Source organism: Thalia democratica, chromosome 1 (assembly GCF_965202585.1).
Source record: "Thalia democratica chromosome 1, ktThaDemo2.hap1.1, whole genome shotgun sequence".
Taxonomy (NCBI): domain Eukaryota; kingdom Metazoa; phylum Chordata; class Thaliacea; order Salpida; family Salpidae; genus Thalia; species Thalia democratica.
In genome coordinates this window covers 71,311,859-71,383,947 of record NC_139165.1, presented here as the reverse complement: position 1 = coordinate 71,383,947, position 72,089 = coordinate 71,311,859, and the positions used below count along the sequence as shown (strand labels likewise).

At 26.1% G+C, this 72,089-nt stretch overlaps 2 protein-coding genes across 2 annotated transcripts; one reads left to right on the top strand and one right to left on the bottom strand.

Moving 5' to 3' along the window:
- Window positions 1-24,695: 24,695 nt before the first annotated feature.
- Window positions 24,696-43,533, top strand: LOC145845884 (uncharacterized). Its single transcript, XM_082952904.1, has 39 exons — window positions 24,696-24,821; window positions 25,145-25,281; window positions 25,448-25,537; window positions 25,786-25,915; window positions 26,153-26,269; window positions 26,415-26,485; window positions 27,291-27,445; window positions 28,184-28,243; window positions 28,325-28,455; window positions 29,003-29,169; window positions 29,518-29,662; window positions 29,963-30,004; window positions 30,396-30,517; window positions 30,871-30,978; window positions 31,168-31,300; window positions 31,686-31,793; window positions 31,974-32,035; window positions 32,500-32,654; window positions 32,947-33,024; window positions 33,314-33,456; window positions 34,399-34,541; window positions 34,773-34,908; window positions 35,086-35,103; window positions 35,399-35,530; window positions 35,611-35,733; window positions 36,469-36,483; window positions 36,811-36,938; window positions 37,366-37,455; window positions 37,643-37,775; window positions 38,036-38,146; window positions 38,203-38,264; window positions 39,419-39,573; window positions 39,772-39,864; window positions 40,094-40,239; window positions 40,493-40,650; window positions 41,487-41,631; window positions 42,134-42,298; window positions 43,004-43,117; window positions 43,188-43,533. The coding sequence occupies exons 1-39, from the start codon at window positions 24,755-24,757 to the stop codon at window positions 43,289-43,291; spliced, it is 4,392 nt and encodes a 1,463-aa protein (XP_082809030.1). The 5' UTR covers window positions 24,696-24,754; the 3' UTR covers window positions 43,292-43,533.
- A 4,606-nt stretch (window positions 43,534-48,139) lies between these two features.
- Window positions 48,140-70,916, bottom strand: LOC145838710 (uncharacterized). Its single transcript, XM_082946339.1, has 8 exons — window positions 70,873-70,916; window positions 70,212-70,349; window positions 61,804-61,928; window positions 59,542-59,631; window positions 57,746-57,807; window positions 49,558-49,724; window positions 48,936-49,104; window positions 48,140-48,447 (listed from the first exon to the last, which is right to left on the bottom strand). The coding sequence occupies exons 2-8, from the start codon at window positions 70,341-70,343 to the stop codon at window positions 48,140-48,142; spliced, it is 1,053 nt and encodes a 350-aa protein (XP_082802465.1). The 5' UTR covers window positions 70,344-70,349; window positions 70,873-70,916.
- Between the last annotated feature and the right edge of the window lie 1,173 nt (window positions 70,917-72,089).

The following is a 72,089-nucleotide window of genomic DNA, read 5'->3' as shown; positions in this document are numbered from 1 at the left end:
TGACAGTTATTTACTAAGGTTTTTCAATCAGTTTTTATTTATCAATATCAAAAATTGTTTAATCTTTATATATAAAGGCAGACTACTTTTTAACCATCCATCATTTTTTAAAAGGGCATACTAAAGTTTGCTAAAAACTATTAGAAATAGGTTCTGAAAATGAATATTACCGATGATGTATCTATTTAAAAGCTGTTTTACACCTTACAAAATGGTTTGTGAACAGTTTAATTAGTTCTATACAATCTATTGTTTCAACACTATTAATATCAACTTAAATTTTAAAATCCAACTCGATAGTGAGTTAGGTCCTCGAACGAAATATTTTGAGCGTTTTTTTACGTTAGATAAACAAACAATAATACTTTTTATACTACAAGCTTAAAAAACCTGCATTAGAAAATATAAGTAAGGTTTTGCAATAAATATTTTTATTACTTTTCTCGATTTAAAAGTTGAAGAATTTAAAGTTGTGATGTTCTTAAACTTACTTTTTTTTAATTTTTCTTGAAGACTGATCTGTTATAATGTAACATTTTTATTAGTTGTAGTTAAAAGTTCTAGAGCAGAGTTTCCCAAACTTTTTTTCAAATGACCCCTTTAAAGAAATGAAAAAAGCTATGCCCCCTTCAACTAGATTTCTCAAAAAACTACCATTGAAGACCCGTAAGAACTTTTTTATTTTTTGCTCTTAACCATCAACTCCAGAATATCTAGCGTAAGTTTCAAATTACATTTCAGACCTCATGGATTTCCTGTGGCTTATTTACTGTTCATGATTTCTCTTTGGACCCCAACAATTTCGGTCATGGCACACTTTGGGAAACCCTGTTCTAGAGCTTTAAAAGGTTTTAATTTCAACTAAGCTTAATCAATTGAATTGTTCTAATTATGCTAAAACTGTTCACAATAATAAGTGTATAAATACTAAAGGATAAAACTGCGAGAGTTGTTTGATATAGCTTTTACGGCATGAGAGTTCTTAAAAGTTGATATAACTTTCATATTTTAAAACTTAAATAAATAGTTATAAAAACTATAAAATGAAACAAACTATGTTCTGTTTTATAAATGTAATTATCTAATAACTTTGAATACTCACAATGTTGTAACCCTTTGTTAATATTTTTTACTCTAAAGTAATTAGCAGTAAAGTATTTGTACTCCATATATAGTTTTTCGTTAGTTTATATTTTTATAAAATATGTATGTTAAAACATTTGCAACTTGAAAAAAACAAACCTTGATATATACTCAAATAAGTTTCAAAGTGTACGATTTTTGTTATTTCACGTAAATAGTTTAATGTTTAAATGCTACTTTATTTCTTTGATAATTTTTTCTAAAAATAAACCGTGAGTGAGCAAAGTTTATTAATCAATTTGCTGCTTAAACTTTGTTTATTTTATAAACAGTACATCGAAAACTGTTCTAAAGTATTAATTTTTACATTTGATTCAAAAGCATGGATTATAAGTATACGCTGTTTTGTAAAACAGTCTAGATTACTTAAAAAATTAAAAACGAAATAATTTATCTTAACTGAAAACTGTGTAATATCTTAGTGTTTTTTTCTAATAGCTAAGAACTTCTTTGCTTACTCAAGATACGCAAATAATAAAAGTTTGTATATTTAATTTACATGAGGGACACTGTTATAAACAATAGTGAGGGTTCAATGAATATTGCTGAAGAAATTTAAAAGTAGGTGTAAAATGAATTAAGGCTAAGTTTTTTTATTTTTTTTAAGTCTAAAAAATACTGGAAACTACAAAAAATGTTAAGCCATATAGTTTTTTAAAACTAAAAGTTTTATGCATACTTAGTAAATTATGAAATTTAATACTTTTAGTTCTAATTAAGTACACTGTAAAATACCACAGCGTTTCAACAATTAAAAAAAGAAGTATGTTTTTAAAAGTATATGGCTTAGTAGGTAATCTTTAATTTCCGAAACTGTAAAACACTACTAATTTTTTAAACATAACGGTCAAATTATATAACATTTTGGTCCTCAATCATATTTTTTACGCTTAAACTTATTCATAAATAGTTCACAACTATTTACTTATAGTTTATTTATAAACAACAAACAATACCTATACTTTTCATTTTTGTTTAATGTACATATGACGTAAGCTAGTTAATCATTGTTTAACACTTTTGTTCCGTAAAATAATGTAATAAGTTTCGCAGTTTGTTTAACGACATTACAAATTAAACTTGAAAATAAATTGTTAATAAGATAAAACAAGTTTTTGAACTTCTTTTTAAAGAGATTTTTAATTTAAAGATGAATTAAACTTAGTTTCTAAATTATGTATTAGTAATTTTTGTTTTAATTTTGTATGCAGTTTTACTTTATGATTTATAAAAGTATGAAATAGTTTCTTAGTCTGATAATAGATACAAAAATTGAATCAAAAATGTTGTTAAAAGTGTTTGTTTTTTGCATGGAATTAGTATTTCTGATAAATTTAGCAAGTTAGTTTTTCAATTTATGATAAAACTTTAAAAAAAATTTAAATCTTCTGGGTTAGGTTTAGGTTAAAATTTTGTATTTTAGTCCTCCATTACTTAAAAAAACTTAGAGTTTGAAAATAATATTCAATTGATTTTTAAAAAACTACAAGTTAAAAATGTTTAGATACTTTTATGAAGCTAATTACATATTTTTAAAAATAATTTTTTCTTAGTTTATTTTGTTGAAAAATTTAGAATTCTTCAAAACTTTTTAACTAGATATAAACAAATGATAATATATAAACAGTTTCGAAGACTTTTTTACTTACAAAAATCTATGGAATTTATAAAATTGATCATAGATAAAATCATTTATTGATAAAGATTTAAAAAGTTGTTTTGTTTGTAGAAATATTTTTTATAGTTATTAAATTTAAAAAAAAGTATTTTTCAATTTTACAACAATATTTTATAACTTACTGTAATAACTGCAAAAATCAAAGAGAATTTCTTTTATTTACTTTGCAGATGGATGCGATTTTGATAGAAATCCGAATTACAACATTTATGAAGACACTCCAATTGGAACCAGTCAACTTTACGGAATGTTGGATACATCAAAAATAAAATCATTGACACTCACCGGTGATCTTCTTGAGTATTTTGAAGTTGACCCTAGTAACTTTACTGTTCTTATTACAAAAAAAGAAATCACAAGAAGTATTACGAGTATAACGGGAAATGTTGTATGTGAAGGCACCAACAGTTTTGATAGTAAGACTGAGGTTTGGTTTTATTCAAATGTTAATTATTATAATGAACTAAAAATAACCTACTTACAGTAAATCGTTTACAATAAAATTTGGCTACCTTAATTTAATAGCTCAAACATTAACAGTTGCTTTAGTATAAACTTTGTACATTTTTGTTTTAAAATACTCTTTTGTTTGCTTAGTTTTTATATATTTATTTCGATTTAAATAAAAATTTAAGCAAAACTTTCAATCCAAAAAAAAAATATAAAATAATAATAATTTCTTAATTCAAGTAAAATATGTAAACAATCAAAACAAATTTACTTAGTATGTTTTATAAACCTACTTTAATGTGTTAAGATGCAATTTTTTTGTGTAAAACTAAAACTTAGTTTCTAACAGTTTTTAAAAGAAACAGAGCAATAAATAAGAAATTGTAAGTCATAATGTTCGTATATAAAAATAAATTGGGTTTTAGTGTCAATTAGTCTAAACACAGTTAAAATTTAAATAAATACTTTGTAGTTTAGAATTTTTTTTGTTTTATTGCATAGATTGAAAATAAAAGATTAAAGACTAAAATTAGTTTATGGTATGAATGAACTCAGGAAACATTTAATTTTTTATGATTTTTGTAACACTGTTTATAAAATTTTAGTATAAGGAGTACAAAAACAAGAAAAATGTAATCATAAAAAGCTGTAAAGAATTTTTGTGTTGTCGTCAAAAAAAATTGAACTAAATTACTTATCATATTAGTTTCAAACAAATTTTATAACAGTCAACTTATTCTATAAAAATACCTTAAAGATTAAAAAAAAAGTTTCGCATGCACATTTAGAAGCTTACAAAGATTTTAAATAAAGTTTGTAGATTTATTTTAATATTTTCTAATATGACCAGTACTAAGTGCTTTTTAAATGCTAGTAACTAAATAAAAAAACTCAAAATACCTACAATATTTAGTTCATAAGTTAATAGCAAAGTAGTTTACATGACTATGAACCAAATAAGTAAAAATGATAAAATCATAGACTACAGAAGTTTGGTAATTATTTTTTCTACATTCATTTCAGTTTTTCGCTGGTGTTATTTAATTCATGATAAAACTTGTGCTTGTTCTTCAAACTTTAAACGTTCAAAAGTATTAATTTTGTATTTAAAAATAAATCACTTCTTGCTAATAAACTTTTTTAATGGTGTGAACAAGTTTTTACAATATTTAGCCAAGAACTTTTAACGTTTTCAAATACAACAACAAAAACGAAGTTGAATATCCAAACACTACGAGATCTTTAAATGAGGTAGTTTTTTTTCTTCTATTAACTAATATTAAAAAACCACTTAAACACATTAAGAAAATAAAAATCGTTAAAATGTTAAAACGTTGTAGTCCTGTAAATAAAATTTTTCAAGCTTAAAGACTTTAAAATTTTCTAAAGATAAAACTACTTTATTTCGCAAACTAATTTGTTTTATTTTTTAAAACCTTTATTTTAGTATAAAGTTTGAGTAAACTTAAAAAATATATTGTTTTTATATAAAACTTATTATCAAGTAAGTCAATCGATAGCTTTTAAACAACTAATTAGAAGAAAGCTAAAACAAAATTGATGCTAAATTCTTAAACAATTTTAAGGACCTTTAGTCAATGACTTTTACTTTTAACCAGATGAACAATTAAGTTTTACTACGATTAAATGTAAACCTAAATTAAATTAAAACAAAATCACATTTTATTTTTTCAAAAGAATAGTTTCGTGAGTAATTCTGATGATTCGAACGACATTATTTGGCTCGCAAATGATGATGATACTGATGACATCAGATACACAATTCTCAATCAAGTGCCAGACGGTTACTTTTTTCTCGTTAACACAAAAGATGGAAGATTGCGTCTTGGAAAACAAGTTGATTACGAAACTAATCCAAGTATAGAAATCACAGTGTATGTAAAATTTGTTTTATAATATTGAAATGAAATATGTATTTTTAAAAATTTGTATGAAATAGTCTAAACAAAGGTAAAGTAAAAACTAAGTTTAATGAATATATATATATTAAAGGTTTTATAAAAAGTTCTGATCGATAGTGCTCGACAAATCAAATTGGAGCTTAATATTTATTTAATTATATAAAAACTATAATTTAAACAGCTGTTTCACACATTGAAATGTAAAATTTCATGTGATCGTCAGTAAGTTACAGTTTATTATAATAGTGAACAGAAATTTAGATTTTAGAATTTTTATAATAATTATGACGTAGTAATGGTACAGTTTATTGTACGATTAGCTGAATTTGAAATACGCTGTGAATGTTATTCTATGCTTTTTAGGAAAGTTTAAAAAGGTTATTTTGGAAAAATGTTTTAAGCTATTAGAAAAAATTTTTAGGCTGTTGGGAAAAATGTTTTAAAATACTATAAAATACTCGTTTTTGCCGCTTCGATTTTATTTTGTTTTAATATTTAGTTGGTTTTAATTTTGTTAAAAAAGTATTTTTGATAATGGATGCATATGTTTTGTCTTTCGCTTTTCTTGTTTAGTGTTACGTTCTTATCTGATTTTTCGATTTCTATTTTTTCTAAGTTACAAAGTTTGCAGCCGAATTTAGTATTGAATTTTAATTTTGTCCTGTTTAATATTTCCCATTTAATTTTGTAGTCTGTATTGTTATCTTTTAAGTTCCATATGTAATTCGCTAGTTCTGTTGTGTGTCTTTTGTTAATATTGTTGAATGATGATTTGTGGTTTCTGTATCTTTGTTTAAAGGTATTTCCTGTCGACCCTATATACTGCTTTGTTGTTTTATTTGATGTTACTGTTGCTTTATAAATTATATTTGACACTAGGCATTCGTTATTTAAAGGGCAAGGTTCTTTACGGCAATTACAAAGTTTATCTTTTATGGTGCTTTTATCGTCTATATTGCTTTTGTTTAATATTTTGTTGTTGTGAGCTATTATTTTACTTCTGAAATTATTTGTGCAACTGTAAGATATTTTGATTGTGTTTCGGTTGAATATTTTATGGAATGGGTGGTTTTCGTATTTTATAGCATTTTAAAACATTTTTCCCAACAGCCTAAAAATTTTTTCTAATAGCTTAAAACATTTTTCCAAAATAACCTTTTTAAACTTTCCTAAAAAGCATAGAATAACATTCACAGCGTATTTCAATTTCAGCTAATCGTACAATAAACTGTACCATTACTACGTCATAATTATTATAAAAATTCTAAAATCTAAATTTCTGTTCACTGTTATAATAAACTGTAACTTACTGACGATCACATGAAATTTTACATTTCATTGTGTGAAACAACTGTTTTAATTATAGTTTTTATATAATTAAATAAATATATATATATATATATATATATATATAATATATACATTTATATATATTATATAATGCTAGTTAAAAAAGTTTAATAGAATGGAAATAAGGTTATACTAATTGTAGTCAAGCAACAAGTTCTGGAGCTTCATCTGATCCAAGTGACCCAGATCCTTTTGAGCAAACGGCAACAGCTACAATAACCGTAAATGTAGTCAACTTAGATGATAATGATCCGTACTTTTCTCCTTGCGAATTCTTGCCTGGTACTACAAGTTGTCTTCAGAATATATACACCGGTTACGTTGATCCGGATGGAGTTACCAATGAGGTTAACACTTATTTTTGAGTTGCTAAATAGTTTTGTTATTTAAATATAAATGAGACTAACAGTACAGCTTTTATTTAATTTTTATTTGTAGCTAAAAAATGGTAAAAGGTAGTTATTTTGTTATTATGATAGTTATCTTTTTAGTCATTTTATATATGAAAAAACATATATAGATTTAGTTTAAACTGTTTTACTTAAAAATACTTAATGCTTAAACTTTGGTTTTTAGTCATTGTTTTAGGTGTATTCTTATACAGTTATTGTTTGATTGTTTTTTGTTCAAATTTTACTGTTTCGTAACGATAACATTTACAAACAAATGATGTTTAACATTATGACAAAGTATTAAAAAAAGTCTACAACTTTTTCTGAACAAACGATCTATCTTTTAAGTAAGATACATACTTCTAATCAAATTTTTATTATGATTAAATACTAGAAAATTACCCTCACTTCACCAGTAAAAGTGGAAGATTTAGACAACCTAGGAGAAACAGTGTCTTACAGTTTATTTGATAGTAAGTTTTATATATATATTTGTTTAAAAATATATATCTAGAATTATGTTTTTACATTTTTTTTTTCAAACCAACAGGTGACTTAACAGAAAGTGATCAATTCAAAATAGACGTCTCTTCAGGAGAGGTTTCGCTTAAAAAAGATTTAACAACAGATGATTTTGGAAAACGATACAACTTGTTAATTGTTGCAACTCAAGATCTAGATAAAAAACTGACAGCTAATCTTCAAGTTAGTCATTGAAATTAAATCACACCATCTAATTAATGAATTTGTACAAGTTTTTTAATTAAATAAAGTTTTTAACACTTTTTTTATTTTGAGATAAACAAGTTGAATTAACGTTTGTAATACTTGTTAAACAATAACTAGAAAAAATTTTAAATTTAAAATTTACAAACTGAAATTTATCATGAAATAAGTTTTAGAAAAGCTATTGAAGACCTTTTTATTTTATACTAAATTAAGAACTTAAGTTCAAGCCTAAAACTCAATAATATTAAACAGTTGGTAGTTAACAAAGAAGATACAAGCCAACCAGTAAGTACACCGTCAGCTACTGAAGGGAAAGTTGTAAGCGTAGAAGTTCCAGGTCAAGTTGTAGATTCATCTGACAACCCAATACAAATATCAACTAGTGATGCAGATGACAGTAATGTTTGTACAAATTAGTAACACAAAACATGTTTACAGTCATAAAAAGTCAAATGAATAAATTATATAGGATTGTAGTTTTTTTTTTCATTGCTCTTTTGCATAAATATAGGAACCAAAAACTGATGTTTACAAAACTTGTTTCTAATAAAAAATTTTACATAGCAAGAAAAAAACTTAAAACAAAAAAATAATTCATAAGTCTTAAATTAACTACTTGATATAATACTTAAGTTTTGTAACTATAAAAGCTTTAATATTTTAATACCTGAGCATTTTTGAATGACTTATTTATTTAAATAGGCACAGTTCACATATGAAATATCGGAATCAGGATTTCAGGTGATTGATGGACAGCTGTATTATTTTCCAACAATGTCAACTACTAGAGCCTCTGAAGTTAACGTTAGTTTGTGTAGTTTTGATTGAATTATTTTAGATTTTTTCATTTACTTATTTATTAAAAAACTACATTTAAAAAAAAAAATTACCGTTTTCCTCTGTTTTTACGAAAGTATATTAACTTTATCTAATATTTCAGGTCGAAGTAAAAAGTGTAAATTTGAACGCCGAGCTTTCTTCGCCACAAAGAAAGTCTTCTGCCATTTCTATAAAAGTCGACAAAACAGGTAAAATATTTTTTTTGACTATTTTATCAACTAAAGTTTAAATATTTTTTTAAGAACTAGGTTAATAGACTGAAGTAAAAAAAATTATAGGATTACGTTAACACGACAAAACTGTTTTATTATCATGATATTTTTGGTTAGCCATATCAAAAAATTTAAAAGCTTTTCAGAAATTTCTGAAGTATTGTTTTAAGATACAAAAAAAAAGAGTTATTAAAATACTTTGCAAGTCTAAACAACAAAAGCTACCTATGCCTTATAGTATGATCTTTTTTACAGTTTATGGTAAATATGAAATGCAAATCGATTTTTAAATTGTTCTAGTGAAAACTTTTAACTCAAAATAGTTATTGTATTTAAGTTTAGGTTATTATTTTTTTATAAATAAGTTAGTAAAACTTATATAGTTAAACTAAGAATACGATCAGAAAAAAAAAAGTTTCTTAATAAAATAACTTGAATTCTTAAATTTGAGTTTTTGACTTGCTGTAAAAGTAATAATTATGATTAGATAAAACAGTTACAATAGATGTATTTACTATTACTATACACATTTAAATTTTTCTATTACTAGTTTTAAATCTAGTAAAGTGTTAAGAAGTGCAATTATCGTTCGTAATTTACACTCCGTATTGAGTGCTAATTCATGATACATTAAACGTTTGTTGAACTTATTTTTTTTAATTAGTAAGTTTTATAAACAAAACTTGTTTGTCAAAAGCAACATTCTGTATAATTGATCATTTTTACGCTAAAATAACTCAAATAAAACAGCAGATTTTATATCTGAACAGCATAGTTACAATTATTACTAGATCTATAGCGAATAGTATTTTTTTAATTTTTAATATAGCTTCATATACAAATTTGGCACATTTTTCTAGCAACGTTTAATTAATGTGTTTTTACTTTATTCAATTTCAAAAAAAATTAGAGGACTTAATATATCTAGTAGTTGTTAAATCGTTTAAATTTTAAGTCTTTCATTGAAGTTAATTATCTAATTTTCTTTGAGAATACAGTTTCATTGCATTCTACATCTAAAGTTATATTTATATAATTAAGTTGTGAAAAGCTATTTTTCTTAATGAAAAAATCAAAACTTTTTTGCAGAGTTAAATCATTTTTAAAGATTTTAGAGTTTGAAAGTTTTACACTCTAAAATTTTTATTTAAATAATTTATGTTTGTGTACTTTATGTTATTTACTACTTTATATTGCAAAATTATAACTATGATTAGCTTAACAGTTTTAAAACAATGCTTTCATTTGCTGAACTCACAGTTTATAAAAAGTTAAGTTATAGAATAAACATTAAACATAAAATATAAAAAGTTTTTTACTACAACAACAAAAAACAAGAGCAAAAGAAATCTTAACTTATTGAAACTCATAAATATTTATTTGAGCTACTAATTGAGATTACAATCGTTTGCTTTTGACAGCGAAATCTATAGGACGTCCAAAAGATTATTTAAAAGTATTAAACATACCTTAAATTAAACTTTTCTAAGACTAACTAAAAACTAACAAATATGATTTGATAAAACAGTTCCAATAGTTTCAACGACATCAGTAGCTGTTACTACTGATAGTATAACTATTTCTACTGATTCTGCAACTAGTTCTGGTGAGTAATCACTGCTTTCATCTTCCACCTCATAATCAATTGCATGCACAACACTACATTAAACAATCGTTAAACTTGTAAATTTATTAAAACAAACTACCTTTGTACGTTTAAGTAATTAATTTTTACAGTTGAAAAGTTTTCCGCCGTAAAATACTTACCATACACTTTTAAGCTTAGACAACTCAAAGATTTTATATTTGCTTAATAAAACTAGAACTTTAAAACATTGGTTTTAAGTCTATTATGTTTAAGTTTTATAAAATACATTATATAGATACTTAGTACTGTTTTCAATCAAATTTTCCAATAAAAACTAATTTAAAAGTTATCTACTAAAAGTTTTTGATTTTGTAAAATGATCTCAAAAATCTTTCTGAACCATATTTACTACAACGTATAAAAGTCATTCACTTCTGGCGTAAATTAATCTTGAATGATTAAACGTATTTAGCAAAAGATTAAAAGTTTAACATTCAAACTTACTACTATAACTTATCAAAAAATATACGTTGTTCTTTACAGAAAAGTTCGTATTTATATATTTAATTCAATGAGACGTATCATTAAATAATAGTTTTTTATAACTTAAAAGTTTTAAAATAATATGAAAATTTGTATGTTTAATATAGAAAATTTATACTTATATGCCCTTTTTTAGCTTTTATTGTTTTTCGTTTTATAGTTTTCTTTAAAGTTATGTGTATAAAAACGAAAAGTTTTATAAATAGAAACATTTTTATACTACAAAATGGTCTAAGAAATACACTAGAAAAGTAAATAAAACTTCAAACTACAAAAATCAAGTTGATTTGAGATTTTAGTTACGATTTTAATTGTTTGCTTTAAACAGCGACAGGAAGTACAGGAGACTCAGGTATTTTGCATGTAATGTGGTAGAAACATTTTTTTTTTTTTTTTGACTAAGTTTAAATTGATTATGGTGTTATTTTCAGATAAGCTTTAATTTTTTGTCAAACTTGAGTTATAGTACGCGATTTTTCCTGTAAAAATGTTACACAACTAGAAATTTTGTGTTTCTAAGAACTATAAAATATTGTTAATAAAAATCTTAAAAAAGTTTTATAGTTGTATATAAAATATAGTGCATGCATTTTTGTTAAAGTTACTCATATATTATTTTAGTTTTTGTCTCTTTGCACTCAAATTTTACATGCTCTTCGCTCATTGATTGTTATACAACTAATAAAAAGCTTAAAATTTTTAAACAGTTCTAAAAAAAATTAATGGTTTTTGTTTTTTCAAATATTTATATAAATATAAATTATATATATAAATATCTTATTATTATTTTTTTTTTTTTAAGAAAAGCTCTGGATTCAGTTTTTTTATTTGACTCATTATATTAATATTAATTCAATCTTTTTTTTAACAACTAGTACCAATTTTACCTAAATATACTCTGATATGCTTGAATTTTCGAATATGCAACATTTTTGTTTTTGTTTATATTCTTCACGCATGAATAAGTTTTTAAACAACAGTATAATTAACTAACATTGTTACATGCAGTTTCATATTTTATTTTTGCTTGAAAAGGTCGCAATCTCTTGCCACCGAAACCGGTCGCGAATAAAATATAAAATTTGCATAAATCTATTTAAATCTATTTAAATCTATTTATTCAAATATTTATAATAAATATATAGGAGTAGTTTATAAAAAATATTAGGAAACATTGAAAATTTCTATATTTGTTTAAATTGTTTATTTTATCAAATTTATTTTGGTATTAATTCTTAGTGACATAATTTAGAAAAGTCAAAAGTTGTGATTTGTTTCTTAACTATAATTACAATTAATTTATAAAACCATTTACAAGCATTCTACTATTTTATAAGAAGTAGATTTTAGTTTTCAATATAGCCTTTAAATAATCTTTAGACAACTGCTAATTATCTTAAAACTTTATTTAGAAAGACATTTGTTTAATAACGGTCTTTATTATCAAACATTTATTTAAATAAAGGCGTGGTAATCGAGTCTGTAGATGATAACACAGTAATTATAGTCAGTGCAGTTCTGGGAGTTGTGATCATTATTTTGCTAATTGTTATATTTTGGCTCAATAAAAAACGAAGGAAGCTTCAGAAAGTTGCATCAATAGTTGACAATGAAGAGTTGGTAAGTTACATTAAAAACAAAACTACTTTAGTTGACGAGCATTAACTTAGCTCGATTAGTATTTTTTGCAATTTTTAAAAAAATGTCCAAACTTTAGGCCCAATTATTTTCCTTATCTTTTAAGCTAACTTTTTTTTTTAATTCTAGAGAACACTCATTTGCCTTTAAATAAAATAAAAAACATTTGATTAAGTTTTGACTTTTTGAGTGGGGCCCCTCAGAAAAAAAAAGTTTTTTTTTGGATATTGTTACTCCAACCGATGTTTTAGCCAGAAAAAAAAATATACATGTTTTTATTTTCTTACTTTGCTGTGTTACCAAGGGTGGTTGCTTTTTTTTTCTAAATATATAATTTTTTAATAATATATACAAACTTGGCCGATTGTAAATTTCAAAGACCCTCAATTTTTTAACAGTCACTGGAGCAAACGAAAATCTTTTAACATTTTTTATCACACATAAATATGGCTGTTTTAAATGATGCACTTTTTTTTAGAATCTAAACTGTTTTTATGTAAGACATGACCCCTGCAAGTTTTACTAATTGATCATTTACTAATCATTATTTGAACATGAAATCCCTCATATTTCTTTAAAATCAGAAATTTAAAAAAATAAACTGCCACCCTTGAAAACACAGCAAAGTAAGAATATTAAAAAAAAGTACATATATATTTTTTGGCTAAAACATTGGTTGGGGTAAAAATATCCAAAAAACATTTTTTTCTAAGGGGCCCAACTCAAAAAGTCAAACCTAAATCTAAAAAAAATTAAGGCAAAGGAGCGTTCTCTAGAATTGAAAAATTTCTTAATTAGCTTTAAAGCTAAGAAAAATGATTAAATTTGAAGTTTGGACATTTAAAAAAAAAGTTAAGTTAACGCTCGTCTTAAATTGATGCAATAGTCATCATTATTTTAACTTAACAGTTTGTTTTACAACTGGTATTTAAAAACTATTTTTTGTTTACCTCATAAGCTTAGTTGCTTTGACAAAAAAAAAAGACTTTTAAAGCTCTGAACTTCAATATTTTTCCTTACATAGTTAACGTTGTGTGAACAACACAACGTTAAGTATTACTTATTTTTGAATTCAAAACTATCAAAGAGTATAAACTTAACTTATAAAAATAAAAACTTGAAAATAAAATTATGATTTTCTTAGTAACTACATTTTAATTAACTTTATTCACAAAGCTTTTTGACATAGCTGCTTTACAAAAACTATTAAAGTTAGTTCCTATAAAAATGCATAATGTAGAAATCAACCTTGAACTCGTCAGTATTTAAAATGCATTTAAGTAAAAAAATTGTTCGTAACAGTACTTTTTTAAAATGAATAAGAGAAATTGCTTGTTTACTTTGTAATTAAAACTTTGTTTACATATTTCGTAAAATAAACATAAGTACTTTAAGTTTACAGTAATACTTCATTGTACTAGTTCTCAATGTATTTCAAACAAGACTTTAATATACATAGGTATGTATGTAAGCTTTAAATTTAAAATCTTTGGTTTAATAATATTAATAACTCGATACTTTCAAACAAAAATGGTATAATGTCTGAAATTCATAATAAAAAGCGTTGTGTGCATAGTTAAAGCATAAATCCATACTAACTGCAATAAATAAGCTAAAAAATAATTTTATGTACACTCTTAAACGCCATACTTTTTTTCAAATTTAATTTAAAGTAGAAAAGCTACCAAAAGCAAGCTACAACATTATTTACGCAATAAAGCGCCAGATAGCTGTTTTCAAGCAAATCTATTCAATGCAGGACTTGGTAGATAAGACATTTTTATTTAAATTCATTAGTACATCAACAAACCTTAACTTCAAATTATTAAAACTGTATTTTTTCTTTTAAAAACTCGACCGTAAACTTGATCACACAATACAATGTTTTATTTTTAATTTGCTTTCTGTATGTTGCTATAAACTTATTGATACAACAAAACTAGAAACAAACATAAATTACTTTTAATTTAAATTTTCCGAACTAGTTAGTTTGTAAATTGTTTCTAAAAAAGTTCAGGAAATTTTATTAGCAACATTTTTTGAACTTTTTTCTATCAAATAATAAACTCAAATGTACTTTACTAACATATTTTAAAATACTAGCTATATTTATGTAATAAAAATGGGTTAAGTTTAGTTAATTTGAAGTAAGTAAAATTTTAAGTAAAATTTGTTAATTAATCGAGCTGTAAGAAACATGTGTGTTGTTGAAAATAAAAATGAACTACAGTTTTACTATTTTCAACTACAAAACTAAAAAGCTACTATTTAAAAAAATTGTTAATGTGGTTATCTAAAAAGTATGATTTAAACTGTTGTTCAAACTAATTTTTAAAATTAATTATTAAATTGTTTATAATCTAATTAGAAAAGCATCAAATCAAATCGAAATAGCGTTACTTCAGAAAAAAATGGAAACTCAAATGTTAGCTATGTTGATGAAGAAAACAATTATGAAGACAAAATCTCTAGTATGTGACTTTATAACCATAGATTTTTTTCGATTGTTGCATAAGAAATATAAAAATTCATACATGTAAATGGTGAAGTAAAATACTTGAGATATATTTTAAAAAGGATATTTATTTTAGTATTTCTACAAAGGAGTACTTTAAAGCTGGAAAAAATTATTATTGCTTATTTATCTACTTAAATTAGTTCATAGTTTTTGAAACATATGCTTAGTTTTTTTATTCGTTATTTTTTATTTACATCAGCAAGTATAACTTTTTATTCTTTAATCATTGTTAAAAGAATAAATATGTTATAAAAAAAGGTTAACAAAGAATTAAGATAAAAAAGCTTTACTTATTGTAATTTATTAATTGTACTTGAATTTAAGAACTTTAGGGTATATTAAATCATTTTATATGACGCGTTTTTATAACGATATTATTGGAAAAGTTCACGAAAGTTACCATATGAACTTTTAAACAATAAAGTATTATCTACTACAAAAAAATAAGTTTGTGAACGGTTTGGAAAAATTTAGCAATCTTTTTTTCTTTTATTGTTATATGTCAAACCATATAGTAACTTTTTGACTATAGCAAGTTTTTAAGCACTTAGTTTAGCTAAACACAATTAGATAATTTCAGACAGTATAAAATATTTTTCAGCTAAAACTTTTCAAAGTTTACTTTGATTATGTTTTGTAAATATATTATAGTTGCTTCAAGTAAAAAAGAGCAAAATGATGAAGAAGCTCTCAGAGAATCTGAAAACTCATTAACAATAAAGTAAGTTTCTATTTGTTCAGCGTTTAGAATAATGTATAATTAAGAATAATGTACTAAAAAAAATAAATACGTTTTAGACTGTTAACAAATGAATATTCATTATCGCAGTGGTACTGACCAAGGCGAGAGCTCGCCAGACCAAGACTCGATCCAAGAAGAAGAAGAATCCGTCGCTTCTTCCCACCATAGCATCCCGATCCCTCCTCCGGTAATTGTTGCTGTTGCAACCACTTCCTTCGACGATCCTCCTGAAGAAGCCACGACTTCTTTCGACGATCCTGCCGAAGAACAGTACAAGGAAGTGCGGTTCGAGCCTGAGCCCCAGATCGAACCCGAACCCGAACCTGAAACCCACCGCCTTCCCCCAGTAATCCCCATTCCCCCGCCACCCACGCAGATGTTCGTCGAGCCCCCGAGAACTCCGCAGCCGGACGACAACGTCGCGAGCGCGATAGTCAACACTGACGGGGTGGTTCTTACCTACCCTCTCGCCTGCCAGAGGAACCTGTGCGAGCATCTCAGAAACATGAAGGTTTGTTACTTTGCGGTTGAAAGGTTTGAAGTTTGTTGAAATATTAGTTTTGTGATTTTGATACGTATAGGAGCTCAGAGGTGAAACAACCGAGCTTGTTGTGCTCAAGAGGTTCGGAGTTGATAAGAAGGACACGTTTGCTGTGGTTAAAAGCTATGAGTTAGTTTGGATTGTCAGCATTTGTTATCAGCTCTATTTTGTTTGAGCATAAGTAAGCTTGGCGGTTGATTTTTTTTTCTTTTTATAAATGTGGAACTAAAAATATTCAAAACAGTTTTACGTAGCAGTTTAAAATAGACTAATTGTAAGTAAAAAAAAACTTTGTACTAAAACAAACAGAGAATCGAACATGTTTGACGCTCAAATTAAAACCTTAAACAAACTTGACGAGCTGATGACAAAAGTTGGAGGTTCAATGAACGACAATATACTTCCCTACTTTGGGCAACACAAAGTTGATGGTTTGTTTGTTTAAGTATAATTTTATTTTAATAAACGTTTTAGTAAATATTCAAAATATTTCCTCGATTTAAGAAGCCACCTTAGTTAAATTAGGTTCTGATTTTTTTCTTAGGTTTCATTAAGCATTGCTTTGATTATGTTTCAAACGGCTGCTTGAACGACTTCTTCAAAAAAGACCAGCGTTCAGGGAATAGCAGATTAAGAATGAACTTGCTTTATGGAATAACTAAAGGAATCAGCTTTATTCATTCAAAGTAAGTCGATTTCTTTCTTGTGTGTTTAAAGTGATATTAGAAAAAATTAATACAAGGATAATTATTTGAGAAAAAGTTTTATGCTTATTCACCTTATAAAAATTGCCTTTAAATGTGTCTTGTAAAAAATGTAGCTCGTTATTGGTTTGTTAATGGACATTGATAAATGAAATGATTACTAGAAATTGAACAAACTATTTTATTAATTCGAACAAAATTAAGAACACCTTACTTAATGAAACATTATATGAATAGCAACGTTGTTCACGGTAAACTATCTTCGCACACTGTGTGGATTGACGAAAATCTCACGCCCAAAATACATGAATACGAAAACAACGAAGGACTGCAGTTTGACAAAGTTGGTTTTATAGTTTATTTCATTAAATTGACAGCTATTATGTTTTTAATTTGTGGTCTAAACATTAGAACAACTAATATTCAAAACTAACAATTACGTCAGTTTGAATGCTTATCGTAGCTTCACAGAGTATAATCCGAAAAGTTTACTAAGTTTTTGTTCAGCTAGTATCTTTAACTAAGTATTTTATTATTTTATAAAAACCAACATAGAGTTTTAATTTAAAAAAACATACTTAATATACTCACAATACGGTTTAAAGAATCAGTATGTAAACAGGCAAAATCAGTTTTAAAAGAGATTAACATAAAAATGATTATTTGTATTACTGTTTAGTTATAATATTTTGTTTTTAACAAAATAAAAAACAAACAAGCTTATAACATTGATGTTTTTCTAAAGAAAGTTCTTGAAAAAATATATATCGTATAACTAAAAACTACACTAATTTTAAAAAACTTACTTATTGTTATTAGTAATGAGCATTACATGTTTATATAGAAAAATTGAAAGGGTTCTACTAAGTTTAAATGTTTTAAGTTGTATAGTTAATCAAATTTTACATATTGCTTTAAATTTTTTTTTGTGAGTTTAAAATTTTATTTTGTTTAAAAATAGTTATACTACTCAATCTAAAATAGAAAAAAAAACTTCTTTTAAAAAATAACAAGTAGCTTTAAAACTTTATTTTATCAAAAATTATAATTTTTCTTAAAGTCAATTAACTAAAAATTAAAAAATAAATAATAAAGTTAACTTTACTAATTCTTTATGAATTTTTTTTGCAACATTAAGTTTTATTTGCAAACTACCTCACTGATTTCACACTAAAATGTTCATTTAAAAAACATATTAGTTATAGTTGAACGAACTAATTGTATCATATTGCAATTGAATAATTTTAAGTTATAATTCAATATGTTTTTAACTTAATCGAAATCTAAAACTTTTAACACTTCCGTATCTAACTTGATTACCTTATAGTCTGACGAAAAAAGACGTTGGTTGGCACCTGAAGTGTTGTCCGGTGAAATTTGTACTTTCGCCTCTGACATGTTAGTTTTTATTCTATTAAAGTACATTTAAAAAGTTGATTGTATTGAATAAATCGTAAAGTTACTTTAACAAAAACGATAAAAACTAAAAATGACAGCTTTAAAGTATTTGACATATATTGTTTGTACAAACTAAAAAATTTCATCTACTTTTTCAGTAGCAAAATACCTTACCTTTAATTGTAATAACAAAATAAACGTCTTATCTATGAATTCCTTCTGTAAAAAATCTAGCTGGTCGTTGGGAGTGGTAATGTGGGAGATTCTTACTTGTGGGGAAACACCGTATGAAGGAGTGCAACTTGACGATATTGAAAGTTTTCTGAGGAACGAGAAGCGACTAAAGAAACCTGATTCTTGCGCCGCCGATATGTTTGTCGTTTCAGTTTAAAAAAAAATTAAATACTGTATTGTATAGCTAACATTTTATACATATTTCAAACCAGTAGCTTTTTTAAAACTAAGCACATTTTAAAAATTAAAACCACAATCTTTACACTTAATTAGTTGCATTTTTTGTTTTTAAAAGTAATGATCTTACATAAACCAATGGGTTTTAAATATTTATAGAGTTTTTAATAACATTTTTTAAATATTAAGGAACAACTAATAAGTATTTATGTAATAGTTTAAAAGTAAGCAATGACTACATAGTGTACTAATAAGATAAAACTTTATGCAAATCAACACTTTTCATGTTTAATGTTCTCTTACAAGTACTTGATAAAAAACATTTCTAAAAAGCAACAAACATTTATCCTTTTCTTATTTAGTTTGATCTTTTTGCAATTAATTTTTTTTATGAATCTTGTTGCAAACAGGTTTGCAATTGTTGAAAACGGCTGTTGGAGTGAACAGCCGAAAGGCAGACTCGATGCCAAACTCATTCAGAGCAATTTAGACGAAAAACTACTCTTAGATCCGGAGGTAAACTTGCTTAGTGTTTTTCGTACTGTGTAAGTTTAGCAAGAAAATTCAACTAATATTGTTAAATATAAACTAGTATTATTCTATAGTTGACGATTGCTGTTACATGTTTAAAAATATGTATAATTTTTTTTATCTTGTTAATAAATGTTCAGCAAATTTCAAGCAGAATTCAAAAAAGCATTTGAAAACATTATTAAAATATAAGCGCAAACAATATTTGTGGGTGTTGCTATAGTGAAACAAAACACAATTTTAAACGATTGATGGTAAATATTTGAACAGATGAACCGTCATTATTTTTATTATTTTTAAAAAATATTCAAACTAATTTGTATTACAATTAATTTTAGAATGAAAAGTCGTAAACATTATTAAACGTTTTTGAATTTTTTTTATGTTACACAAAAAATACGAGTTTATTAATATTTTAGTTTTCACTTTAGTGAACTTTTTGTAAAGAATCTTAAAGTTGTTTGTAATATCAAAGTAAGTTTTTCATTTAAATCCTGTTCTTACTTTTTAAGTTTATAATACTTATAACTTTTTTATTTGTTGCTTACCTAAGTTTCATAACTAAGTACTTATTGTTTTTGCATTTACTTATCTTACTTTTTTCCTTACAAACTCAAGAAAAATATTTAAAGAAAATTACTTACATTTTACTGTTAAAATTATATTTTGAAGATAAAACTTAATAACTGTTTTGATTAGATTTGAAAAAAATTGTTCCAGTATTTTATAAACATTTTTTTAAAGTGTAAACTTTTATAATGTAAAATGTTTAAAGCATTAATGGGTGCTTTTCAAATCGCCATGAAAGTTTATTAAAAATTTCTAACTTTTCTTTCAATATGGCGCTAGATTATGAAATGTCATTAACAAATTCTATTTCATCTACTTATTTACAAACAAGAACGTAGTCTTGGGATGGAGCATTGAAAAAGATACTCCACCTAAAGAATTTAAAAAAATCTTATAACACTATAAACTTTTAAAATTGTTATATTTTATAAAAGACTTTGTTTACAAACGATTTGTTGTAATTTTGGTCTTTTTTTTTTACTAAATTAGTTTTGAAAAATATCAAGTTAAGGGTTTAAATAAACACTTGTAAACTTTCCGCATCCCCAAACAAAAACACTATTCGTCGCCACTGGTTGTAGTTAATTTTTTTTTGTGTTTTATATAATATCAATTTTAAGGAGGTTCTTGGTGAAAACGTGACACCGAAGCTGGAGCCTGCGGAAAACCACCGGGTCAGGTTCGAGGATTTCGACGACAGCACCGAATTTTAAGTAGTTTACATTTTTCACCGATAACATTGAAAATTAATTATTTTTCTTTGTACTAAGTGAATGAAGTTTTTAAATATACAATTAAAATGTAATTTTGTTTCTTGCTTTAAATTTTTGTTTTAAGTAGACATTTATGAGCTCTGGTCGTTTTACTTTCAATGATATATGTGTTTAATACTTTATTGAAACAAGCTGATATCTAGAGAAAAATAGTATGAACATTTCCATACTTTTAACAAGCCATATGAATTTGTAACAAATATCTGTGTGCTAAGTATCTTTAAATTTGAAACAAGTTACAATTAACAAAAATTTAAAACTACTTGTTTTATTTCTTAATTTAATTGTTAACTTAATTTTTATTAGAAAAAAGTTTTTAACTCTGCTTATTTTAAAATATCGATACTACTATAAATAATTCATGACATAATGTTGATTGTGCTTCGTTTTTTTTTCTTTCTTTTTACTTTGATTGATTTTCAAATACAATGTATCATAATTTTTTTTACTGTTTCTTTTTTGTTCTTAAGTATATTAAAACTATTTAACTATAAATAAGATAACAGTTTGAATTTTTAATATTACTCTGTTAATAAATTTCTTTGGTAACAATACTTTGTATTGTTTTAAATATAATAAGTAAGTATAATTGTAAATATTTTGTGTGCTTTAATTTTTATTTTAAATCGAGCCAAACTTAAATTGAAAATATCACTTAAGCAGATGCTTTTTAAATTGTCGTTCTTAAAAGTAAAAAAAAACTACAAATTAAAGTATACTTCTTGTATAAAAATCTTTTAAAGTGCAGTATAACAACATACATTTTGGGACATCCAAACTATTATTAATAGTTTTCGATTCGTATAATTTAGCGTATAAATGTTTGTACAAAATTTAATTTCCGAATTTTTTTTTAAACTACACTGTTTTTGTTTGGTTGAAAACTTAACATATTCAAACTACGTTAAAATAAATTTACTTTAAATTTACTTCTTAAACAATGTGAGTTTTTGGAATTATTTGTGGTCTTTCAACAAATATACTTTTAGTTTAACTATAACTTTGTCTATCAAAATTCGAAACAAAACTAAATAAGTCCGCAAGTAATTCTAAATTTTTAAAGCATTAAGCATAATGGCTTGTTTTGAAAAAAATTTCAAAATAAAAATAAAATTGACATAGATATATAAATGAAAACTAAATCTAAGCTTAAATATAAATATACATACTATCCTTTTAGACAAAGTTCTAAAACACATAACACTAATTAGTTTGGTCTATTAAAAACCACTTAAAGATGTAACTGTAGACATTTTAAATGTTAGTAAACGGTTTTTATAGCATTTTTAGTGAGTATTAAATGGGATAAGTATTTGTAACTATTTAAAAGATAAATTAATTTTATACGGCTATTGAGATGTAACGTTATAAGGCGTTAAGTTTTGTACAGCTATTACTACGGCAAACTAGCTTTTCTTTATGAAGTTACTAAAATAGAGCCGTTTATGCTAAAAACTTTCATTTATCAATTGGTGTATAGTTATATTTCAAAATATAATTCATTAGTTAGTAAAGAGTAAGTTTAAATAAGTTTTTCACAAGCATTTTTTTTTTGTAAAATTTTTAGTAAATTATAATTAGTTAGTTGTATTTGAATTTAGAATCTGATCAATGGTAATGCAGTAATGTTGTTTATATGTGTTTTTTGGACAAGCTAATTCTAGTTGGCGCCTTTATTTAAACAATTCCTTTTGTGGAAATCACTAAAAAAGGAACAAAACTTGAGATAGAATTAACCATTTCTATTATTATTCAAAAATCTGTTCAATTTTTATATATCGGTACAGAGTTCTAAATTATAATAATTAATAGAAATATACTTTTTTAAATAAAGTTTTTTGTAGTTTCTAAGCTCGCTTCTATGTAAATATATCAATACCATTAATAAGTAAGACACAAAACAAGTTTTGTAAAATAAACTAACTTGTAAACAATTTTTTTGACATAAAACAATTTAAATTTTGTTTAAAACGCACTGCACTTTGAAAAATATCTTATTTTAAAAACACAAAAATAAAGCTAAGGGTTTGTTTAATCGTATAGTTAAGCAGATTTATTTTTATAAAATTTTACCCTTATTATTTCTTTCCGATTCAAATATTCTATACAATTTTTTAAACTACTTTGAACTTAAAATATTTTACTCAATGTTACGCAACATTTAATGATTAATTACCTATATAGCTGACAGCCGATTCTTTAAAATTCTTTTCAAAGTCGGATAATTTTTGGCAGTATACCAAGTTTACTTACAACTTAGGGCATTGCAGTGAAAATATTTAAATTTACTACGCAATCTTATAAGTTGTTAAAATTCGACAAACAAGACATATTTCAAAATGCTATGACAAAAATTAAATTTTTGGCTTTACCGGTGTAAAGTTGTGAGAATAATTATTTTTCTAACTTAATAAAAATAAGGCTGCACAGAAAAAAAAAACAATTTTATAACAACTACTATAATCTTATATTTTATTTTTTAGAGAATTAATAATGTCGTTATAGAAATTTAAAATGAAATTGGAAAGTTTGAAAAATAAATAGTACAAATATTTCTAGCTTTTTCTATTAGTATTTATTCATGCATAAAATACTAGCAAAACATTCTCTGTTTTTTATGTACTCGATACTTACTTTCAATTTAATTCAACTAAAGCGTTTAAAATTTGTTGGCAGTAATTATTTAATGCATGGATTAAATCAGTAAGATGAGTCTAAAACCTGAAACTAAAATCGTATAAGTTAGACGGTAAGGCTAAAAGTAAATATCTAAATAAGTATATTAAATATATAGTTATAAGTTTAATTACATAAAACACGTGACCCTTGACCGAAACAATTTTTGCATCGGAGATAAGACCAGCTACTTAGAGAAAATTTATAAAAAAAGGGCCTCATTTTATTTATAGAAATGTTTTGCTTTGTAATGTAATACCATTCCTACGTTTCAACCATTTTTCATATTTACGCTTGAACAACTCGAAATTGCAACATGTTCTAATATTATTTTTTATAACCGTTACACTCTTGCGCCTGGAATTTAATAATGCATAAAATACAACCTACTCTAATATCATGTTAAAGCAAATAAGAACTAAAGTTTTAAAGTATATATAATTTTAAAATAAGTACAAAATTTCTGAAATTAATTATTCGTATGTGAATAGGTACAGAGGGCGTGGATGTGAAAGATTTGAAGGGATCATGGTTGGGTGAGCACGCGATTGCGCTTCTTTGCACCGCTGCTCAAATCCGCGTGTCAATAGTTTGCCGAACGGAATATATTGTTGCCTGTGCTGGGCGAACTGGGTAGAAGTTAGCACGGCGAGTGCTATAAAGGATCAGTTTAGCTTTAGAAAAATTCGAAAAATGTTTGTTGTTAGCTCTGTTTTATAAAAACAGAATGATTTTGTTGAACTTTTGTTTGATATCATTTGAATATGTTGACCTTGGTAAATTAAAGTACAAATAGATATAAATGACTAGACTTAGTCGATAAAAAAGACCCTAAAACGACTAAAAAGACTAAATACTCTTTTTTTAACTTATTAGAACAGTTTTGTTAGCTATAGGTCATGAACAAGTAAGTAAAAGCACTTTGGCTTTAAACAACTATTTAACAAAATTTTTTACTTTGGAAAAAGATTTAAAAATCAAATGAGATAGTTAAAAACTATTTTAAGTAAAAATTACATTTTAAGAGTTGTAATGATGACTTGCCTTATTTTTATAGTTCCTTAAAAAAAAAACCTCCTAGCAGTAAAAAAAAAAACAAATATTCGATATGCTTCAGTCGCACTATTTAAGTTTTGCTTACGTAAAATATACTTAAAGTTAAACAATAAACATTATTCATCAGTTCATATTTTTCTCGTTCAGAAACCGTTTTTAGCACACCATTTATTTATCGAAAAAATGTATTCTTTATTATAAGCATACTGTTTTTTTGGTTTAGTTAATTTTTTGTTTGGTTGTATGCCTTGTTTATTTTTTTCTTTAGTTAAAAAAAACAACTTTTTAATTGTTATTAATTAAACCAAAAAGACTAAGTTAAGACCATTTTTAGATAGAACAAACAGACATGTTTAAATTTTATGTCTTATTGGCCATTTTGGCAAATACTGTGGAAATTAAAGGCCAAAGAGATGGTAAGACCTTTAAAAAATATATAAACTTATTTATACTCTAGTTTTAGTTCTTTATCAAATAAAACGAATATTCAATTTAATTTAAATTTTTCAAATTTATTTACTTATGAAATTTTTAAAACTAAATACAATTTTAGCTATACATAAGGTAATTTTTTCGACTATAAAGTTTATCAATATATTTTAAAACAAGACTGTGTGATCAACATAAAATAAAAGATTTTTTAATAAACTTTTAAACAAATTTTCAATTTTTTAAATATAACTAGAATATGTATATATCTTGTCAGTTAAAAAATACTAAGTATTAAATAACCATTCAGTTGTGTACATGTGTGATGATGGTGCAGCAATTAACACCGAAAGTACAGAAGGAGATATCCTCTCACCTAATTACGAATCAGGAGTTTATCCTAATAACCAAGACTGCCGAATTACATTCTTTTCTCGTGAAAGACAAGTAAAAGTTTTTTGCATAACTTTTTTTATAAATCTCAAAGTATAAATTCAGTGTTTGTTTCTCCATCACCTTAACATCCTATAAGTTTTTAAATTGAAAGGAATCATAGCAAAAAAAAAAAAATTTTAATAAAAAGTAAAAAAAAATACATCAAATAATTAAATAGACCGTTCAGTTTGTTTTTGATGACTTTAATTTGGAAAACTCTAGAAACTGCGAGGTGGACTACCTTCAAGTGTTTATCGGTGGAAAACAGGTTAATCTATATATTTTGGTCGCTTTGTTGATAAATATTTTAAATTGTACGAAAAATAACAAAACGTATAGATTTTTGGTTGATGGTTCTTAAAAAGACAAAAATAACTTTTTACTTGTACTATATGTTTCATACTTTATATTTTCTCACACTCTGAAAAAAGCAGTGTTAAGTATTTTAAACAACTGAAAACATATTTAGAAATATAATTAAAACTGACGACTTAATTAACTGAAACATTTGTTTAGTTTGGGGAAAATTTTTGCGGAGATAGACCTCCAGTTGATTTTTCAACCAGAGAAAATGTCACGTTTGTGTTTGTCTCCGACATTTTCTTTGGAACGCCGGGGTTTAGAATTTTGTGGACCGCTATTGATGGTAACGTTTTAGTTTTTATAAGAATAACAGCAGATTGTTTTAATTATTTTTATTGTACATTCTAGATTTATATTTTAAATCAGAAAATAAATTATAATTCAAAGACTTAATTTGTATAACATACTCTTTTATTTACGTTTTCAACGAAGTTTTATGTTAAAAAACTTTTAGGTAAATAAATAACTTAAACACTTATTTATAAGTTTTTTTTTGACTTTAATGAAAAACATTTTACAGAACCATGTTGGAATGATTCGGTAAACTTCCGATGCTGGAACGGGGAGTGTGTATCAGCCAACCAGCAATGCAACGGAATTGTCGACTGCTCAGATCAGAGTGACGAAATTCAATGCGGTTAGAATTTGCAGTTTTCTTTAAAGAATTTTTTTTATTGAGCAAAAAAAGAAATATTACATAAACTTTGTAAATAAAATATTAATGTTTACATTGCAACTATGTGGTTGTAAGTTACAAATTTTAAGTTTGAAACTAAACACAGCTCACCAAGCCGACGAAGAGGGTGATTTTGAGCAATGCGGAAAAACTGATGTCGCCCCCGAGTGGAATTGGGTTTGTAATTATCGACTAATTGCTTAAAATAAACAACTTAAGTAGTTATTAGTTTGAAATTTTCAATCAAAAGTTGTTAACGACCATAAAGAACACTAAACACCTTCAATGATGATAAAAGTTGTGTAATAAGTACTTTTAATAATAAAACATTATTTGACACTAAAATAAATTCTTTCAAACAATTAAGTAAAACTAAATTTTTCAGAACAAAATGTGTTTCATATTTCTTTCGTCAGTTGTATACTAAGCAATAAAAATAAAATTTCAAATCTAACTTATATAGTCAAAATGCAATCAACGTAATTAATAATAATAAAACAAAGAGTAATCAACAATACATAAGTACTTCTAATTACAATGCAACTAAAAATAATAATAAAACAAAGCCAACAACTTATAAAACAATTTAAGAAAACAACGAAACAGTATAATCAAAATCTTTATGTTTAAACAACTTAGGTGTTCTTAACAAAATACAAATAGCTTAAAGTTTAATTAAATCCCAAATGTGAAATAATTTAATATTACATAAACAAATTTTAACAATTTTAAATCTTTTTAAATTATAATTACTAGCACAATCAAGGTTATTAACTAAATGTTCAGCAATAGTCACTTTTTAATAATTTAAATAAAAAACTGTACAGAAGTATATAATCAAATAAAAGTTTACTCTATCCATAAACTTAAGTAAACTCTAAAAAACATTCTGCCCTTAAAAAGTAAAAAAAAAAGATATTTTGAACAATAATTTTCACCGTTTAAGACCTTTTTTCTCATTTCGTATAAAATTTCTGCACAGGAGTACAACAGGATAGTTGGGGGTGACGAAAGCGCAGATGGCTCGTGGCCGTCAGTGGTACAGTTGTTCGATGGTTCAAATGAACTGAAGTGTACTGGAACCATCATCAGCAAGAGTTTCATTTTGACTACCAACAGCTGCGCTCGCGCTGATGGGTGAGTTTTTTTTTACTAAATAAAATCTGTTAGTTTGTTTTAAAACTTTTTATGTTTTTATTGAAATGATGCTTTACTATAGAGTGAAATGTTTACAGTTTGTTCCTAATCTTTTTTTAAATTTTATTAGCTAATTGCGAACATCTTTAATACTTTTAAAATAAAGACTTAAAATAATAAAGACTTAAATGATTAAAATTTTTTTAAACACATAACTTATCTATTAAAGTCTTTTTAGATACTGAGATACAAACCGTGAAGCTTATTATTTAAAGCTGAATTGTAGCTGATCTAAACTAAAACCAACGTCTTAGTTATACTACTAATAGGATTACAATGGTGTTATTTTCAAACTACACAATAGTTTAAATACGTTAGGCAAGCATACTAAAAACTATTAAGAACATATTTAATTAATTTATTTAGATTATAGAACTAAATTGTATGTTTCATGTTGTAACATTTTGAGATCATTTACTTTTAAATCACTATAGTTTCTTAATGCTTGTTTGTATGTTAAAAATTACAATTAAAGTGTTATAAAGATAGTTTACGAATAAAAAATACTATTTTAAAAACTTTATTATGCATCATATTTTTTTGAAGGTTAGGGGTAACCATTATTTAATTGAAACATTTTCGATATTTTAACCAAAATAATAGTTTTAGAGTCTTGATTAAAATACTATGGTTTGTCTTAGTATTAACTTTTTCATTAAACATACGCATTCATTACAGACTTTTTGCAAGAATTGGAAACAAAGAAACTAGTTTTGATCGTTTCATTTTCCACGAAGGGTTTGTTAACAGTTTCCTTTAATTTTTTATGAAATAAAATTAGTTTATTATTTAAATTTATAAATATTTTTTGTTTAAAAGCAACAGAATGGCCCTTCTTCGTACAGAAACTGATATTCAACTTGATAATTTTACTCGGCCAATTTGCATACCTGAAACCCCTATAGAGCCAACAAATAGAATTTGCATCGTAGCTGGTTTTGGTTTCACTGGTTAGTAGAAAACTATAATATTTAAAGGAAAACGTTTTGTCTATTTTCATAAACAAAATTAAACAAATTTTCTAAGATGAAAAAGAAGTAAACATACTAGTATACACTATGTTGTTTAATGTTTAACGTTAGAAAATTAAGAGAAACTTCGTAATCTTAACGTTATACAACGTAATTATACAAATTAATAGAACGAAAATATGTTTCAGATTTAAAAATATAAATATAATTTGAATGAACAAAAAGATCTATGGTATAAATGAATTAAACTTTATAAAAAAAGAATTCTAAATACTTTTTCGAACAATAGCACTTTCTATAGATATCACGTTTCAAAATTACTGAACCGTTGACAACCACATTTTTTAAGTAACAATAAAGAATAAAAAGTTTCGATATAAAACAATAGAGAGACTGTAAAAACATTCTTCATTTACATATTAATTTACTATGCATAATTTAGTTAGTTTTCTAAGCTAACAAATACTATTTGAAACGACCAAAACAAATTTATAAACTCTAAATCAAACTTTTTTTTATTTCACAGACTTCAGAGAAATTCTGGACCAACCATCGAGGCCATACCAAATCAGGGTTCCACTGAACAGTGACGTAGACTGCGAAGGACAGACGAATTTTGACACTGATGTGCACATTTGCGCCGGTCACTCGTCTGTAGTTGACGAGTCTACAACTTACCCGGATGCTTGCAGGGTTTTATAGTTTATCTTTATTTGATAAGTGGTAGATAAATTGAAACGTTGCACAGTGTAAGTAAGTTTTTATTAAAATCAATTCAATCTCGCAACTTTCAAAAGATATAAAAAAGTTTAATAATTTAAAACAAAGTTATAAACTCAAATAAACAAAAAATAATAAAAACATGACGTTTTTTTTTCCAATTCAATATTTATTATACGCTTTAAGAAAAACTTCAAGATTTACCTTTTTACGAAAAGGTAACTTTAAATTAAACAACAGAAATCAAAAAGCCTTGAAACTTAAAATTTAAATAACTAAAAATCAAAAAGAAAAAATATATATACAAATAAACAACTCAAGGGAGACGCAGGCGCACCCCTCATGTGTCTTGTGGACGATTCGTGGGTGCAAGTAGGTATGGCAGACAGGGATGGGGCGTGTGTGAAAGGCGAAGATTTGGGAAATTACCTCGACGTACAAGTTTTCGCTGATTGGATCAGAGAAAGTTTGTGGCAATAGTATTAAGTAAAGTATAAATTTAAACATATACTTTCGGTTATAATAAATATTTTGCTGCTATGATTTATTAATTTTAACCAAAAATGCAAAATTTGTTTGTATTTTGGCAGTGTTCCAGTTTATGATACTATGAATTTTAACTAGCCATGAGTTTAGCTGTTATTTAATAACTTAAGTGAATAATCAAAAAATAAACTTAAAACATTTTCTTTGACAAAGTGTTATTTAATAACATCAAGCTAAACATTAATTAAATTTCGACTGATAAAATTTGAATACAAAACAGGTCAGTTCACTAATAGAAGATTGTACAATGGACTTACAGTTGGTGAGTAGAAAAACTATTTAAGTTTTTTCATTTATTTTTCATTCCTTTTATGATAAATGTATAACTTATTCTGATATTTTGCGAACAAACTTTAAAGTTTTATAATAAAGACTAAAAGCACAAATTCGATCTTCTTATGCCAGCGTATACATTGTAAATCATGTTTTCTAAAAAATTTAGATTTTGCATATTTTATAATGAAATTTAAACTAAACCAAAATTCTTGTAAAACTATTTGAAAGTTTAATGATTTCAGTTTAGTTAAAATAAGAAATAGAATTTGAGCTTTAAAAAATAGCTGTGATGATGTCAAATTCTACTAAATGCTTAAGTAAGTTAAACTCAAGAACAAGTTTTAACTTTAACACAAAATTTCGATCGCCTACTTTAGATATATGTGAAGACGAAGAAGTCCAGAGTGAGAACGGGTTCATTCAAACGCCAAACTACCCGGGTTCCTACACATCTTCAAACAACTGCAACAAAACCATTCCCGCTCCTCCACCTGGAAAGGTAAGTTTTCATACAAAAGTTTTTTTTTCAATTTAAAGTGCTTTTTGAAACGTTGCACAAGCTTGATTAAACTTTCCATGAACAAACATTTAGATATTAAGATTATGATCTATATAAATAGTAAAACATTTATTTTAAGGAAAATAGAGTCGATAGTTAATATTAAAACTAAATAATGTTAGACATAATATTAAAACTAAAAAAAAAACTTTGGAAATCAAGATACTGTTTTTTTTTTAAGAAAAAGTTTTATATCTAATTAAGTATATTTATCGGTAAAAGGCGATTTTAAAACAATTTAATAAACTTAAGCTCCATGTAAAGTTATTAAAACACGTTTCTTTTCACTCTAGGTGTTAAACATAGACTTTTTGTCTTTTGATATTGAGCTTGACTACTACAACGAAGACGTCAAAACTTGCAACTACGACTACGTTCTTATACTTGTCGGTGATGAAGTGGTTTGTAGTTTTAATGCTAAAATCATTACGCATATTAAGTAAAATTAAAACAAAAAAAAATTTTCTTTAATCTATACAAAAACACGCGTGTTTGTATATAAGTTTTTTCGTAATCTTTCAAACTTGTAAAGTTTTTTTAGTTTTCTAATAATTATTTACAATTAATTTTTTTTCAATTAATACAAACAGTACACTGGATCAAGTTTCTGCACTCAGTTTTACCCACGAAACTTTACAACGGACAAAAGTGTCACTATTCAATTTGTTTCTGATTCTGTAATAAATTACCAGGGATTTAGACTTTTTTGGAGCTTTACCGATGGTTAGATTTAAAATGCTTTTTGTTTCTGATAAGACTAAAAAAGCCATTTAGTCTTTTAACAAACGTAATCAAACTTGCTAGTTCTGCTAAGTTTTTAGATTATATTTATAGATTTTTAATTTAAGAACTGTTTATAAGATTTTCTCATTACTTTATTTTCTAAACAGTGAATAACATAGTTTTTTTTTTAAGAATTTTTAACCATGTTTTTAATTTCATGTTGAAAACTTCACCCTTTCAAAGACAAACATTTTGCTTTATGCATTTATTTGTATAAACTAATATCAAACAAACTAGTAAAATAACTCAGAGAACAAAATATTTATTGTTGCCGTAAAAAATTGAAAGTTAATATGCAATTTTTAATATAAAACAAAAACAAAAGGTTGTGAGGAAGGGCAGTTTAGTTGTTGGAACGGAGAATGCATTAGTAACGACTTGAAATGTGATGGAAATTATGATTGCACTGACAAGTCGGATGAAATTGAATGCTGTTAGTTTCTTGCAATATAACTTAAGCCAAAACTTGATAAACATTTAAAACATAACACACAAAAAAGTAAAACTATTGTGTTTTAATTTTTTTTTTTTGTTGATTTACTTTCTATATATTCAAAATGTGAGTTGAAATATAAAGAGTTTACTTAATTTTTAGCATCTAAATATCTCACAGCTAACGAACCTGAATTTTATGGAGAATGTGGAAAAAACCAAAACCCAATAGAGTTTACATGGGTAAGCTATAAATAAAAATTGAAACATAATCGCTATTCGAAACATATCTCAAAGAAGAACTTTAATACGAAATAGAAAACTTTTTATTTTTCTAGTTATTTTATAAGATAGCTAGTTCAAAAAGCAGGCACTATTTGGATGTAAAAATAAAAAATTTATACTTGTAAATAAAATTTAAATGAATTTCTAAATGCTTCTTTTGATAAGGTTTTTGATAAAGTATTTAAACTGCTGTAAACTAAAGGTCTTCTTAAGTATATCTTAGATATAAATTAGTAGTTCTAGTTTTAGAAAGTTTATAAACATATAAAAGTTGTATAAACATTACACTTTTAAACATAGCTTTTAAAAATGTTACTTCTACTATAAATTTAATTAAAAAAGTCAAGAAGCTTACTTGAAAATTTTAAAAGCAAAAAAAAACTCATTTTAATCTCTATTTATTAATTTGAAAAACTGTTCAGAACAACAGAATAATCGGTGGAAACAGAGCTAGCAACAACTCATACCCATGGTCGGTATCGTTATTTTTATCGGAAGTTTTTAACTGCAGTGGAACTATTATTAGCGAGAACTTTGTACTTACTGCCGCTGATTGTGTACAAAATCGAAGTTTGAGGTAAATTATGTGATAGTTTATTCGGGTATAGTTTTTTTATTTTTTGTTTATTTAACCATTTTTACCGTTAAAACTTGAAATTTGTTTAACTAAAATTACTAAACGGTTGCTGAAAAAATTAACTATATTTAATTTTATTTTAGTGTAATAAAAAATTATAATTTTTTTTTTTAGTTTTTATTAACAAACATTTTTCTAGTTCGATTGAAACAACTTCTTAGTAACTTGTCTATATTAATGGTATCTTAAGCGTAAGGAAGACTTTTGTTTTAATGAGTTGTAAATTTTCTAGTTCGATTGAAGGAAGAATTGGTTCATCTGATCGCAGAAGAGGGTCAAACATAACTTTTTCTGACTCAATATTCTATCCGTTAGTTTTGAGTTAAACTTCAATTGAGAGTTATTAATTAAAGATTCACTATTGATAATGCCATCTTTTAAGTTTTTGAATATTAAAACTAAAATAATAAAAAATGAAATAATAAATACTTAAAAATTTTAAAACTTAAGTGGCTTAATTAAAACCTACCCTCTTCATTAAACCTTAACACATGGATAAAAAAGCTAATAAATTTCAGAACTTAAAGAAACTGTGAACATAAATTTTCGACAACAAAAACTTGTTATATTAAACTGAATCTAATATTATTAATTCACAGAGAGTCTGAACCAGTTTTTGCCTTGTTGTATGTTAATGAAAAGATTGAATTCAATGACCGTGTCAGCCCTGTGTGCTTGCCATCACCAGCTAGCTCTTTCGATAAAAATCAACAATGTATTGCTACTGGATGGGGACTAACATGTAATACTTAAGTGTATGATAGTTTTCAAGAAAAAAAAGCATATGCAGTTTAAACTTCTTAATACTTTTAGCACAGAAACAATTTTAATATGATAAAAATAATTTTGTTACTTTAAAAGTCCTACGAATTTCGTTTTAGGTTCGTTTTTCAGATAACAAAAAAGCTATGCATAAAAAATTTTCTGTAGAAATAACCTAAGTATTTAAGGAAGTTTGCCTCTTTTGCATGTTTATTAAAGCTGCTTGTTTCACTTTTGAAGATATATTAAAACAATTCTGTAACTTTGAACAACAAAAGTAAAAAACGTATAGCTTTAAAACAAAAAGATCATTTATTTGAAGCAAAAAAAATCTACACAAAAAACGCACAGTTTGGTGGGTATTTTCGAAAAAATTCTTGAAACTTGCGCAGTAATAGCGTTTACTGATATTAATGCTTGGTAAAAGTTAGACCTCTAAAAACTTTGAGTATAACATCGTATAAGTTTAACGTTATAATAAAATCTGCAAAAATAGCACATATGTACAATATGTAAAACAAAAATGTTGATAATACTTTTTCATTTTATTGTATATAATTAATTCCTCAAAATACATAAAAAAAAGACTTCAGTAAGACTCTTTTAAACTGAATTATTTTAACTAATAACCTGAAGTAATTAACACAGATACTTAACTTTAATTTGTTAATTTTAATTAGTTGGCCTTACATAGTTATATTTATTCTGTATTTTAGCTTTTTCGAATTTCGTAAAGTACACTTTAAAACAATTGTTTCTCAAAACAAACCCTTTCTACAACTAATATTCAATTGTAAAAGGGACAAAAATTTGTAGAATTTTTTTTTAATGTACTCGTGTAGAAACTTGTAAATTAATGGACATCCGAGAAAAATCATTAAATTTAAAAAAATATGTCTGTTCATTGTTGTACTTTTGTCAGCATTTGATGAACCGCAAGGAAGCAACGACCTCTACCAAGTCAGACTGCCAATACTTGACAATGAGAAGTGTAACGTCTCTGACTCGAAGATCTGCGCTGGTGGCTCCGAAGTTGGAAGGAACGGAAGCCGTGGAGTGTGCGATGTAAGTTTTAAATATTCAAAAATTTTTTCACTATGTGAACAGATTACACCTATAAAATTTATTTAAAAAAAATTTTAACTTAAGTTTTTGTACTTTAATTAAAAAATAAAAACTAAAAACAAATTAAAATATAATTCGGGGAGTTTTTTATGAAAGTAAAAGTTTTCTACGATATTAAGTTTACACTTACATGTTTAATTTCACATACTAAAAGTAAAAAAAAACGTTTAGTTCGATGTCGGTGGTCCCCTGTTGTGTCACTTGGACGGTTCATGGGTGCAGTTCGGACTCATCAGCTCAAACCTGGATTGCGGCGAAGGCCAGCCCACCGAATTTGAAAGCTTGCAAAGCTCAGTTTGGATTCAAGGTAAGCGACGTAACTGAACTGCGTGTAGTTCACATCTTTAAGTTAAATTTTTTATAATTATATAGTTATGTTCTAAATTTATAAGGATTTTATTTTTTGAATTTTACAGATATATTTAAACATACTCAATATTTTTTGAATTAAAATTTTTTATTGCTTACATATTTTTTTTTTCAGATGCCATGGATGCTGTTGGTAAGTTTAAAATTACAAAACTGAAAAACTTAATTTTACAAAAAAATATTTTAAACATAATGTTAGTTTAAATATTTGTCAAAGTTTTCCATTTATATAAAAATTTACAAAAAACTATTTACGAAACCTAATGTCAAGTTTAAATTAAGCATTAAAACAAGCCACATACAATTTTATCGTTTCAATAGTTTTTAGTAATAGCGTGAAAATGAATTTTAAAAAAGCTGTCCGTTTTTATTAAACAGTTAAATATAAATCTAAATCGAATAAATTTTACAAAGCGTTGTATTTCCAGTGAACGAGTGCGAAGACGTCAGCTCGAACAACTGCACCGAAAACTCACGGTGCGTGGACACGTTCGATTCTTATTATTGCGAATGCGACGAAGGGTACGTCAACGACGGAACCGCTCAATCTGCATGCATTGGTACGCAAAGCTCATTAAATTTCTAAACATGAAACTCGGCAAAACTTTTATGATATGAAATTATTCAATAAATGTTTCAGACTTGGACGAGTGCGAATTTCCTGAAATTTGTGGCGAGGCGCCGTCGGAATGCATAAACTTCAACGGCGGGTTCACGTGCATCTGCGAGTTCGGATACGACACTAACTCGTCAAGATGTCTCAGTTGGTTTTCTTTGTTGTTTATTTAAAGCTGTTTGAAATATAAATCACAAAATGTATACTTTTTATTGGACGACAAAAAACACTCAAAAAGTTTGGTCCAAGGACCTTCTGCAGTGGAAATGGCTCTATTAAAGAACTGTTTGTTTTTATACCTTGCAGCTTAAACTAAGTTTCATACTTTTTTAATTTCTGATAAACAGTGTGCCAGAAAATTTAAAGTACAAAGTTTATGAAGTTTAAAAGCTTTTATACTTCAAATATCTTCAAAAAATACTAGTATTTTGAAAGACATAGCTTTTTTTAAAGTACAGTTAGGCACAATTATAAATTAAGTTCCTTAAGTTTACTAATAAAAAATTATATAAACTCATTTAATTTTTATCAGTTAATCATATAAAAGATACTTCATACAACAAGTAAATTTAGATAAAAATACAGTTTAAGTTTTCATAAAATAGCGAAGAAAAAAAAAAAAAACTTTTCACATCAACCTTTCATAGTTGTTATTACAAACTGCTTGAAAAAAATTTATAAACTAACATGTAGGTAAACTGAATTTCAAGATAAGTAAAGTGTTATTGTTTGTAAAACGTCAACATTTTTACTAACAAACTAACCTTTTTCAAATTTAAATATTCTAAGGTCTTATGTTTGTATACTTAATATGATTTATAACTTATTTTTGTTAGATATGGATTAATCAGTGTATATGACTCAAAATGTTTAATTTTTCAGATTCGACGGAGTTTTGTGAGTTTGCATTTTTGTTTTAAAACAACAAACAACAAAATTTTTAGTTATTCAATTAGGCTTAAAGCTTTTCAATTACTTTCAAACTTCACTTTTGCTTACGTAAATGTTTGAATATCTAAGCATAGTTTTATTGCTGTATATCAAAAAAATATTTGGACAACAAAGTACATAATTTCAAACTAATAGATTAAAGCGGCAGAACTAAATGTTAAAAAGCTTATTTAATACTTTTAAAATATATTTATCTACTAGACCAAAAAATATATATTATTTAATACTTATTTTAAGTACAATTTAAGGTTTAAGACTAGCATTTTTTACTAGATGATATATGCAACGAATCCTTTGAAATTTTCAACCAGTCATCAGGTTCTATTACATCACCAAACTTTCCAAACTCGTACGATAGTTCATCCAACTGCATCAAAGTGATTAAGCCCCGACCCGGAAAAGTAAGATTTTCAGTTTTAGTTTTGCTATGTATCCAAAACAAACTCTTATAACTTCTCATTGTTATTTTAGTCTTAATTGATTTTTTTTATATCTGAATGAATACCTGTAAATTATTAGTTTTTTTCTTTCTTTTTTATGAACTACTAATTTAAAAAAACAAATTTTTATTTATATTGGAAGCTTTTTATAGCTACTTAAATAACTTTTTTGTTTTATAAATTTTGTAAAGCAGACAAGAACAGCTATAAAAAACTGTTTTTGATTTATTTACTTTTAATTAAATTAGAAAATTAGTTTCTAAAACAATGAACACTTATTCGAAAGTTTTAAGTAGTTAAAACTAAACATTTTATGAATTTAATATCTTCAACATTTTAACATATACTATAGTCTTAAAATACACTGTATGAATGTATATTACTACAGGTTCTCGAAGTGTTTTTCCACGCCTTCGAACTAGAATTCAGCTCTTCTTGCGGATTCGACTACTTGAACATTACAATTGGAGATGAAATAGTAAGTTTAAGATATTTTTATTTGTTTAAATAGCCCTTTACAACGACGTTAAACTGTATCCAAGTAGTGTACGACTCTATAACTAAAGGGTTCGTCCATTCACCAGGTATTTCGACCAAATATTTTGAGCAATTTTTTTGTCGGTTAACAAACAATAAAAAAAAACTAAAGCAAATAACAATTCCAGTACTCTGGCCACCCGTTTTGCAGCAACCACCAGCCCCGAAACTTTTCAACGGACGAAGAGGTCAGATTTCAGTTTATTTCCGACATATCGGTGAACTACATGGGTTTCAACATCACATGGCAGTTTGTTGAAGGTTGTTTTCAGCTTTTGTGAAAATAATCTTTCTTGTCTAGTGTTAAATTTTGTTAAGTCAAGAAAGCTTGAAAAATTTAACTATTTTCTATGCGTTTATAATTTTTGTATTGTAGAAATTACTACTCATGATTTTATAGTTCTTATTAAAACATATTACAAACAAGTGCAAACTTTAAAAAAGTTTTTCAAAGTCTTTATCTATGTCCTAATAAATGTAACGTTTTTTATTTCTCTAAATCACGTGTCAAACGCGAACAGGTTGCGATGAGGACAGTTTCAGGTGCTGGGACGGCGCGTGCATTCCAACTTCCAACCAATGTGACGGAACTGTCAACTGCCCCAACGATAACAGTGATGAGGTTGAGTGCGGTGAGTGGCTTGTTTGCAATTAGAAATAACATAAATGTAAATACCAATTTTTGTAGCTCATTCCTCATCAACGTACGGAGAATGCGGTAAAAACGAAAACGCTGTTCAATTTACTTGGGTGAGTTTTCTATTTTTGGTTTTCTTTGCTTGAAATAAATATCATAAAACTGAAATGTTCTGAATAATATTTTCAAACAAGATTGAATCTTGAATTATGCAATAAAAAATTCTTAAATATATTTCTTTCCAAATGTTTATTTTTAAATAAATGTTCTAAAATGAGCATTAGTGTTTGAAGTAGTTGGTGCAGTTTTTTTTTACCGAGAATATTTTGTGATTAAGATAGGTACGTTTTATATTCTATGTGTGTTTGCTTTTACTGTTTATTTTTTTCTAAGTAAGTTGAAACTTTTTTTTTACTTAAATTACGGAAATATTATCTTTGTACAGATAAATTTAATTTAAAAACATGCCAATACATCACAAAATTACGTTTACAGTATTGTGAAGTAGTGATACTGGAACATTGTTACGTTTCATAACAAAAAGTAAAAAATCTTAATCTCAGAATATTTGATTACCTAGCTATCGACCAATATTTAAGCCAAAATTATCAAAACGGGTTAAATTTACTACACCTGCGAGATTAAAAGTAAAAGGGCTTTCGTTGGCCCTAGTATTTTCAAAAAGTTTACTTTAGATTAAAAAAACATGTTTTAAGCTTTTATGATAAAGTTTGGTTAAACTTTCTTCTTCTGCATAAGTTGTTTTTTTAGTTAAATATCACATTGCAGGCAAAAAGTTTTTGCTTGGCTGGCTGCAGTTTACCGATTCTTAAATTAATCCTATGCTGTTTTAATTGCTTAGGTATATTATTTTATTTGTAACTTTTTTACATTATTAAAAGTAAAATATTTTTAAAACAACTTTTTTGTTAAAAGCTGACTCCAATCAAAAAAAATAGTTTTTAGCAAAACTAAACATATCTTTTATTGTCTTAATCTAAATCAATAAAGTTTTTATAGTGGTAAAACATTTTTTTTTATCTACGATCAATAAAAATCTAAGACATATAAGTTAGCTTTAATAAAACTAATTCTTGAACTAATAACTTGGTATTCTAAATATTGAAAACTTTAAAATTTTTAATGATAGACTTATACGTATTTTAAACGTCTTACAGTAGGCAATAAGAAATAACTAACTTCAGTTGTTCACTAAAAATAACTATAACTAGTTAAATCTATAGTAACAGTCTTTCCGAACAAACAGGACTACAGAATAGTAGGAGGCAACAGAGCCATCAACAACTCTTACCCATGGACAGTGCCTCTGTTCAATGTAGAAGGTCAGTTCTGCGGTGCCAATATAATCAACGAGAACTTTCTTGTTACTGCCGCTCACTGTTTCCGTTCACCATCTGCCGAGTAAGTATCTTTATCATTTTTATTAATGTTAACTATTTTAGTAAGTAAGTATTATTTAATGTTTCCAAGAACTTTCAGTGTTTTCATTAAGTACCAGCTTATAAACAGTTTAGTAAAAAGTTCGTTATAGCTTTTTTACTAATAATAATACATTATTTAATGATTTCGTCAAATCTTAAAACTTACAAAACTTTTCAGATCAGTTTGGGGATACCTTGGAACTAATGACTTAAATGACCTTTCAAACAGAGTAAACTTCTCAAGAATAATAATCCATCCAGATTATGACTTGTTTGTTTTTAAAATTTAGTATTTGCAGCTACGTATGTTTGTTGATTTGATCGAGCAGCGTTAGTTTGCTTGTATTTTTATATAGCATCAAACTAATTTCAAAAATTTTTTAGTAAAAGTTTAACCAACATACATAAACTTATGCTTCGTTAGATTTTATTTTACACCGTACTTTATATACTTTGAAAGACCTTTGAACAACAAATCAAAAAAAAGACTTATACTATAGCTCGAACTCGTTCTCTGACATCGCCTTGCTGCAAACTTCTGCTCCGATCAACTTCACCGAAGCGATCAGGCCCGTCTGCATTCCTTCACCGGATGATGAACTGAAGGTCGGTGAAACCTGTCTCGCCGTGGGATGGGGTGCATTTTGTAAGTTATTTTTGTTATTGATTTAGTTTACTGCAAAACATATTTCTATTCATATTAACCTTAAAATTTTTGAACGACTGTAAGTATTTTTCAAACCTGAATCCTTCTTTTTAGTGTATACGTTCCTGTCACGTTAGTATATATATGAAAGATTATATAAAATTATGTTATGATTATAAAAAAGCAGAGCAAATTATGCATTAGAGTAGAGTAGAGTTTATTTTAAAAGTTTTATATCAAAACATCTTAACAGTCAGTGACGGACCCTTCCCCGAAGTCTTACATCAAGTGAGAACCCCAATAGCCAACTTTGAAAAGTGTCAATCCCAATATCTGGAAGGTGATTATAATATTCCCGACGGAACATTCTGCGCCGGAGATACCAAAAACGGAGGAGTAGACGCTTGTCAGGTGGTTGAAATAAAGTTTAAACATTTTGTTGAGACAAAAAAGTTGCATCGTTCATTGTTAGCAAACGATTTAGATTTGCAAAAGTTTAGTTAATAATCAAACTTCTAATATTGAGATTATTAAACTGGTTAAAAAAATTGGACTCTTAAAATCAAGTTATGTTTTATTTACTATATTACATTGGTTTTTTTTTTTCAAATAGATACCTAAAGCTCAAACAAGCGTGTTGTAAAATTTAAATGTATTATAGTCTAACTTAAATTTTATTTTTTAATTTTTTTGAAGATTTTATTCGTGACGTTTTTGTTAATGAAGTTTTAACCAGTATTTATTACGGCCATCATCGACAAAGTAGGGATGCTACACGCTATCAATAATAAATAATAAAATTCACCACACGACTATCAACAACAGTATCCGAGACAACATACGACCGGTTTCGTCCTGATTAGGACTCACAAGGCAGGCATAGTCGCGAGAAACCGCTGTAGATATCTAAACCAAGCGTGATTATGTGCATATGCACCGAAGCGACCGTTTGTCGGTAAAGTCCGAAAAATTGACGCAGCCAAATCGTTTACAGCCCAATGTCCCAGACATTGTCAGCATATATATTACTGTTATATGTTGACAATTTGAAATATGTTACACTTAACTTAGAATTAAGTTGCACAACAGTAACAAATATATAATAAAACATCAACATTCACAAAAATGCTTGAGATTTTAAGTAGTAATAAGCTAAGCTTGATGTTTAAAACCTTTAATGAAATGATAATTGTTATTAAAGTTTATTATTGTGTTCTTAAAGTTGTAGATAAAAACTAAATGATCAGGGAGACTCTGGTGGTGCCTTGTTGTGTCTGAGAGGAAACTCATGGGTAGAGTTCGGTGTCGTTTCGCAAGGTATAAGCTGTGCAGATAAAAATTTCCCTGGAATTTACACTGATATGAGGTATTTCTTCGACTGGATACAGGAAGGTAAATTCATTTAAATCTTTATTTTAGTAAGCGACAAAATATTAACAGTTCTTATAACTGTTTTAATGAAATGAAAATCCAAAAAAAAAAAAACGTTACTGCTAATCTTTGCATACAACTTATTTTTGTTTTTTTTTGTGTACTTTATTTTAATGAATTTTTTCAGGCTTTTGTATTTACATATATAAATGTTTATCTGTCGGTAATAATAATAATTATTTTATTAAAAATATAAATTATATAATATCAATTTACAAAACACAATACTCAGCTAAAAATGGTTTTTAACATTTTGAATACTTGTGTAGCTAGCAGCTCTTATTGCTAACATAAACCATTTATTTTTTGTGTTTAGACAATTTTGATGTTTTATATTAATTATAGTGCACATTAAAAAATAATTTTCACGCTTTAAATATGTTTTCTTTTCTTTTTTTAACTTATTCAAAAGTATAGAACTTTTAAATAATACAATATACAACTAATAATCAAATATTTGTAGCCCAACAACCAGGCTACAACCAAACAAGACCTTTCGTCACTACAACGCCTATCACCCATTCACCTACACCTGTTGACACAACTACACATGGTGACACAACTGCACCTGTTGACACAACTCCTCCAACAACTGAAGAGCCTGTAACAACAACTCCTTTTGTTCCAAGTAAATCATTTGTTGAAAGTAAACTAAATATAATATGTTTAGTCGTATTTATAAGGCTAAAATATGTTACAACAAATTATAAACAAATAGTACTTATTTGAAACCTAAAAAAATTTTCGATTTTCTTTTATAATAAGAGTATTAAAATTAATCTTGCAGTGAGATCGTGTTATTTCAAAATTCAACGATACATTTTTTTAAATACAATAAACGATATCTAGTTAAACAAAAGTTTTATTATTAAGTTTAACCTAAAAAAATAAAAACTTGATTTTTTAGAAAAATTTTTATAACAACTTTTATAAGTTTATAAATACGTAACAAATAAAATAAATAGTTAAGAATAAAAAGTTTTGTTTTAAATCATTTAATTTTAATAAAATATATATATTTCACAGTATTCAACGCATTAAATACATTTTAATAAAAGACTAATCTTCTTATCTTAGACATATTTTTGTTTGGTTTTAGTATTGTTAATAGAAATAGAACAATACGCAATATTTAGTTTAAACGTTACCTATTTGTTTGTATATATTTAAAACAGTATAACAACATGAATCTAAACCATTATTACATTAATACTTAAACTCTAATAAACGTTTTTTATCAGCTTTAAACAGATGTCTTTAAAAATATTTATCACATAAGTAAACTATGTTTAATTATCATTTTCATAACTGCACCGACTTCATATTTTGAAAGGTGCTGGTCAAGTTGCCAACGCAGTCAGAGAGATCGTGAAAAACATCAATCCAATTCCTCGCCTGCTCAGCTTCTGGCTCGACGCGGCAAAAAAAGACGACAGATACATAGACGGTTGAAAGCTTTTTATTTTATTTTTTTGATTGTAACAGTTTGAAATTAATCCTGATAATTTTTCTATTAGAAACGCATGCCGCCTTCCTTGCCCACGTAGCTCGTGTACAACGTCAAAAACGCGTAAGAGACGCAATAAAGAAAATGCGAAAGGGAGTATATAGCCAAAACTAGATCACATAATATCTGCCTAAAATTTTAGTACCTACAAAAAAGAGCTAATCAAACTTCATTGAAATATTTTGCATTCTTTCAAAGTAGTTTGAGTTAAACTTTATTTAGATATACATACTCAAATCTTGCATAAAACAAAAACTGATGTAAAAACATCAAAAGTTTGTTATGATATTTTTGTTTTATTTTCATGCATAGATTTAAAGTTAGTGCTCTTTTAATTAATAAAAATATTTAACAGTGTGTAGTAAATATCTTTCATTGCTTTTATAGATTTATAATCAGTTGAACTTTATATTCAACAAATCTTATACGTAATTTTTTGTGCAGTGGAATAGTTTATATACGACTTGCCTTTTTTAAAAGGTTTTAAAAATTGAGCGTTTCAATAATACTTTATTTACTGCTGTGGAACTACTAAATACTATGTTAATATTTTTTAAGCACCAACAAAGTAGGATATAAGTGCATTAGATTCTCTTTATGTTAGTAACTGCAAAAAATTTCAATTTTCACTTTCTGGTCATCCTCACTTTGTTTTATAAACATGAAATAGTGCTATAAAACGTTGAAGATTAGTTAACTATGATAAAAAAACTTAAGTTTAAAAAAGTTTACAAAATTGTAAATGTGTTTTAGATAAGCGTGTTAAAATTTAATAAAATAGTTAAAAAGATACTTACAACTTGTTAGAACTTTCATTTTAACCTACAAAGTTATTTTTACAATTTTTATTTAAGTAAGTTGTATCAATTTTTTAATAGTCTTACTCTTTAAAAAAAAATTATGTTAAAGTTTTTTTTAGGGTTTCAAATTGATTATTAAGCAAACTAAAAAGTTTAAATCTTTTTAAAAAAGTTTTATAAGTTTTAAATTAAAGCAAACTATTTTTATTGTATACATACTATACCTGTATAACATACTTTAAAACCATGGTTTAATAAAAAAAACTGTTAAGTATTACGAAAAAAAAATTCTATTCATCCATTATAAAAAATGCAGTCAATTATGCAATAGTTTTTTAAAACATAAAAATCAAACACAATTTTTTTTTTTTTTTTAATATGTGACAAGTATAAACAGATAATTACCAATGAATAGTAGTACTAAACTTTCTAAACTGTAAGAGTTGCTTTAGATGTAATTTTCACATGAACTATCAGATTAACTTTTTTTTTTATTATTTTTTTGCAGTCAGCATAAGTTCAAAACCTAAATTGCTTTTCAAACACTTCAACTCTTACATTACTAAAACAAAACAACAAACGGTAGCAAACAAACAAGTATTGATATAGAGAGTAATTAGCTAATCAAACATTATTTAAGAAAAAAAAGGTAAGTATCAACCACAAGTAAGCAATTCCTTTGTTATCATTCCATCGCTATCATCAAGTTCAAAAAGTTGTTGCTGTTTATTTTTTTAATATTAACCACCAAAGTACTTCAAGTATAGGAACTTTAAACAAAACACCTAAGCTGTACATGTTCATTTGTTGAGTTTTTTTTATTTAAGAAATCAATCTTTCACGCAACTCTTTAAAAGAATCAGTAGTTTTTTGAGTTATTTTACGTTTAAATATGCTTCTCCTTAATGTGGTCGATCTCGGGATTTGAAAGAACTGTCGAAAAGTCAAGACTCTTAGAAAAATAATACAAACATTTTGATCGTCGTGCGACAAGAAATAACAAAGTTATGTTTTCTCAAACTTTCTTCTTCTAAAAGTGATTAAAGAGTTAATAATTTTTCTTACAATCTCTAATATAAAACTAAAAAAAAGAATTAATATATTGCAAAATCAAATCAAACATTTTCATTAGTATTTGAAAAAATGTGACATTTTAGTTGTATACTTTTGATAAGTTTTCAAAATTATGCATAGGCCTAATACTAGGCCTAATATTTGGACTAATAGTTGCCCAACTAATTGGCCTACTATTCGACCTAAAATTTGGCATGCTAAGGTTAGTGTTCAGGCCTAATAGTTGGTCTAGTGTTGGGCCTATGCACAACTTTGAATATTTATCTTTTTTTTTTGATAAAAAAGATATTAATTATATGTTCGAGACTACATGAAAAAAAAATCGGTTTTTATTTGATCAGTTTTAGAATAATATGTCAATTTAAAATAATTAAACTTGTACTTTTTGTATTAAATAAAAAAGTCGCAAATTGTGAAATACTAAAGAAACAGTTTAATGTTTCTTTTTGCAATATATTAATTCTTTTTTTTTTAACTTTATATTAAAGATTGTAAGAAAAATTGTTAAGTGTTTAATTCCTTTTAAGAAGAAGAAAGTTTGAGAAAACATAACTTTGTATTTCTTGTCGCACGAACATGAACATTTTTGTAAAATGCTCCAGAGAGTTGTGGATTTCTGATGGTACATTCAAATTGGTCGAGATCGACCGTAATTGTGAGATACATATGTAAACGTAAGTCAACTTAATAATCTGCTGAGTCTTTTATAAAGTTGCGTCACAGGTTGATGTCTTAAACTTTAAAAATTTCAACAAATAATTATGTTAAACTCACTTGTTCTGTTTAAAGTTCCGGTACTTTAAGTACTTCGATTGTTTATATAAAAAAAATCAGCATATAGCATGTTAAACTTGATGAATAGTGATGAAATGATAATAAAATAACTGCTTCTTTTTAGTTGATACTTCTTTTTCTGAAAGAATGTTTGTTCAAATATATATACTTGTTTGTTTGCTATCATTTGTGGATTTGTTTTAGTTACTTATTTTTTAAAAGTAACTAGTGGGCCTAATAGTAAAAACTATAAGAGAACTAGTAAGCCAAGTAGTTGGTTGACAAGTAGTTGGTTGCAAAGTAGTTAGTCGACTAGTAGGCCAAGTAGTTGGGCAGCTAGTAATCCAAGTAGTTGGGCAACTAGTAGTCTAAGTAGTTGGTCAAGTAGTAGTCCAAGTAATTTTGCAATTAGTAGCTCAAGAAGTTGGGCAACTAGTAATCAAAGTAGTTGGACAGCTAGTGGGCAAACAGTAGGCCAAGTAGTTCAGCAACTAGTAGACCAAGTAGTTGAGAACTAGTAGTCCAGTAGTTGAGAACTAGTAGGCCAAGTAGTTAAGCAAATATTTTGCTAAGTAGAAGGCCTAATAGCTGATAGCTCTTAATTGATAGCTTCAGTTTGAAATAAGCTTTATTTAGAAGCATTTTTAATATTAAAGAGTTCTCTCAGTTCTTTAAGAGACAATTAAACCAAAAGGCAAAAATAAAAAACAACTATTTGTCTTCAAATTTTAAATAAACTGAAGAATAACTGAAGAATTCTTTGGTTTTAAAAGCTAAACGCTTATTTTTTCGGAGCTTAAGTAGTTACTACTAATTTACAATACAGTATTAAACAAAACAAAGCTTAACAAGCTTTTTGTTAAGTAAGTAACTTTTGTGTCTTATAAAGCTTTTTTAAGATTTGATTTCAAAAGCATAAGTTACTTATTTTGTTCTAAGCACCTCGTTGTTTGTAATCTAGAACATTTCTGCTTGTATTTACAAAATATTGCAAGTTTCAATAAATATATCGACAATAAAACTAAAGATACTTTTCTTACTATCATCTTATAAATATTATTATAATCAGAACTAGCAGATGGTTATATATTAAAAAAAAAGTTTTTCTGTAATAAATTAGTGAAGAGTTTTAAGCAAATAAGAAACAACCCTTCAAAAAAAAATTACTTAAACAACCTAACTAGTTTTAACTTAAGAAGAAAAATTTTGAAGATCTTAATTCAATGTATGAATTCTTATGATAAATATAAACCTAAATGAGAGTACTAATTAAATAAAACTTGAATTAAGTGGTGTTCAAAAGTAGTTAGTGTACTTAAAGAACAAATCATTGATCAAAATTATCAAAAAAGTAACATGTAAAATAAATCAAGACAAAATCTATTAATAAAAAGAAAAGGTAAAATTTAAGTATGTAAAGTTTCAAACAGTAGGTTTGTTTTAAGTATTTGTAATGAAAACCTTTAAAATTCTGTAGTTTTATAGAATGAAAATAAAAGTTAAAAATTTAAAGTTAAAAACGTATTTTATTGTAAGTTTTATTTCATTGGTGATAAAAAACGTATCGAAATATTAAAATCAAATAACGAGCTAATAAACCAAAAAATTACTAAACATAAAAAAGCAGCAATTTATGTATTATTTGTAAAAATTTTCTAAATTATTATAGTAAAAAAGCTTCTTCTTTAGTACTTTAGTGTCTGAAAGACTTATTTAGCACATTACTTTCTTCATTGCACCGTTAAAACTTGTAGGAATGTAGAAAATTTAAATAATAGTATTTAAAGTTTAAACGTTTTCAATTGGTATGCTTCTAAATAAAACAGTTAATTTTGTTTTTATACATATAAAATACTAAACAATTTTTATATTGACAAAATATCGTCTGTTTTTGCTGCATAACTTAGTGGTTTATGATTTACTTTTAACCTTCGTTTCTCAAATTTAGGACGTTATTTTAAGCGATGAAAAGCTTAACGTACTACTAATAGTGTTTTAGAAAGTTTTTTCTTTGATATCTTGTGCTCAATGTTATAGAAATAACATTTACATTGGAAAAGTTATATTATGATAAAATAATTTTAATAAATTTGTGCTACAAAGTCAAATAAAAAAGTTGAGGTTAAACACCTTCGTACATATTGTGGAAACGTATTATTTTAAAAACACAAACACGACATCTAAACTGACATCTAATAAAAATGAAACAACAATAGCAAATACCGCTGAGAACAACCAACAAAAGCAGCCCTGCTTCCGTCACTGAGCGCAAGTTCAAAAAACGACCGTTTTGGCTACGACTTCCTCATGTTCTTCACCCGCTAAAGTTCAGCTCGACGCTCTGAGGTAAGTTTATCCCGTTTGCCTCCGGGCGGTCGTAGGACTTCGGGTCGGAGTTCCTGGAGCCGTCCGCCGCCACTTCGGAACTGGGTGTTTTGGTGACTTGGTGGTACGAGGTGGTGATCTCGTCGCAGGAGCTCTTCTTGCGCACGCAGCAGGTGAAGTAGCGCGGGTTGCGGTGCGAGGAAGCGACGTGATTTGTCGATGCGGCGGCGGAGATTATTGCGGAAGACGCGCCTCGTTCCAAGTTCTGGTCAAGGGATTTTTTTTTTGACTTGCGCCCTGGAGATGCATTAGTTTTGAAAAGTATAATGATAAATTAAAACTACGTATATATTTTTAACAAAACAAGAAAAACTACTAAAAAGTGATATAATCGTTCTAGTTAAGTTTAAATATCATATATTTTTTAACTTATTCGAATAGAATCATAATAAAACATACATTCATTCAAATATTATACAAAAAATAAACAACTTTTTTTTTTCAAAAGAAATGTTTAATTAACAGTATAACATTAACCTATCTTTTTTTTTATATTTAGTATTTCAAAAATGAAAACTATAGTTTTTTGTTTTAACTATCTATAGAATAAAACTTATCTCACAAAACTAATTTAGTTTGAACACTGCGAGTTTAGTTACATTAAAAACAGATTTAAATTGTTTCGTACAAACATGCATTAATCATGCCCTAAAAGCCGTATATCTCAAACAACAAAAACATGTGAAAACAACAACAAAGCGCTCAAAAAAACCTCGGCTTCTAACCGTTAACTTCTTCGACGAGGTCGGTGACGAAAGTGGAGTTGAGGAAGCGTGGGTAGGAGTCGCGGTACATGAGCGAGTAGATCTGGTGCTGCGCCTCGGTGAATATGGTGGCGTCGTTGGTCTGGAGCTGGTGGACGATGTTCTCCCGCATCTTGTAGTCAATGTTCACCTGGGTTTTAAAAATAGGTTTTAAAAGAACTTGGTCATTTTAGAATACTTATGGTTAATCTGAAGTTTTCTCGAGTTGTCATAGTTTTTATGTAGCTCAAGTCAATGAATAAAATGTTCATATAATTTTTTTTGATATAACTCGAAAACTTTGTAATAAAAACATCAGCAGGCTAAAAAGATAATGTTAGTGTTTAAGTAGTTTCTATTATATTTTATAATTTTTAAATTGCTTTTTTTTTAAGTGGGTTACACTCTGGATTTAAAAACACTTTAAAAGTGTTTTTATAACACTTGGGCACTTTGTAAAGTACAAACTAGTTTATCTTATTTCACACCATACATTTAAAACATGTGCTCGTTTAAAAAAAGTTGTTGACATAAGTCACGGTTTTACATACTACAATTGGCTAGTATTGCTGTAAACTTTCTATTTAAGCAAAAACTCAACAACCTCGCTGGAAGAATGCGTGTCTATGTACGTGTCGTATATGTCCTGGATCCTGCGCTCCAGCTTCTTGCTGTGCCCGCTGTTCTTGAGATCCTCACAAGCCAGCCAAAACTTCAAGTTTTCCTCGGCAAACTCAGACTCGAGAAAGTTTTTGAATATGTGCAGGCCGGCTGTGCGAAAACGCGAATGAATAATCAATACGGTGTTTTTCATAATATGTTTATGATGTCACAAAGTCTTAGAAAATATGCCTTTTTTATACAGTGATCAATACTTTCGTTTTGCAGCGACTAACGTGCAATAAATCTTAATATCTGTCAAGCAGTTCTTATGCGCAAGGACGCTTTTACAAGCATAATAATAAAAAAGTATCAAGCTTTATTTTTATAAGCAAAATGTTATGTAAGGTTACATACAATGTTATAGACAACATTTATATAAAATTCTCAAATCAGTCCAGGACACAGTCAATTTATTACTTGTGATTTTTTCCCCTGCATCAATAACTACAAAAAATCAAACGATGGTTTAAAAAATCTACAAGTTTAATGGGGTAGCTTCAAATTTCCACTACTGTTTTTGAATGACTTGAAAATCATGCAACATATTTGCATATTTGCTGAATCAGCACAAAATTTTTAAAGTTTTTGTTATTTCTTTTTTATTTATACCCTTAACCCTAACCCACTTTACCCAAACATAAAATATAATACATCAAAAGTTAAAATTTCATTATTGAAAAAAATGTTGACTCAGCAAATATGCAAATTAGTTCCATCATTTTCAAGTAATTCAAAAACAGTAGTGGAAATTTGAAGCTACCCTTAAATTTTACTTTGCAAACTATTTTAATTCAAAGCGCTTTCGGACAACAGTCCGTCTTCAGTGAACTTATTTTAAACTAAAAGAACTGAAACACATTCATGCAACTAAGTAAATAAAAGTGAAAAATATATTATGACATAGTAATTCAAAACTAAGTATAAAACCAAATTTATAAAAGCTAGAAGATTTTTTACATTATAATAAATAATATTTTTGTATATAAAAAAAAATCCAAATGAAATGAATATAAAAACAAACACTTTTCCGATACAAATTTTAAATAAAAAAACTTAGTAAGGAACTGTTTGATGTAAGTTAATGTTAATAAATAGTTACTGTTATTGGTGAAATAAAGATAAAAAACTTTTCCCAAACAATAATTAAAGTAATTACAAAAACCTAAATTAATAAGTAACTGTATCTTACAAACTTTCTTATCTTGAAGAAATAGTATTATCGATGAACAAAATAAACTTTTTTGAAACAAAACCTAAGTAAAAAATTAGAAAAATTTAACAAAGAATTGAATTAAACTGTTTTAACGGCAAATTATTTTTCCTTAAAGATTTTTTTTAAGTAAACATTTATTAAATAAACAAACTATTAAAAACTTCTCTGAAACAAAAATTATTCTTAGTAAAACTATCCTAATAAAAAATTGGTTGTTGTAAAATTATTGGTTTCATAAGTTTTCCATTATCTATAAAAAGGCAGTATTGTTTTATTTATGTTTATACAGTGATAATTCACTTATCCGGACACGTTGGGCAAGATTTCTCTGTAAACATGTCCGGATAGCCAAATTTCCGGATAAAAAACAAAAAACCAATTTTTTCATATAATAGTATAACTACTGCATATAACGCAATGCATAATAATAGTGTTATGGCAAAAACAAATACATAGTAATACAAGTAATATATAATAAATAATAAAATGATAAATAATAGAAGCTTAATTTTAGGTTAATTAATTTATTTTTTTAAGGTAGAAAAATATCAGATTTACTAAATCTCTGCAACGATATACGTTTTTTGAGGGTCAAGCAAGTAAAACTCATCATTTGTAATTTAACATGCTCTAACTTTTAGTTTTAAAAATAGAGTAATTTTTGTCTAAGAGAAAAAAAAACAGATATAAAGGAAAACGAAAAAATTTGACATAGTTAAAAGTCAATTTAATGGAAACAAATCACTCATTACAAACTAGATTTTATTCGAAGTTTTACTAAAATTAGAAAGAATAGACGTTTCTTTTTATAGTTTTTTCACGTTTTTTAGCAGAAAACTCACGTAATTTAATAAGTTATGATACTTTTTCTAGGGTGGCTTCTGGCTGACACCAATGATAAGCTCAGATACTTGTATCATACAAAAATGTTAGTGTTTAACATTGTAAATTTTTTAAATTTTCTTCTGATCAAAACTGTTCGGATAAGTAAGCGTCCAGATAAGTGAAGTCCGGATAAGTGAATAAGCACTGTACTTGCTTGTAATAAATTGACCCACTTACTCTCTAAATAATCTAAGTTCGTATGGTTTCTTGTTGAGTCTGGAAAAGTGATTGAATATGCTTCTTCAAAGGTTTTGCTCGATGTTGGATGTTTGTTGGCATAGTGAAGTTTGAATGCAGCTCGATCATTTGTCGCGCTGGTTGTGATATTCTTAAAGTTATGTATGTGAGAGCACCATCTTTGGGAAAAGACGTAATTGTCTGTCCCACATAGTGCTCATCACAAACATTGCACTTTGCCGCGTAAATACCAAAAATTTTGCAACTCAATTTCTTTTTTAAATTAACAATTTTACCACTTTTTGATTTTATTAAATTTTTTTTTTCACCATTCCGCCTACTCCCCCTCGGTTGCATAATAAGCATTTTCCACAAGAATGAGATCCACCTATTGCAACACTATTTTCATGGGCTTGGATCTTACAGTTTCTTAATAGTGCTACAATTCTTTGTGGACGTTTATATGCCATTAAAACATTCGGGTTTAATTCTCTTACTTGGTGAGTTTTAATAGTATTGGAAAGTTTGTCGTCCAAACACTTATATTCTTATAATTTCTCTTGCCTTTTTCATTGGGAACCAAACTGATCTTTCCATTCTGCTGTGATTTTAATCATATCGTCGACTAAAGCTTTACAGAAGCAAGACTTTAAACATTTATCTTTTAAAAACTTTATTGCTTCTAAATAATTACTGTCACGTTCGCACAATCTCCTTAGTCTTATTGACTCTCCGAATACAATTGATTTGTAAATGGAGCGTGGATGGTGTGATTTTCCATTTATAAATACCTGATTTTTTCTTGTTGGTTTTATGTAGTTTTTTACATAAAAACCGCCTATTTCTGTCTTGTCAATGACGTGGTCAAAAACTCCAGTTCGTCATCATCATTTTTTGTAGATATTTCATTAAAAACTAGCTTTAGACTGTGTTCTTCAAACGCACATTTAAATTGTCTTTTAACATTATCTTTAACATCTAATGTCTCAGACAAAAAGACAATATCATCAATGTAGCGTTTGAAGAGTTTTGTTGTTTTTATTGTGGTTGCTATTGGCGTTATAACGTGGTGTAGTCCAATATTTGCAATTGACACCTAGTTGTTTTCACCAGTTATAACTCCTTTGGATTGTTTGTAGAAGGAGTTTTCGTTTTTAACTACAATATTTTCAAGACAGAAAATTGTGAGGTCGATCAGAACTTTTCTGACTTCATTGGTGTAATTTTTGCATTTTGGAGAGCATTTGAAATACTTGCTTTTATTAGTTCTCCACACAAGTTAGGGTACACATCTTGAACGTCTGCAGCTACTAAGTAAAGAGTTTCTTTTTTATTTCTTGTGTTGCTTAAATTAATTTTCCAGTTAGCTAATTCTTATAAATATGGTTTAATATCCTTTCTATATTCAGAAACATAAATAAAAACAAATTGTACAGTAATCTTCCTTTATTGTACCAACATATGTTTCTGTGTGTTAACGAATCAACACACTTCAACTGGGTTCTGTAAAAATATAATTACTGTAATGAAAGAATAGAAGCATACAATAAAGTAGGAGTATATATGTTTTCATTAAATAAAATATTTTCTACAGATAATAGTTAATAATAGGTAAAATACTTAATATTAAATCCGACTGTTATAAAACTATATAATATTTGTAATTATTAAGTCTAAAATAAGTGAAGTAAGCTAAATTACACAACAAAACAACAAATCATAATATAAACAAACAACTCACGTTAATGGGAAGAATAACTGATTCAAATTTTACTGTTGTTAACTAATGAAAAAAAATACATTCATTACATCTAATAATTACGTCACAATATAAATAAAGTTATTTTAACTATTTAATTTGTATTGCAAAGCATATCAATTTAGTTTTTATGTTTAAATTAATATACTTTGCAGTACAAATTAAATAATTGAAGTAACTTTATTTATATTGTGACGTAATTAATAGATGTAATTAATGTATTTTTTTCATTAGTTAACAACAGTGAAATTTAAATTAGTTATTCTTCCCATTAACGTGAGTTGTTTGTTTATATTATGATTTGTTGTTTTGTTGTGTAATTTAGCTTACTTTACTTATTTTAGACTTAATAATCACAAATATTATATAGTTTTATAACAGTCGGATTTAATATTAAGTGTTTTACTTTTATTAACTATTATCTGTAGAAAATATTTTATTTTAATTAAAACATGTATACACCTACTTTATTCTATGCATCTATTCTTTCATTACAGTAATTATTTTTTTACAGAACCCAGTTGAAGTGTGTTGATTCGTTAACACACAGAAACATATGTTGGTACAATAAAGGAAGATTACTGTACAATTTGTTTTTATTTATATTCCAGTGAAGTTAGTTCACTAGGATCTTTTGTTAGCAAACAATTAAACCTATATTTTTGAACAGTTATATTCAGAAACACTATATTTACAATAATTTGTTAAAATTGGTTTAAAAATAAGTTCTAAAAAGGTGGTTACTTTGGTGGTAATTATTTTACCTGCAGACTGTACTAGGCGTACGGGTATGTCAAGCACTTTTGTTTTACTTATTTTAGACTTTTCCAGTTTGTGTGTTTTAAATAGAGTAGGCTGGGTCAACATACAATGTTATGTAAGGAAACAAGCATTCAATAGTTTGCTTATTTAATTAAAACAGTAATTTTATTTATTTGAATTAAAAACTATGTTAAATGCATCAGTATTAAAAAATACTTTTTTATGGCTTGTTGATCAGCAAGTTTTAAATATTATAAAAATATTTAAATTTTATATAACAACTTTTCACTCTATTTAAAACTGCTCTAAAACTTAAAGTCATAAAATATATACAATCTTATTTAATTAGTAGCCACCCTAGCTGCATAACTTTATAAGCATTAAAATGGTTAGACATAAAAATATTTTGTAGTTTTGAAATTAAAATTTCAACCATTATTTCAGTCAAAAATAAATGTTAAAATACTTAAGGAAAAACAAAATGTAAAATTTGCTTAAAGCTTATGTTTCTTTATTTGAAAAAATAAACTTTTGAACAGTATTTAAAATAATCGTTTTTAGTGCCTAAATTTAAAGTACAAAGCTACTATTTGTCATTAAAAAAAAAAAATTCTAAACATTTCATAACTAGTTTTATTTAGTTAATTATCTAATTTAAAGCTGTAAAAACAAATAACAAGAAGAAAACTAAAAGCGTGATATATACACTCTTTATTCTATGCTTAATTATTCATGACGTTTCTGTTAATAAAATTTAATATTTTTCGGATTGTGATTACGTAGATGGATTATAAAGATCATGATAAGACAGTGCTTCATAGAAAACATTATGTTTTTAGAGTTTCGATTTTCATTGTTATATGAACTATTTTTAAATGCTCAGCTATTAAACTATAGTTTAATTGTCTCATTGTGTTTCGTTTAAAATAATTGTCTTTAACATAAAGTCTGTTAAACTTTTTAAAGTTATAAACTTAAGAACTTTTATTTGATTATTTTTATTTTTATTAAACATAAATAAAAATTTTATAAATTTTTATTTAAATATTTATCTATTACAATTAAATCTATACAAAAGTTTTATCTTCTTCTTAATATTCGTTAAAATATAACGAAGAAAAGTGTACAAAGAATCAAATTAGAAGATTAAAGCAAAAGTAATTATTAAAAAGTTATTTTTTTAGCTTAGTGATTAAACTTTTAACAATACAAACTTTTGAAGTCCAAACTAATTTTAAACAGTATATAAAAGTGTCACCTGAAGGCAAGGACTGTATATCCTCATTTGATAAAAGTATGGTTTTATACCAATTCAAATGGTATTGCGACAATAGCTATACTGGTCTTACAACTAGACAGCTGAAGAAAAGGGTCAAAAAACATATACCTGCTTGCATTGATAAGTTTTTGAAATCAACTGAAAAAGAAAAAGAAAATAAGTACAGTAACCTCTCGCTTATTTACGCACATTGTGTCCACAGAAAAAGTGCGTAAAGATATGAGAGATCGTAAAGATACGAGAGGTACCAAATATACATACTATAATGGCTATTTTTTGATATTGCTTCTAGTTTAAAGCAGACTTATAACAATTTGTTTATTTTATTTATAAACATGAAAACGAAAGATAAAACTGTACATATATTTAAAAAAAGTATTTAAATTTGTATAAAATGATTATACTAGTAGAAAATTTTTACTAACTTTAATAATAAGTAGATTTTATCTTTATTTATAGGTGACTTAAAATACTTTACATTTATATTTTAACCTACTTAGCAAATTGAATTTATAATTAAGCATTTTTAAGCATAATTAAGCTTTTTGCTAGAAAGTTTCATTAGATTTCTTTTTTAGATGTTTATTCATATATAGGGCAAGAGTGCTGTTTTACTTATTCGTGTTTTAAACTCTCATTATTTTATTATACTTTCATTATTTAACCCAGTTATATTTATTTCAGAATTTTAATTTAAGCTTTTGTTGTTAACAAAATTTCTGATATACTGAGATATAACTAATTTTTTATCAATTAGTCAAAGAACATAAGTTTACAAAGTCTAAAGATATAGAGAGGTGAGTTAGCATTTAAAAACATATTTTAAATAAAAAATATAGAATAAATCTAATTTTTGCAATATTAAAAAAATTTAAAAAAATAACTTTTTGAATTTTTTAGAGTTCTAAAATGCGTAACTAAACGTGAGTGCGTAACGTCACGAGTGCGTAAAGAGGCGAGAGGTTACTGTATGTTAAAACTATGAGTACAATAAAAAATCTGCTATCCGTGAACAATCAAAGTTGTGCTGAGAATTTCAATTTGGAGATATTTAAGATGATTAAAAGTTGTTGTAACGTTTTTGACTTGATCAAAATGGAAGCTATATGTATTTTAAATGGAAAATATATCCTTCGTAGGTAAAAATAATTTGAACATAGTGTTGCTTTATTTACTTAATGCTCTTTTTTATGTTTATATGTTTGTATTTAATTAGCTCTATTAGTTAGTATTTTGATTAGTTTAGTGTAATTAAAATTTATATGTAATCGATATTTGTTTATGATAATTACAACTGTAACTATATAAGTTAAATTTATCTTTTATTTATTGCTATGTATCCATTGATGAAAATAGCGTGAAATATGTCTGGTTTTTTGCACTGAGTCTCTTTTATATACTGTTTAAAACTAAACTTTAGAGCTGAAAATAGTTGAGTTGTCTTATATAAGTTAATAATGATAAGTTTTATACTTTTTTTGAAACCAGAATTTACAAGCTATTTCTACAAAGTTTTTAAGTAACATACTGTTTTATTTATCTTTCAAATTAATGTAAATAAGCTTTACATTCAAAATACCTTAGGCTTTTTCATATAGTTTTTGCAGTATTAAAAACAGGGAAAAGGTATTTTCCAGCCCCACTCAAGCATTACCAATTCATATTTCTAAAAGTATCTATTTTTTTTTGTTTAAGTATAAATATTTTCAAGTTTTCGGTTTTAAAGTTTTCTAAATGTCGAAGTAAGACATTTTACTCGTTTTGTAGTTATGAAAACTAATAAAGCGTAACTCTAATCGATAAACATTATTTTTAAAGGAATTGATTGTGATAGTTTTTAATTACATTTTGTCTAAAATTAAATTAATTAACTAAGCAATAAATGCGTCTAGTCTGTTAATCTTTGTTTAACTAAACTACATTTAAGACTTTACATCATTTAAATTGTAAAGTTTAGCTTAAGTAAAACTGTTACTTGTTTGTTTAAAACTACACTGTTTCAGTTTACAATTTTTCAAAACAAGAATTAACATATTATACACAAAATTCCAAACCTTCATTTTTTAGCAAGGCATCAAAAGAGTTTCTCCATAGATTTAAGTCCTCACTCGTTAGGCTATAAAAGTATTTTGAAATTAAATAAAACTTTGAAAATTTAAATAAAATTTACCTTTAATATAAACAAGAACGCAATTATTTAGTTTGATTATACGCAATTATAATTAAAGAAAACAAAACGCAAGAATCTAGTTTGGAGTTTTATAGATACAACGCTTTATTACAGAGTTTCCAAAAATGGAATATATCGCCCCCTTGGTAGCGATTTCGGCTGTCAGGGGAAAAAACTACTAGGTAAAAGAAAAAAAAACGGGTAGTTAACAAGTAAATTGGCGATTGTATTTTAAATAAAAATCAATTTGGGTTTTAAGAGAACAAGTTTGGCAAACTCTAATCTGTAATAATGAAACATTTTGAAGTGTAAACGGCTAAATGTAGTGTAAACGACTGGCTGAAAATTCTGAATAAATTTTTTATTAGTAAAAAATATGCAGTGTTTAGTATAAACTTTATGTACGAGTAAAAAGAAGTAAATGTTTACTAAATATAAACACTATTTTTAGGTACTAATGAATTAAAAATAAAATGTATATTTATTTAAATAAATCAATCATCATTTAAGTTTGTCTTTGAATTTGAATAAAACCAAACTATATCAGCGTTTTATATGTGTGCTGTGCATGTATAAAAAACTATTACAAAGAAAACAATTTAAAAAATTAACTGTTTTTAAACCATGCAATCTTACAAAACAATTACTTTTACAAAAAGAACATTTAAAAAATTTTACAAACTTATAAAATTTCAAGTATTCAAAGGAAATTTTTTTTCTTACTTTTTCATCTACAGTTTAAGATTATTTTCAATAGCAATACAACAATGTTAAACTATTTGTGCTTATTCATACTTTTTTTATTTGATTTTATAAACACAGAATATACTTTAAAATTTTGTAAACTAGAAATGAGAATGTATTTTTTTAAATATGGTAAGTCATATCGTTTTAAACTTTTTTTTGTCAAAGTAATAACATTTAAAATTATATTTTTTATTTTAAAACTTTTTAATTAAAATAGAAAACAACAAATAAATTCGAAATAAAAATTTTATGTTCAAATACATGATAATTCATATTTTTCCATTAAATAAACTTTATCATTTGCCAAAGTAAAATAGTCAATAAAGTTAAAACCTTCTAATATCATACATTATTAAAATTAATGAGACGCGTTTTTTATTTAGACAAAAGTTAATACATTTGTTTTATACTTTAAATTTAACTTGATAGATAGATGCCATTGTTGAATTTAACTCATATTAAGTATTACAAATTTTGAAAAATAATTAAAAATAGCGTAAAACTATAATTTTGAAAATTTTATGACGATATGTTTAAAATATAACTTAGTTAAACGATCACAGTTCACACATAATCCTGCTCATAAAAGTCCTGCAAATCATCATGTTAGCTTTATGTAAATTAGGTAGACTTTGGTTAACTAATTTAAGTGTAATGCTTTTTAACATATACTGAAGTAACAGCTTAAGAAAAAGGGCTTTAATTTAATGTTCTAAATGTAAATAAAAATATTTTTTATATCTCTTTTAGGCATTAGTAGTTCTAAACAGCCTTTAAACTTTGAAAGTAGTTTTTAGTGCTTATTTTTCTTAAATAATATTCAAAAGGTAATATAGAAATAATAACAAGTGTAATTAACTTTAGACAATTCAAAAACCACAACATTGTGTAACGATGAATAAATTTTGTTTGAAAAATAACTATTCAACTAACTTGTATGTACTTAAAATTTCTTTAATGTTTTTTATTTTCCTTCTTCTGCTTGAACGTCTTATAGATGCTCCTTTAGACAAAATTCCTTGTCTAGAAATTAGTTTTAATAAATTTTTATTGACAAAAATTAAAGTTTAGAGATCCAAATGTTTATTAAAATCCTAAAGTATAATTCGTAAGCACTGATTTTTACAAAAAATACCCTAAAGTTTTTATCAATATCTAGTTTAATGTATTGGTTAGTTAATATAGTTAAAAATATTAAATATAAGTTTTTATTAATCTTTTGTTTACTTCATGTACAAAAATTTAAAAATCAGTAAATCATTTAAGTACCATTATATATAGAAAACGTTTTTACAACTATAGTTTACAAATATTCGACTTTTTAACATTTTTTTGTTATAAACAAACTTAAGTTTACATGTTAACGTAATTATAAATATATAATTGAAATATACGACAGTCTAGAACAATTGTATTGCAATAAAATTTACTCATATAAATTTACTAAGGTTAAAATGAGCAAGTTACTATAAATATTTTAACATAAATAACTTACCAACTTTACTGTAAAACACAAATACAGTAGACTGCCGCTTAAGTACGCAAATTGAACCCGACCAAAAAAAGCGTATTTAGCACGGGTAGTGCGTACTTTTTGACGACATAGTTTAAAATTAAATTAAGTTGTGTCATTTTTTTCTGACAACTAGCCACCAAATAATTTAGCCAAATAAACAAGTCTTTTTACTTTAAATAACATTTGATACACAATTCTAATTTGCAAAGTATTTTTAATAGATTTTGAAATGATTTAATGTCTCTATAAAAAGTTTCTATATAATTAATAAGTAATTAACTCTTTTATTTTATACAACTAGCGACCAAATAATTTAGCCAAATAAACAAGTCTTTTTACTTTAAATAACATTTAATACACAATTCTAATTTGCAAAGTATTTTTAATAGATTTTGAAATGATTTATTTTTTCTATAAAAATTTTCTATATATTTAATAAGTAATTGACTCTTTTCTTTTATACAACTAGCCACCAAATAATTTAGCCAAATAAACAAGTCTTTTTACTTTTAATAATATTTAATACACAATTCTAATTTGCAAAGTATTTATAACAGATTTTGAAATGATTTAATGTCTCTATAAAAAGTTTCTATATAATTAATAACTGTAGAAAGTCAATGTCAAACAAAACTAAATTTAAACATATAATTTAAGTGCGAAAGTCAACTGCCACTATTCTAGCTGGTGGACCCGGGACAACCAGATCGAGGTGAGGGCAGGAGATCATATCAATTGCCTTAATCGAAGATGGTGGGCCTGGGGCAACCAGTTACAAGTATGTTGTATTTTCAACTTTATTATGGTGTAAACTGTCTGGTGAAAGCCACAAAAACTAGTTACAATTTTCAACTAAAACTTTATGCTTGTTAAGTTCAATAAAAACAATTAGATTACTCTTAAACAGATGTGTGAATAATTTTTATTAAAGAGAGCGCTATTTTGTCAATATTTATAAAAAATAATAATGGTTATATGTTTTGTACTATGCCACATTTACGTTAGCCTTTCTTTTGCAGATATTCTGAAAGTTTTTAAATAATAACAAAATTAGTAATTTTTGCTGCCTTTCTGAAAAAGTGCGTACTTAAGGCGGGATGCGTACCAAAAAGAAGTGCGTATCTAAGCGGCAGTATACTGTATATTAATACTCAAACTTTTATTTTATAATGAAAAATTTAGTAAAAAATGTAAAACCTTCATGTGAAATTTTAAAAATAAACATAGACTGTAAAGTACAATACTAAACTTGAAGTAAATATATAAAATTTACTTAATATATTTTTATTATTATTGTTTAAATTGAAGTTTAAACATTGTTTTTTTTTTTTTTAATTTCGTTACCCACATCACTAATCTAATTATTTTGTTATAAAATCTTAAAATCTTCCAAATCAATAATAATAAACAATGAAATTCACCGCACTTCATTGTTTATTTTCGATGTCAGAAAACATTTCTTTGTTGATGATGGCCGAAATAAATACTGGCTAAATTAATAAGAACGTTTTGTAGAGGTAGAAATTAATCTTATTTAAAAATTCATTATTTTCAACATGTTTTTGATAAAACTCGCTGTTTTTTTAATTGTTAAAACTAAAGACAACTAAACAGGCACTAATTTCGATTGGTACTGCATCTTTATATTTTACAAAATGTTCGAAAGTTTGGATACTTACTCGGACTCCTTGAACGTGGTAGGTACGGTGTCGGCGAAGGGACTTGTTGGGGATTTTGGCGGGTTTTGGGGTGCTGATTTCACGGGACGGTTCCAAGTTCGAGTCAGGTGGTCGCCAAGGTATATCTGTGAAATTAGTTTGCATCAGAAGAAGTTGTAATCAAAAAATTTTAAACCTAAAAGTTCTATAAAACATAATTAAAACAATTTTGTTTCGGTAACTGTTTTGACTTTTGTAATTATAATGAATACAAATAAATACAAATAAATACAAATAACTATAAGTATATCTTTCAAGTAATTTTAACATGTAAGTAAAAGTTGTAAAGGTAAGATTAAAATAGTACTGTTAACTCATTTAACAAACTTTTCAAGTTCTGTACTTCTAAATCATTATATTCATCCTAAAAATGTAAACAAAAATTTAACAACATCATTAATTCTTTGTTTTATAGTCTATAGATTTTATAGGGTCTTTTCTAACGAGTAGTTAGTACTGTTACTAATATAAAGCAGTTGTGTCATAACATTTCGTTCAATCGATTAAAAAACTATCGAACTGAATGACTCAAGTATAAGTAGTTTTTATGATATAAGCAAAACAACCTGTGAAAACCTTGTTAACTCTGAAACGATTAGTTTTTAAATTTGTATTGGTTTTCGAGTTTCATTTATTAATATTAATTAGAAACTAGGTTGTAGTTTGATAGTGGCTAGATTATGAGGCTGATTTATTTTTTTTTGATAATGAAATAATATCTAATGAAAAGAGTAACCGCTGAAATTTAAACTATGAAAAAAATAAGTTTAGTTTTAAAGCCGTGTAAAAGTTTTCTTAACTAATTAAAAATAACTGGCATATCTTTTAGATGTATTGATTTAGAAATTATAGTTTAAAACTTTAAAATGTCATCTTAATGTAGCTTCAAAACTTTATAAAAATTTAAAATTATTTGCAAGTTTTTAATTAAAACACTATTATTCACGTATTTTGTTACAATAGAGAAAATTGTTTTTTCATATTTAAGTTTAGTTTAGAAAAGATAATCTTCGTTTTCGGAAACTCGTAATTTATACAGCATTTTAGCTGTATTTGTTTTTCAACTCTTAGCCGAATAAAAACTTTTTTGCTCCTATGACTAGGAGAAGTAGTTGGAAAAAATCGCTTTTCGATGCAAATGTAAAGCTCAAACAGTTCTACGGCTTTATTGTATGCAAATTGGTGCACTAAATATTGATCAATATGCAAACTTATTTATTCAATGACTCACAATATTAGAAAAAAAAAATTAAGTTCTTTAACATTATAACTACGAAGTTAGTTTTACCAACTTTAAAGTTGGAAAAAAAACAATCCACAGTTTTTAAAGTCAATATTATCATAAATAGTTATGATCACAGCAAGTACATTACATATAAAGAAATTAATTAAAACTCGTAACATGCAGTACTTTATCTTAATAAATAAAAAAAAATTAGTATAAATTTGTAGAGGCCTTTTACTAAACTTTAATGAATTTGGAGTATTTTTTGAAGTTTAACTTATCGTATAAGTTTTAAACATAGTTACTCAAAAGTTTTAAAATTTAAACGTATTTTAAATTTTATATTTAAAGTCTTTAACTTTTATATACTTTTCTTTCAAAAGAGAAAATAATTTTAAAAATTTGTTGATAAAAACCTTTAATATTGCTAAAACTAACATTTTGTCCGCTAAGCTAAGTTTTGCAGTCTCTTTGTTTCAAGTGCTAAACAGATTAGTATGACTATTTTTAGTTTTATAAATCATTGAGAAACTAATGAACCTGCTCTTGCTAAAACGCAGCTCATAGTGCAAACGTAGTAATAAGATTTTTCTGAAAGTTTAAACGTTTGAGTTTATTGTTCTACTTTGAAGAATAATTTAGTTAATCACTTAAACAACAATATTAATGCTTAGGAAATTTACTAAAGACAAATATTAAACAGCAGAGCGCAGTTTACTTGCTCTTTCTCATAAAATATCGATTTAAATATCCATGCTCAGTAGTTTACTTTCACTTTTACAAAGTTTATTATTTCCTAATTGAAATTTGTATAGAATTTTCAAAAAAATACTTATTTTACATATTTCAACGTTAAAATTTTATTTATTTTGTAGCTCTGAAAGCCATGCTTTTTTATTGAAAACTTCTTTTTTTTGTTTCATAACTAACCTTTGTATAATATGTACTTTAAAAGTTTAATGGAAATAAAATATCGATTGTCTTTTTATTGCGTTTGATTTTGTAAAAATATTAATAATTAAAGTTTAAAAAAGCAAGGCGAAAATAAGGAATTTATTTATATTGGTTTTGTAATATATGTCTTTATATTTAGAAACTACTTTTTTTTAAAGATATTAGATTTAAATATTTAAGTACTCAAGTTTTTTAACTATCAAAATGCAATCTCAAAATAAATTATTTGAATATTTTTAGTTTAACAAAAAATTTAATTATCATTGTTATATATATTTATCTACCTTTTTGTTTTGCAATTGCCAAGCATAGAATTAAATGTTTATAAAAAACTGTTTTTTTAAACTTTGCTAAATTAAAATTTAAAACTTTAATTAGTTTAATACTAAAAAAAATTAAATACTAAATAAATAACTAGCATAAAAATACTTAACTGTCCAGTAGAGTAATAATTAATACTTTATTTTATCATAGACGTTGTACAAACATAAATTCAAACTAATACAAATTAACTAATCTGTTTGTACAAGTTTACTTTTTGTTTTGCTCAACAGTAATTAATAAAACTTTCAGTATATTTGTTTTTGTGGGGTGTTGTAGGCACCTTTAAACTATGGCTTAAATCTTTTCATTGGCCAAACATTAAACGAACCGAATAGTTGAACTGTACTCGCACTTTTCAATTAAACAACGTGCCACTCAAAAAAACTTTAATTTAAAACCCGAGCACAAAAATAAGCAAGACACGTTCCCAATCGGATACGGGATTTGAAAATCAAGATGACGCGAAAATCGCACGCCTGTTTAACCCGCTGCGCAGAGAAAAACCAAAATAATTAAAAAAAGGAAACGAAAAAAAAAAAGTAACGGTTGTTAATCACAACATTTTAAAATAATCCGCGAAATCCAACATGCTGCGTCTTGAGCGTGCAGACAAAAAAGAAACGCTCATACACACACATAGTATAAAAAATTCATTACTTTTTTTGTTTCATCCCGATGATAAAGGGGAAAAGCTGCCGCTGACAAAAATCAAATGCGAAAGTGCGCGAGCTGGCTGCAAAAAGGCACAAAGCATATATGAAGTGATAAGACTGGCAAAAGTAATCAATAAGAAGATGAAAACGGACAATGCATGCAGATAGCATAGGAGAGGACTTTTTCGTCCTGTGCTGTGCGCGTATGGAGGGTTTATAACAATGGAAATTAAAATGAGCACAATAACAAATCTATGTGCTGAACTTCGGCATTGTGGCGCTGTGTGCGAAAAATGTTTTGGCAACGAAAAATTGATAAAAGCGCTGCTTATTAACATCGTAAGAGTTTGCTTTAAAGTCTGTATGCGGCCTGCATTGGTAATGTTTTAAAACTGTTAGTTTTATTGATCTATAGATTGTGAATCGTGGAAAATAATACCGTACATTTCTTTTTTAATTTTAAAAAACAACTGAATTTTTTCAATTACAAAATGTATTAAGGTACCAAAGGTTACAGTGATAACAAATGAAAATATTATGGATAAAAAAATTCAAAAGTACACAATAAAATTAAAAAAACAACAATATTTTAGACTATCTAATGTACAATACTATGAAAGCTCACTGTTACAAGAAATATACTTATACATAAAAAAACAATTATATGTGATTAAATCGATATAATTTTTTATTTCTTAATATAAAATTTAAACTTGAAGAAAATCGATTTCTTAGTTCAAAAAAAAACCAAATCAAGATCGTTCAGTTTTAATTACTGTCTGCATATCGATAATTTTTGATTTTTAAGCCGAACAAATATATAGTGAAACTTTGTATAGATATTCGTTGAGTTTAAGCATATTTTTTTCTAGTCTTCATTAAACTGCTGAGTGTTTGTATGCTCGATTCTTTAACTGAGTTTATTTAATCAAAGTTATAAGTGTTTCTTGACCTATTTTTTTTTTAATAACAAAAAAGTTGAAAATCTTCAAGCTTTCAAAATCCACAAAGACTAAAAACTACATGAATGTAGATTGTTTGACGTATTTGTAACATTTGCTTTTAGTTATAATTTTTTTAAATAAGTTGAAAAAAATCAAGTGTATTCTTGAAAATACATAATCTCAAAAGCATAAATTTTTACAATATTGTTTTTTTTTTATGTTTTTTATTTAAATTTTTCAAACTACCATTTTATTTTATAACTCTCAAAACAATACGAACTTAAGTTTTTTAATCAACAGTTCACTTTACTACATGAAAATCAAAAAATACTTATTTGCACTTTTAGTTATTTTTGTTTATTTTTATATTTTGTTAGATAAGGCTATTATTCATTTTTGAATAACCCTGAAACCATAATACAATCATAAAAAGATTAAATTAAACAACAAAATTTTAGTCCTTAAGACTAAACAAAACTACTTTTTAAACATGAAGCTCTTCGTAGACAATTTTTACCAGATAAACTTACAAAAAAATACTAAACTGTTTTATACAAAGTTTTAACAGTTTTTAATATAAGTTTAAATCATAAGAGCGCATAGAGGTATTTTTTGAAATAGATTCAATTTTTTAACTAGATAAATAACTTTTTGTTGTTAATGATTATATCTAATTATTCGTAAAAAGTAGTAAGTGGTATTTGGCTTATACAAAAGCTTTTGCTAACAAAATACATAGTAGAATTAAAATATACTTAACTTTCGTATAAAATGTTATACTTTTAATAATAAAACTTTTTTTTTTTATGTTGTTGCAAACAACTTTTTAACTTTTAGTTGTAATAAAATTTACAAAACAGTTAATGAAACTAACTTTAATTCACTTGAAAAATTGTAAAAAAAACTAAATAAAATTAAATAGTTAAATTTATACAAAAAGTTTTGTTTGAAAAAAATAAACACGCAAAAAATATTTAATGTAAAAATAATTGGTTTGCTTAATATGTTGAATAGAAGTTATAAATACATTGTGTTAACACAAATGAGAATTTATATTAAATTCAAATTATTAGCCTTCTTTTGTGTTGTAGAGTATTAAAAATGTAAAAATTTTCGGCCTCATTATACAAATATTTTCTTATAATTATTAAAATAATTTAAACATAAGTGTCTGTAAGTTTAATACGGTAATTTTTGTAAACTATCGCTTTTTGTACATAGCTTTGCAGAATTTTTTCTGTTTAAAAGGTTGTTTATAGTAGTTTTATAATTCAAAATGCAAACAAATAAAACTGATCGTGTTATAGAAAAAATAAGAAAATTTGCACTTACTGCCTAAATAAATTGACTATAAAAAAAAAAGTTTAAATGTACTGTAAAAAAGCACGCTGAAAGTTAAACTTATTTACACCAATAACCACAAAAAAAATTATCTAAAGTTCTTCAACTATCTAAACTTTAATACAACAAAAAGTATAACAACTTTTATTTTAAAAGCATGTCATATTAAAACTAATGTTATTGTGCTTAAAAATAACTTTTTTTACAAACTAATGTTCAAATCTTAGATATCAAAAATGCCTAAAAACACAGCACTTTTTTCGTGCATAGCAGATCGTTTATTTCTGTTCACATGCATCAACAGTTTCTTAAACTTATAAAAAATTATACTGATCATAAAAAACAGCTACATTACTAATATGGTATGGAGCTATTTACTATTTCTGTATAAAAACAATAAACCTGGCCGAGCTCGAAATTTGACGACTGGCTCGCAGACTGGGTGCAAGTGCCGCAGCAAAACACCGACCTGATCGGGCTGGTTGCCGACCTCCTGTTGTCCACGTCCATTATGACGTCACAATAAGACGTAAAATTGTTTTTATTTTGAGCTTTAATTTCAGCGGTGTAGTTGTTCCACCACACAAATGTTGTCGAGCTGATTTTGTTGTTGTTTTTTTTAAGTAGTTAAAAAATCCAACGCTAGTACAGAAACTAACTGGACTCGCAAACTCAGCTTCCGAACAAAGCGGCTATGATAAAGAAAAACTAAACACGGAATTTTAAGAGAGAGCAGCAGGAAAGAAAGCGGCTCTATTACTAGAAAACATTCACTCTTATCCCATAATCAGAAAGATGCTCTTTTTTATATAACATGAGCGGCTATCGCTGACTCCTATGGATAATAAGTTTAATAAAATTACTTGTAGCAATTTATAAAACAAATTTCAAAAAAAAATTTTCACTGTTTAATCTTTTGATTTGTTCAAAACTCTTTAATCTATTTGTGTCTAGTTTTCTTTTTTCTCCAAAAGTAGGTGCCTTCAGTAAAAGCGAGTAGCGATATTGTAAATTTACACACCGCAATGCAGTATTACTAAAGGAAGGAAGAAAAAGCATATATTGATTAACAGCAAGGCTCCAAAATAAGCACAATTTATCAGCTCAACCTTCTCGAAAATATGAGCTTTATTAACACACTGTTACTTTATTTTTGGCTTATTACTTTTTAGCTTTTCTCAGCTCTCAACTAAGTGTTACAATTTTAAGCTTGCTTTAGTTAAGTTTTTTTAGCTAACTTGTAAAGCACATATCATAAAACAAAAGCTTTTTTATTTAGTTTCTTATGCCTTTTTGAGTATTTGGTATAACCTTTCAGTGTACACTTTAATATGCAGCTTAATTTATATTACAATATAATAACAAAAGAAAATGTTGTAAAACTTTTAGCACTTGGAATTATATTTAAAAAAAACACTTGTATACATTTTCAAAATACTCTTTATCATAAAAAATAAATAAGTAAATAAAGTTACAATAAATGATATTTCAAATATTCATATGGAAATATTTGATAGTCGACAATTAATTTATTATGTAGAAAAGTTATTAACAATCTATTAGACACTTTTCAGCACCAAAATTAGATATAAATTGTATAAATTCGTATTTTAAATTAAAATCTTATTTAGTGTTGATCTTAAGTTTTTGTTTCATCTAAGAGTAATAACGACGAGAAAAATTATGAAATTCTAAGTTAGTACAAAATATTTGTGTTATAATTATAGCGAAATAAACAATTCTTTATAATGAACAAATCTAAAAAATCAATGAAGAATATTTCATGAAGGTTTAAAAAAAATTGAGTTATTAAAAAGAAATATCAGTGTTTTACAACTGTTACAAAATCTAAAGCACAAAAAAGTACGTTTTAGATTTAAAATTTCAATCGTAGTTCGAAACAAAAGTATTTTGTAACACATAAAAAAAGAAGTATACAAATATATTTTTCGAGTTCCATGCTTTTATTTATTATTCCATACTGCAAAAATAACTTTACGATAAATTTCGTTTTAATTTTTCTATATTTCTATTTTTCTTCTAATATTTCTTATCAAAAATTCATTTTTTAATATGGAAGCAAAGGCTCAACAATGACTTGTTTGTTTAAATATTTTCAAATTGAGAAAACAAATATGCTTTAATTTTTATTAATGCAACATTTATATACATTTGTTAAACCTGTGATTAAATATTATACGCAAATTTAAAGCGTAATTGCTTTTTCAATAAACATTCTAAATTATATAAAAGCTGTGTCTGAAAATAAACACGATTTACGTGCATAAATTTATACAGCAAAAGTTTTTTTTATAAAATAAAGGCTTAAACTTGTGTATACCTTTTAAATAAACAATATAAAGCTTATCTCTAAAATTTCTTATATAAATCAATTTATTTTCAAAATCACTTCACGTTATAAGATTTAAATCAGATTTTTACACTGCCAGTCGGCGGAAAAAAAAAATTGATTATGTTTTTATAATAAAACTATGTTTATGAATACATCTTGACGGGAAAGATATTTGGCCATAACTTCGTGGTCAAATGTAAACTTGTTTTTAAGCAGAGCCGATATAAATAAAGCCTCGTCAATTTTAGTAGCTGTAAAGCTTATACTTTTATGCACTTAATTCGTCAATATTAGAAACATGTTGACTTGGCGTGACAATCCAATACAACTTATAACTACTACTTTTATGAATGTCAAAGTTATAACATCTATACTCTTTTATAATAATTAATTGAAAAACTTTATGGTTTCTAACTTCTTTTCTCCTTAAGCATACATTAATAGAATAATATATTTTTATTTAATAAATTTCGATTTAGAAGTTAACTTATGATTTTTTTTTGTTAAAACTTATAAAATGATTCAAAAAAATTTTAGTGTGTCTTCTTTTTTATTACGACAATGAAAAAACTAACTGTTGGACTAGAAATAGACTTGAGTGTCCTCTGAAAACTTTCTGCCATTGCCATGCTAATTAACGGTTCTTCTTTGCTTCTACACTTCAAAAAATTTTTGCTTTCTGGATCAATAAGCTTTCTTGAATCCATGTTAGACTAACAAATTAAATTAAGCACTGTAAGTTGACTTAGAATTTAAATTGCATAAAAATACCTCCTTTGGGCTAGTATGTAAAATTATTGAAATACATTAATAAGTTTATCTAGCTTTGAACATAAAATAATAACTTTGTTTTTAGCTTTGTTTTATTTTGCTAATGATAAAAATTGTACTACTATTAAATTAAAAACTTAGCGAAAGTATTCCAATACATATGAAAGTTAATTAACGCTTCATATTATGTATTTTAAAATATAAAAACGTTTTATTTTCCCAGACATAGTAGCTAAACTACTTGTACAAATTAAAACTAAAATAGTTAATAACTAACTGTTTTAGTAACTAGTGTGTCAATGTTTATATTTGTATAAAAAGGGTAAAAAATGTGGAAGAATTTGATAAAATTAAGTACTAGTTTTTATTGTCTAACTTAAAATCGTTTTATTCTATTTCGATAGCTCTAAAATAATTAACAGGTCAAGTTGTAATAAAGTAAAGATTCATTTAGATAAAACTTACCAGTTGCAAAGCACACAGAAACAGGATTATTTATTATAAAATTTTCTGTAATCGAATGATTTCATTATTTTATAAGTTTTCAATAGGTATAAAATTATTGAGTTGCGTAACAGCTTTGGTTACAATTAATTTTTATATATCCAGTCATAACGCTTATATACATGTATAAGATGGGAATAAATTTATTATCAATTATTTTTGGAATTTTTGAAATTATTTTGTTTTACATAAGTTTAAAAACTGTTTTAATTATAATTCAAAGCTTCATTTTTATTACACTAAGACTTAGTCAAAATAAGCAATAACTACATAAGTAAAAGCTCCGCATGATCTAATCATTGTTTGTTACAAATGAAAAACCTATTTTTCAAAAACTGTTTATATAATTTCTTATCCATAGTTTATAAATGTTTATTATAAATCTCAGTTAAATTAATCTAGTTAGATCTCAAAATAATCTTATTTTGGCGAAAAGTTTCTTTAAGAAGTCGTTTGTTTTAATAAGACAAATTGTGTGACACACTTCTTTTTGCGTTAACTTTTTATTTTTCTTAAAACAGATTAAGAATAAAAAGTTTGTCTTAAAAATTGTAGTGTCAAATGAGCGTACTATCATTTATAAATTAGACACGCATAATAAAGGTCTTTTTGCAAACTTGACTTTTTTGTTTATTGCAGAAAACTTTTATGTTAAAAAAAAACAAATTTACAACAAAAGTAAACCTTTTAGCTTAATTAGTCTTCTTTAAAGTAGATCTATAAAGCTTGGCTAGTACTTTGAACTTTATAAAAATTCTTAAAAAACTAATGTGTCAACTTACACTAAAACTTTTTTTTTTCAAAATTGTCTATTTTTGCTGCTATTGTTTTTATAGATAGTTAGCTTACTTTTCATTTACCTTCAAATTAAAAAAAATACACAAACCTTTAAATTTTAAAGAAAAGGTTATAATACGTTACAAAGACAACAAACTAGTAACTAAAAGGCCACCGTTTAACGAACACAACAAAGTCAAGAAACCATTCCCTGCTTTTCAATAAACAATATTAAAACAGCTACAATGCATTTTATAAAACAATAAAAACATAGGAAGCTCACTAAGAAACAAACATTTTCGTTTCACACGCACTACACGGCTGTGTGAGCGCGTTGTAAAGAGAAAAAAGAAAGTGTAATCGAAAAGAAAAGCAAATATTGAGTATCGAAAACGATCACG

Coding starts and splice junctions, on each gene's coding strand:
- LOC145838710 (XM_082946339.1), bottom strand. CDS start 70,343: ATGGATTCAAGAAAGCTTATTGATCCAGAAAGCAAAAATTTTTTGAAG. Junction 61,929..70,211: donor AGTCTATTTCTAGTCCAACA/GTTAGTTTTTTC, acceptor CTAATTTCACAG/ATATACCTTGGCGACCACCT. Junction 49,105..49,557: donor ACACGCATTCTTCCAGCGAG/GTTGTTGAGTTT, acceptor TTTAAAACCCAG/GTGAACATTGACTACAAGAT.
- LOC145845884 (XM_082952904.1), top strand. CDS start 24,755: ATGTTTAAATTTTATGTCTTATTGGCCATTTTGGCAAATACTGTGGAA. Junction 31,794..31,973: donor GTCGGATGAAATTGAATGCT/GTTAGTTTCTTG, acceptor AATATCTCACAG/CTAACGAACCTGAATTTTAT. Junction 37,456..37,642: donor TTACAATTGGAGATGAAATA/GTAAGTTTAAGA, acceptor TAACAATTCCAG/TACTCTGGCCACCCGTTTTG.